At 38.3% G+C, this 72089-nt stretch overlaps 1 long non-coding RNA gene and 1 pseudogene across 1 annotated transcript; both read left to right on the top strand.

The window, feature by feature from the left end:
* The first annotated feature begins 19133 nt into the window (after positions 1 to 19133).
* LOC124973054 (uncharacterized) lies at positions 19134 to 21369 on the top strand. The gene is made up of 3 exons (XR_007106607.1): positions 19134 to 19314; positions 20035 to 20139; positions 21169 to 21369. It is a non-coding gene; the product is annotated as an uncharacterized LOC124973054 (long non-coding RNA).
* Positions 21370 to 42338: 20969 nt separating this feature from the next.
* On the top strand, positions 42339 to 51757 carry LOC124973072 (complex I assembly factor TMEM126B, mitochondrial-like; annotated as a pseudogene).
* Positions 51758 to 72089: the final 20332 nt, after the last annotated feature.

Raw genomic sequence — 72089 nt, 5'->3', positions numbered from 1 at the left:
AATTTATAGGAAAGCAATAAATAAATTATATGTGTTGAAAAAAGTCACAAGATTCAATTGTTGTGAATCAGAGTCAGGCAGAGACATTTTGAAAAATTTGCAGTGAAGTATCCAATGGTTAAAAAACAGCCTGCAATGACCATTAACACAAAGATATTAGCATATATACCAATGGCAAGATAGAGAATGCTGGAGAGAAGATTGATCTGTATTCAGAGGAGGAAAGAGGGACCCAGAGAAGATCAATGTCAAAGGAGTACGAAAATGTGGCAACTGGCATCTTGAGGGAATCTTCTCAGAATTATTTAATCTATTTTATGATAAGTACATTTCCTGTTTGTCATTTGCCTTGTAATTACTAAGTCCAAAGTTGTGATGAGATTCAAGGGGAAGGTTCAATTGTTTATTCATCTGAGACAGTTTTCTGAGCTACTCAGCTTAGATATGTGTTTAGAATAACTGCTAATACACATTCGGTTGTTTGTGTTTGTTCATACCCATGCTGGCAACAGATGCATCTCCTTTTCCTGTGTCCCCATTTCACCACCATCAAGTTTCTTGTTGCTCTTTTATGTGAAGTGTGTGGTCTCATATCTGTGAAAAAACAGTTTAATAATGCATAAAGTGTTCAGAAAAGCAGTCCAAAAAAGTATTCTGAAAGCTTGAAAAATTATCAGATATCAATAAACTCTTATATTTCATAGTAAATTGTAAATTCACTAAGAGTAACAGTGATTGTGTTTTAGGAATAACCTGCTTATTGGCTTCTAGTTAAAAATGAATCTGGAGTGGTATTTCATGTATTTGTTCAAGTCTCTCAGGTGATCACATTTGCTTCCTTGAGTTCCAAAGATATCTCACTAATATCCTGTTATTCTGGCATGCCAAAGACCTGGTTTTCCAACAGCACACCAATAAAGTACTGATGGAAACAAAACAATAAAGATGAAAATAAGAAGAGTACCAAAGGAAAATTAGCCTTCTTTTAAACAACAAATGTTTCAAAAATCCAAGTTTGCTCACCTCAATGACACATATGGAATCCTCACACATTGTGCACCTACTATATAAGGAGGGGACAAATTGGGATCGGTGGGTTGCCCTGATTCTTGCAGTCCCCATGGGTAATAATCATCTCTGCACCAGATATGCATTTGAAAGCAGACAAAGTGAAAAGAGCTGAGGAACATTTTCCCCATTTTATCATAATTCCTGGTTCCTCTCTCATTTCCCCTCCCTTTCAGGTTTTCCAAAGGAAAATCTGAGGTTGGAGCTTGTGTCTTTGCATCTTTCATTCTTTGTATGGCTTTTTGCCAGTCCTTCTTGCCTGCCAAACTAACAAATATATCTTAGTCATATACTTTTGCCATCTCATCTTCTGAGTCACTCTCAGTTCTCAAGAGACCTGCTCAGAATGAAAGTCAGATTTATGTTTGCACTTGTTGTGTTTGTGTCCTGAACTGTAGGAACCTGGAGATATTCTTGTGTATTTCCCAAAAGGACATCCGTTCTCTGGCAACAAATGGTGTTTTCTGTGGACCAAGATTAATGGAATCACCGTAGAATGTATTGGACATGTTGAAGCCAGGACCTGCTGGGTCAGAAGCTTTGGAACATGGTCTCCAGAGATGATTCCAGTTCACAGTTCCAGTATGAAATTTGTGAGCTTCCAATTCATCTATGTTATTGAGAATGCAGCTCTGGATTCCTTCCTTGGAGGTTCCCTCAAATTAAATTTTGAAGGATATGTAATCTTTCCAAAGTGAATTTTAGATACCTGTGGATTTGGTAGATTCCCCTTGACTACTCATATGTATTTCTATTTTTCCAGTTGCTATTTCTACCATATATTTTTTTGTCATAGAGAGTGGCACCATGTTGCAATCATTAAATTTTATATATTCCCACTCATTGTTGGTCAACGAACTTAGCATTGTGGATCAGGTCTTCATGCCTCAATCCATTTCCAACTGTGAAAAACTCACCAAGTTTGGGACAGAACTATGTTCCCTTTCATTCATCTTGAGAACCTGAAACTCACAAGTTCTTCCCGCAGTGTGAAAAAAACTGCTCCTTTCCCTTCTCATGTGGGGCTTCAATTTCCCAACCTCTCCTGAGAACCACTGATTCTTTTTCCTTTTTGACTCTGTGTACTTACTGCAGTTCTCAGTCTTCCTACTCTCTTTTTTCTCTCCTTTTCTTATTTCCAATTTACCTGAGATAAAAGCATATCTTAAAGGAAATTCACCATTCTCTTCTTTAGCAATACCCACAATTAAGCCTGTGGCTAAAACCTAATACGATATGCCACTCCACACCTTCCCTTTTGTTCAATAGCTAGGTAACAGATACAGTGTTTGAGCATTTACTATATACTAGTGCCCATATTTTTGGTAATATTCTCTGCAATGTACTTTGGATCCTATGTGGTTCTTACCTTCTGCATGTCCACAAAAAGCACACACCTCTGCATGTTGCTCAGAGTCACTCTGGAAAGCAATAATAGTGATAATTACTTGCTTACAGATTTCATTATCACTCTTTGGAAATCACCATTCTCATATATGTGAAATCACTGGAATTGGAAATAAGAACATTAAATTATGTGCAACAATAGTTTGCACAGGAGACACAAGTGTATGCAGTCTTGATGAAACTTAGCTTACCCACATAGTCCCTTATTTTGTGGTGTTCTTGAGATCATTTAATACATTTTATTTACACATGGTAAATATTTTTCTGTAAGCTGTGATCATTGTTTGAGTGTATTCTTTCTCCCTGCAGAGATACTGAATGAAACTAGCATGTATATCATGCTCATTTTCAGACGTGATGCTCAGATATAAACAGTGCATCAGACCCATCCCCATGACAAACCTGTGTATTACAAGAATCCATGTGTAGCTGTGGAAGAGAAATCCATTCAAAGGCATGCAAATCCTCCACTGGTTGACACATACAACATGAGAACCAGGAGGCTAAATGACACCTCCAATATTTCATAACATCCCAACAATTGCATCAAAGAACTTGGAGCCTCCAGAATGGAAGAATCCTGCTGTGACACCCTTACTTTTAGCAGCCCAACAAGACCTGTCTCACACCTTTAAAGGATACCAGATACCTAAACAACAAAAATAGTTGTTCCACAGTCCAGAACAGGACCAAGTGGTCAGTCATTTATGTGCAAAAATTCCCTGACATGTTAAGTCAAAGCTTTATCACAACCTGGGATACTAAAGTGCAATTCCTAGGCCTTCAATATTCAGTCATATTTTTCATAGTTCTATCACTAACTCTACTTCTTATTTGGCAGCAGGACTTAAAGCCAGGTTTTTTCATGTTGATGAATTCATTAAAACAATTAGAATTAAAGGATATATGACCACTGGGTGGTAACACTGCTGATAATCTGTCTCTTCCTCATAGTTTAAAGTCTTTCTACAGTGAATTCCTACTGCTATTGTAGGGGAAAACATCAAAAACCAAATAAATGACCTTACATTTGCTAGGTTTACAACATCTACTACAATATAAGGGATCAAAAGATAATCACAGTGGTTCATAAATGGGTAAGCATAAGACCTCTTTAAAAAAAAATCTAAGTCACACTGGATCAAATCTAGACAGCACATAAATACCACTCTCAAAAGAAGTAGCATAGTACATAAACACCTAAAACCTAATTTTTGAGGCCTATTAGAAAAACATTCAAATCCTCTATTACTTGTTTGAAAAATACAAAGCTAGGGAAAACGACTGTCAAACATAACCTGATCAACAATCTAACAGGAGCTAAGTAGCTGTTACAGTTGACAAAACAATATTCTGTATTTATAATATCCATGATCAGAAGGAGTCAAAGAACATAAAATGTTCATTTACCTTTTGTCCCATCATCATTTTATTTCACCTCTTTATTCAATAAGATTCTGACTTTCATCATTCCCATCAGTTAATTTCAAGAGAATTCTGGAGTTCTTAAGCCCGGGCAAACATACTGTCTTTGTTTATACATAAACAGTTGAAAGGAGTTGCACCAAACTGAGAAATTATTACTCTGGCAACCCATAAAGAATAGACATGGATGGAAAGCCCTGCAGGAGGAATTTAACTTATTTTAGTAGTTTAAATCTCATCTTAGACATATAATTTTATATTTTAAAAAAGCTAATGACCACATAAAATAAAATGTTGCATTGGAAGCCATGATATTTTCTTCTAGATGATACTCAGGAATTTTAGCTCATCCCCCAACCAGGTATTCCATGTTAAATGCACCATTACCAGCTGGATTACTCAGGTTTTCATTACCATAACAAAATGCCTTAGATAGGTTAACTTTATAAAGAAAAGAGCTTTATTAAACCCACAGTTTTGAATATTCAACTGCACAGTGCTGGCATCAGTTCACTTATAGTGAAGGCTTTCTTTCTTGGCTGCATCACATCATGGCAGATGGCAATGGTAGTACCCTGTTTAGGAAAAGAAATTACATCCCCAAACAGAAAGTCAAAGAGCTGGGAGGGGTCAGGCTAAGATTTTATAATCACTCACTAATAATAACAAAGGATTTCAAGAATTAACATTTTTTAGATCTTACCAAGGGGTCACATGAAAACTAACTCAGTGTATTTCTAGGGCAATTCCCTATATGACCCATTATACTCCACCCCTTCAATGTACTATCACCTCACAGATCTCCCCCAAAAGACCAAGCTTCCAACACATGGACAACTGAGGAGCAAACCACATTGAAATCATAACATAGGTGATAGTCTCACACACTATTTTCCAGAAAATTATCATTTCAAAGTGCTGAACTTCTAAATGCATGGCGGGCTGACCCTTGAGGAATAAACAATTGATCATGGAAGCTGCTAGCCATCACCACTGGAACCTTTTCAATCAACTGATTCTAAGAAGTGTCTTTGCATGATTACATATTTCTCTCCATCCAGGTCAGTAATCATCAGGTCAGAAAGGAAACCAAAAGACAGTTGGAGTAACACAGACATATGATTCCTGTTACTCAGAGGTTGAAGCAGGAGGTTGACAAGTTCAGGGTCACCCTGAGAAAATTAGCATGACCCTGTCTCAAAAAAATGATTTAAAAGGAGGGGGCTGGGAGGGAGATCCAAGATGGCGGACAGGAGGGAGACTGTGTTCCATGTCGCTCCGTAACGCCGTTTTCAAGCAGAGGATATCTGTTTCTCAGTGAGGTAGTTTTTGCTGCTTATCGATCCCCCCTGCTATTTACCCATTTGTCTGCTGTGATGACCTGCAGTCTGCCAGCATATCGACGCCCTTTTCTGAGAGCAGATTACTCACTGTCAGGCATCTATCATCCGCCATTTGCCTTCCTCTCGCCTGTCCGTTACCTGCCTTACTCCTATCCATCCCCCAACGCTCAAGGTTCACCTCCCTATGGTCCCACAACAGTCAGCAAACTGATCGCCAACCACCAGTGGAGCACCAGCTGCCTGCTGCTGCCTGGAAGTTCACTGTTACAGTACCTGCAGGATCCCTCAGTCTGACTGATCACTCCCTGCCTCTGGGGCCCTCACATCGACTGACAGCTCCCTGCCACCAGGACCCTAAGACCAACTGACTGTGCCCTATCACCAGGACCCGAGACTGACTGATTGCACCTGGCCTCCAGGATCCCACCAGCAAACCAAACACACCGGACCTTCAGGACCCCTACCAGACCAACTGCATCCCATCTCCAGGACCTCCAGCTGACCACGTCCATCCCTGAGCTGCAGCTCCCCATTTGCCAACACATTTTGAAGCCAGAGCAGCCATCTTGGATAATCCTGGAAGCCACAGCTCCGATCTTGGGTGGGGCAAATCCCACCATGCGATGCCTGCTGGAGGCTTGAAGCTCATTGTCAGGTACCTCTCATGCATCAGGCTACTGAACACTGGGGGGATTCATTAGTATATGACTGTTATAGAGTAGATTTTCTTTTTACTGCTTTTGAAAAAAAATTTAAGTTTTTATTTCTTTACTTTTCTTCTTTCTTTTCCTTTTATTTACCTGTTCCCTCAGAGTCTCTTTCTCCCTTTATTGCAAGCTAACATCCGATTTCTTTTGATTACACTCTCACCCTTTCTATTTTCTAGAACTTCTGTATATTCTTTTCTTATCCCATTAACAGCCACATTCTACATCCATCTGCATCTGCTTTGTCCTCCATTAGAAACTGTAGACCTTATTGCAAACCTGTTTGTTTCACCGAAGATAATATTTGAACTCATTTTGTTATTATGACAATTTTGTTATAATCCCCATAGGGGCTATTTGGTCTAGAATTGCATAGTGTCTGATTTAGGCACTGCTAATATTGATCTCCCCTTAAAGAAAGGGTTTTGGAAACCTGTAGGGCCACTGTAAGCCTATAGGGGGAAATCTGCAATACCCCAGATCTGCACTGCTAGAGGGGAAGATACATGAACAACATGAAAAAACAAGGGAAGAAAATGATCCAAACAAATCGAGATTCTATATTAATAGAATCTAATGACAGCATGTTAGAAGAAATGTCAGAAAAGGACTTCAGATTATACATGATTAAGATGATTCATGAAGCAAAGGATGAGATAAGAGAGCAAATGCAGGCAATGAATGATAAACCAATAAGTCGAAAGAGCACCTGCAGGAAGGAAAAGATCATTTCAACAAAGAGATAGAGATTCTCAAAAAAAAAAAAATGGAAATCCTTGAAATGAAGGAGACAATAAACCAAATAAAAAACTCAATGGAAAGCATCTCCAAAAGACTAGACCACTTGGAAGACAGAACCTCAGACAATGAAGACAAAATATTTAATCTTGAAAATAAAGTCGCCCAAACAGAGAAGATGGTAAGAAATCATGAACAGAATCTCCAGGAACTATGGGACATCATGAAAAGACCAAATTTAAGAATTGTTGGGATTGAAGAAGGCACAGAGATACAAACCAAAGGAATGAACAACCTATTCAATGAAATAATATCAGAAAATTTTACAAACCTGAAGAATGAAATGGAAAATCAAATACAAGAGGCTTACAGAACACCAAATGCACAGAATCACAACAGATCTACACCAAGGCACATTATAATGAAAATGCCTAACATTCAAAATAAAGATAGGATTTTGAAGGTCACGAGAGAAAAGCATCAGATTACATATAGGGGGAGACCAATATGGATAGCAGCTGACTTTTCAACCCAGACACTAAAAGCTAGAAGGGCCTGGACCAACATATTTCAAGCTCTGAAAGAACATGGTTGCCAACCAAGAATCCTATACCCAGCAAAACTAATTTGAAGATGAAATAAAATCCTTTCATGATAAACCAAAGTTAAAAGAATTTAGAAATAGAAAGCCTGCACTACAGAATGTTCTCAACAAAACATTCCATGAGGAGGAAATAAAAAACAACAATGTAGGTCAGCAAAGGGAGGAACTACCTAAGAGAAAAACCACTCAAAGGAGAATGCAGGCCAACTTAAAAAACAAAAATAAGCCAAATGACTGGGAATACAAATCATTTCTCAATAATAACCCTGAATGTTAATGGCCTAAACTCATCAATCAAAACACATAGACTGGCAGAATGAATTAAAAAGAAAGACCCAACAATATGCTGCCTGCAAGAGACTCATCTCATAGAAAAAGACATCCACAGACTAAAGGTGAAAGGATGGGAAAAATCCTACCACGCACATGGACTCAGTAAAAAAGCGGGAATTTCCATCCTTATATCAGATAAAGTGGACTTCAAGCCAAAGTTAGTCAGAAGGGATAAAGAAGGACATTTCATACTGCTTAAGGGAATCATAAATCAGGAAGATATAATGGTAGTAAATATTTATGCCCCAAACAATGGTGCATCCCTGTACATCAAACAAATCCTACTCAATTTCAAGAATCACATAGACCACAACACAATAATTGTGGGCAGCTTTAACCCACCACTGTCACCACTAGATATATCTTCCAAAAAAAATCCAACCAAAAAAACCATAGAACTCATTAACACAATCAATAACCTAGACTTAATAGACATATATGGAATATTCCATCCAAAAATGAGTGGTTTCACTTTATTCTCAACAGCACATGGAACCTTCTCAAAAATAGACTATATGTTATGCCACAAAGCAGCCCTTAGGAAATGCAAAAAAACAGAAATACTGCCTTGTGTTCTAGTAGATCATAATGGACTGAGAGTAGAAATCAATGACAAAATAAAACAGGGAAATTACTCCAAAACTTGAAGACTAAATAATATGCTATTGAATGAAACATGGATAACAAAAAACATCAGGGAGGAGATTAAAAAATTCTTAGAGGTCAATGAGAACGATGAGACAACATATCAAAATCTCTGGGACACTATGAAAGCGGTATTAAGAGGAAAATTCATTCCATCGAGTGCATTCCAGAAAAGAATGAAAAGTCAAAAATTAAATGACCTAACATTACAGCTCAAAACCCTAGAAAAAGAAGAACAGAATAACAGCAAAAGTAGTAGAAGACAGGAAATAATTAATATCATAGCTGAAATCAATGAAATTGAAACAGAAGAAACTATTCAAAAAATTGAAAAAACAAAAAGTTGGTTCTTCCAGAAAGTAAACAAAATAGACAAACCCTTAGCCACACTAACAAAGACAAGGAGAGAGAAGACTCAAATTAATGAAATACATGATGCAAAAGGAAATATCACGACAGACAGCACTGAGATACAGAACATAATGAGAAGCTACTTTGAAAATCTGTATTCCAAAAAATAGAGACTACCGAAGGGATTGACAAATTTCTAGAGACATATGCTCCTCACAAGCTGAACCAGGAGGACATACACAATTTAAACAGATCAATATCAAGCAACGAAATAGAAGAAGCCATTAAAAAATGTAACATTCAAGAAAAGCCCAGGGCAGATGGATTCTCAGCCGAGTTCTACAAGACCTTCAAAGAAGAACTCATTCCAATACTTTTCAAAGTATTCCAGGAAATAGAAAAGGAGGGTACCCTACCGAACTCATTCTATGAAGCTAATATCACCCTCATACCCAAACCAGGAAAAGACACATCAAGGAAAGAAAATTTTAGACCAATATCCTTGATGAATATAGATGCAAAGATCCTTAACAAAATATTGGCAAACCATATCCAAAAACATATTAAGAAAATTGTGCACCATGATTAAGTGGGGTTCATCCGTGGAATGCAAGGATGGTTCAACATTCGTAAATCAATAAACGTAATCCATCATGTCAATAGACTTAAGGATAAGAATCATATGGTTATTTCAATTGACGCAGAAAAGGTGTTTGACAAAATACAACACCGCTTCATGCTCAAAACAGTAGAAAAAATAGGGATAGTAGGAACATACCTGAACATTGTAAAGGCTATTTATGCTAAGCCCATGGCCAATATCATTTTTAATGGAGAAAAACTGAAACCATTCCATATAAAAACAGGAACAAGACAGGGATATCCTCTTTCACTACTTCTATTCAACATTGCCCTTGAAACTCTAGCCAGAACAATTAGGCAGACCAAAGAAATTAAAGGGATACAAATAGGAAAAGAGGAATTTAAGCTGTCACTATTTGTGGATGACATGATTCTATATTTAGAGGATCCAAAAAACTCCTCCAGAAAACTTCTAGACCTCATCAATGAATTCAGCAAAATAGCAGGCTATAAAATCAACATGCATAAATCTAAAGCATTTTTATACACAAGCGATGAAACAGCTGAAAGGGAAATGAGGAAAACAACCCCATTTGCAATAGCCTCAAAAAAAAATCAAATACTTGGGATTCAATCTAACCAAAGAGGTAAAAGATCTCTACAATGAAAACTACAAAACATTGAAGAAAGAAATTACGGAAGACCTTAGAAGATGGAAAGATCTCCCATGTTCTTGGATAGGCAGAATTAATATTGTCAACATACCATACTACCAAAAGTGCTATACAGATTCAATGAAATTCCAATTAAAATCCCAATGATGTACCTTACAGAAACAGAGCAATCAATCATGAAATTCATCCTGAAGAATAAGAAACCCAAAATAGGTAAAGCAATCCTTAGCAGGAAGAATGAAACAGGGGGTATCACAATACCAGAACTTCAACTATACTACAAAGGAATAGTAACAAAACAGCATGGTATTGGCACCAAAATAGGTAGATCAATGGTACAGAATAGAGGACATGGACACAAACCCAAATAAATACAATTTTCTCATACTAGACAAAGAGGCCAAAAATATGCAATGGAGAAAAGATAGCCTCTTCAACAAATGGTGCTGGGAAAACTGGAAATCCATATGCAACAGAATGAAACTAAAACCCTATCTCTCACCTGGCACAAAAATCAATTCACAATGGATCAAGGACCTCGGAATCAGACCAGAGATCCTGCATCTTATAGAAGAAAAAGTAGGTCCAAATCTTCAACTTGTTGGCTTAGGATCAGACTTCCTTAACAGGACTCCCATAGCACAAGAAATAAAAGCAAGAATCAATAACTGGGATAGATTCAAACTAAAAAGCTTTCTCTCAGCAAAGGAAACTATCAGCAATGCGAAGAGAGAGCCTACAGAGTGGGAGAATATCTTTGCCACTCATACTTCAGATAGAGCACTAATCTCCAGAATCTATAAAGAACTCAAAAATTTCTACACCAAGAATACAAATAACCAATCAACAAGTGGGCTAAGGCTATGAACAGACACTTCACAGAAGATCTACAAGCAATCAACAAACATATGAGAAAATGTTCACCATCTTTAGTAATAAGAGAAATGCAAATCAAAACTACACTAAGATTCCATCTCACCCCAATTAGAGTGGCGATTATCAAGAATACAAGCAACAATAGGTGTTGGAGAGGATGTAGGGAAAAAGGTACACTCATACATTGCTGGTGGGGCTGTAAATTAGTGCAGCCACTCTGGAAAGCAGTGTGGAGATTCCTTAGAAAACTTGGAATGGACCTACCTTTTGACCCAGCTACCCCACTCCTTGGCCTATACCCAAAGGACTTAAAATCAGTATACTACAGAGATACAGCCACATCAAAGTTCATAGCTGCTCAATTCACAATAACCAGACTATGGAACCAACCTAGATGCCCTTCAATTGATGAATGGATAAAGAAACTGTCGTATGTATATACAATGGAATATTACTCAGCTATAAAGAATAATAAAATTATGGCAGTTGCAGGCAAATGGATGAAATTGGAGAATATCATGTTACGTGAGATAAGCCAATCTCAAAAATCCAAAGGACGAATTATATCACGGATAAGCAGATGATGACAAGTAATGCGGGGTGGGAGGGAGCAAGAATGGAGGAAGGAGGGACTGTATAGAGGGAAAAGAGAGGTGGGAAGGTTGGGGGGAAGGAAAAAATAACAGAATGAATCAAACATCATTACTCTATGTAACTGTATGAATATGCAAATGGTATGCTGTTACTCCATGTACAAACAGAAACAACATGTATCCCATTTGTTTACAATAAAAATAAATTTAAAAAAATTTTTAAAAAGGAGGGGGCTGGGGATGTAGCTCACTAGGACATCATTAGCTTCATCCCTCCTCTCTCTCTTTCTCTCTCACATCTCTCTCTCACAATCACACACACATACACAAAAAGGGTAACCAATAAACATGTAGTGTGGCTCAAAAAAACCTACAGTAAATAATAGTACTTCTGTATGATTAGCACTTTGAACTTGAGGACACCAGCTAGCCTCAAAAGCAAATTCTCTTTCTAACTTCTGTTCTTTCTCCTACTCCTTTTTTAATTCCCAAGGCAGGTCACAGAAACTAGAATTCCTCTTCCCCAAGGTGGGTTGTAGAAACTAAAACTCCTCTCCCTAGGTCAGTCATAACAACCTAGATATTTTACTTTAACTTTCCTTTGCCAGTCTGGGTTAAGGTTGGTCATAAAGAAGTTCTCAGTCCCACTTTGTCTGATAGAAGATAGTAAAATCCTCAATCCAGAAGGGGTCTTACCCTATAATGTGGAAGGACTGTAACAGGGACACAAAAGACAAACCTGAACAAACAGGTTTTGCTGCTTCTCCCTTCAGTCTATTAAATTGTGTCATATTTTTTGTCTAGTCACAATTCTACACAGTTGTACTATTTTTAACTATATAAGATTGTACTGTAAAGTCTATTTAAAATAAATTTAAAACATTAATAGGAGATGGTTATATAGCCTTAAGGTTTGGACTCTTAAAATAAATAAGATCTTTTCTCATGCTTTTCTCTCTCCTACTCACTTTCTTTCTCCTCCTCGCTTTCCACACTCTCTCTTGCGTGCACCCTTTCTCTTTTCTTCTCATTTTCTCTCTTACCCTGCAGGGAGGCACTCTGCTTAATAAACCCTCTTATTCCAAATTCCAAATAAATAAATAAATAAATAAACAAAAAAATCATACATTTTCACCACTACATAATAATTTCAGTTCAAACTTTATTCTTCCCTACAGGGAAGAATGACCTATTTTTAAAATTTTTCTTCTTTTCATTCAGTGCATTCCCTCAATAGCTATAGGAGTAAAAAAAAAAAAAAAAAAAAAAAAACCAAAACGCCCGTTACTAGAAAATATTGTTAAATAAAATACACAATCTAAAACTGTAGTTATATGCAGCATATTTTGAGGCTGCAAGTATTTTTAAAAGAATGGAGTGGTTCTTTATATATTGATAAGGAATTTAAGAGATATACATTCAGGTTAAAAATACAAGTGAAAATCTGCAGTGTGTTTCATCTCTACTTACATGAAAAGAAAATTAATTCACATTTACTTGTATGTATATAAAGAAAGAGTTTCTATTAGATTATGTCGGAGATGAGTGGCTACCTCCAATTAGAAAAATTAGGAGATTAAGGAAGAGACATCTTCAAACTATATATTTCTGTACCACTTAAAATTTGAACCATGTAGCTATTTCATCTGTTATTTAAATCAATTACTAATTTAAATGTGCTTAAAACCTAGAAGTAGTGTTTGTGATTATCTTATAAAATTGAGGGCAGGGAGAGTGACCAACTGATTAGCCTCACAACCTCACTCTACAGTCATACATTTTAGCATTTCAAAAAGCAAACCTCTCCCTCATCACTATCACCAACCTATACTAGGTTCATGATTCTTAACAGCAATATATTTTTATTACCAAAGTAAGAATTAAGAATCTAAATTAACACAATATTGACTGCAAAGGCAAATAAGAGAAAAAACTAACTTCTGCATGATAACCATTAACAATGATAGATGAACAAATAAATCTAAAATTGTATATGAATTCTTCAGGCATCTAAAAGTGATGTATAATCTTTGTTGGACCTTACTGATATCACCAAAAGGAATAAAACAGCACAGTAAATAGTTTAATTCCATCTTTCTTATCTATATAAACACAAAAGAAATTGTCAAGTCGATTTATTAGAATATTGTAGTTCATTAGGAAGCTTGCCCAACTCAAGATCATGGAAAATAAATCAAATGCAAACTGTTAATTTTAAGAATTTTTATATACAATACCAAGAAATCATATGCATAAACTGATTTTTGAATAAACAATTGATACTAATTTATACTCAGCAATCTGAAAAATAAAGAACTCATACATCAGCCCACAAAAAGAAAACCTGGTTGCTATAGACACAAAACTCCAATAAACTTGTGGTGGGGATGGGTGTCAAGTAAGTAAAAGACAGACACAGGGAGACATCCAGCAGCTAAAGTTAAACACTACTTAAATGCCAAAAAAAGGGTTAATTTACCAGTGAGCATTTCCATACCCATTTAACTACATTTCCTGAGCATTTACTGAGACATACAGAAACAATAAAACACTGTTTTATACTCCAATTGTAACTGTTAGAACACTCAAAATGAAATTAAGAATAGAAATTATCGGGCTGGGGAGATAGCTCAGTTGGTAGAGTGCTGGTCTTGCAAGCACAAGGCCCTGGGTTGGATCCCCAGCACCACGGAAAAAAAAAAAAAGAATAGTAATTATCAAAGATCAAGGAGCTATAGGAACATAAACAGACTTTACTACTACACAGAAAGGAAAGGCAGGAGTGGAGCATGACTATGTATGAACTAACTTTTCACATGGAAGACAGAGATAAGAAAAAATTCTAAGAAATAAAAACACAAAAAACAAAAAATATAAAGTAAATCTTAAAGTTTACTTTCTTTTGAGGACATATGTTGAAACCGAAGTTTGATCATAAGAAGAAATAAGTTTCAAAAGTGGGCTGGAGTCAATTAATGCAGAAAAGCAAACACATACTGGTCAAGAACACAGACTTTCAAGGAAGACAGGTTTAAAATTCAATTCTGAGTTCTACCGTTAGCAAATCTGTCAAGCTATGAAGTTTCCAACTCTTCACCTATAAAGTGGGGATCACAGCAAATACCAACATAAATTAGGATGGGCAAAGGAGTATAAAGCACTCAGATTATGACTGACATTAATAAACAGTCAATAATTGTTTCAGGATTTTTGTTCTGTCATCAGGCAGAGTCTATGATGATCAAGGACGCGTGGAGACTCTTTAAGAGCAGTATGTACAATGAATGGAATGACAAAACCCTAGAGATTAGGAATCTCTGATTTGTACATGATTGCTGGAAGAATGAAAGAACAAGAAGAATCGGGAAGCACAATACAATAAGATGGCAACAACATATTCTTGAGGAGAGAGTGAAAAATCCAAGGTGACTTTCTGAGTAACAACAAACCCACCATCATATGGAACGATAATGCTCCAATAAAAATACGAAATAAAAATGATGACTTTTTGATTTTAAGCCTGAATGACTAATAAAATATCAACTTCACAAATATAATTGAGGAAATTAGAGGAAAAAGAATAAGTTTGCAAAGCTACTGATTCAAAATAATGAAATTACAGTCATCCAGTGTTTATCAAGAATAAGAAGAATAAAAAAGAAAAATCTGAAGATTAGAAAAGAAAATGAGATTGGTCATGCAGAATGCAGAGCCTTGGCATGTGGGAGGAGAGGAACAGCAGAAACTATGGGGCTGTGGAATCACCAGAAGAGAAAACTCAACTCTAAAAAGAAAGATGACAACTGAACCCTAGGTAACAGGTAAAACTTGGAAAGGAAAGAGAACATGAACAAAGGTCCCAGGAAGACAATTTGGAGGTGCTGGCTTCTAGAAGGCATGGAGAATATAGGACTTCACAGCAATGCACATTCCACAGATCTTCAATGCTCATTATCACTTCAGGTTTCAGAATGAACTGACCTACGTGAATACAATTATTGCAGGAAGTTTGTAAGAGCTTACAATTTACAGAAGTGTTACTTATTCCAACTCAATCCCCAGCAGAACAGAGCTAATACTTGATAATGATTTTAATTACCTATTTTTTCAGTATCTAGAAGCTCAAGGAATTTTAACTCAAGAAATTTCTCCTGTTCCTTGACATCCATTGGTACATCTTATTCTACCAATTACTCCTCTTGGTAGAAACCACTTTCCCATTCTCTGAGAGCCAATTCTCAGACCCTTCCCCTTCTATCACCACCCTTTCTGTTATTTTTTTTTTAATCTTAACAAAAACAGAATTGTCAGGGAACAGATTCTTTATGCCATTGCATGATAGCTACTTAATACAAATCAGTTTTTAAATAGGAGTCTAGTTCTGTGCCTTAGGGACTTAATAAATTTTGTATTCATTTCTCTAACAAAGAAAAAAATTCCAGTAGATTTTAAACTCTAAGAGAGCAACCCTGATACTTTTTTTTAATTATTCATAGGACCAAAAATAGTTGATTTGATTCTGACTGATCATGAATACCTGCCCCCAAAAGGATATTGAGGTCAAACTGGAAAATAAACTTTCAATTCCTTTCACCAGCAATAAGATAGCTCTTAATTTTTGAAAATACACAAAAGAGCAATATTTCCCCAACCTCATCCCCCTCCACAGCTAAAAGTTAGCAGTCTTAAAATACTGTATAGAGATTTTGTTCTGCCTGAAACAACTATAAAACCCATTAAAAACCAACATAAGCTAAGAGATAATCAGTAGCAGATATGCTACTTAGATATGACTAATTGACATCATGAACTGCCAATAAAAGCTTAAATCTTTTACTCTCCTGTGGGTTTCTTCTCAAATACATATGGGTAATACTTTATTATCTTCAGTATTTTCCTTATTTTTTAAAACTACACAATTGTCACATCTGCTAAAAATCTAAAACAAATTAAAATACTATATCATGACATCTTATTGATGCATTTTAAGAGACTGTTAAAAGACCAAAAATTAAATAAGCAATTTCAATCTTTCTATACTTTTTAGGGCCCTCTTTGTGTTCTTTTGAACATATTAGCATATTGTAAGTTCAAATGGATCCATTAAAAATGCTTAATTAGATTCTCCAAGTTTGTAAAAAATAAACAGTTGTGAGAGCTACAATTGCAAATTTACCATAGCACAGAACAGTTACTAAAGCAACACAATCCCTTGCCTTTTTGGTTAACAGCATAAAAACAAGTTTAATATTTTAATAATACATTACCTGAAACTTCATATAAAAAGAGACTATTTTAGTTTCTGGCTATTTATCCTTTAGACAATTTTTGGTGCACTTATTATTATTTGCATCACTATTTTGCCATTTTAAAGAAAGAAAAGTAAAATGAACAGTTTTGTAAAGAAATTTGTATAAACTGTTATATCTGCTTAAAAGGAAAAGCAAAAAAATCCAAGTTCTTGGATTAAGTACATGTGGGTATATGCAGACATCATTATTTGAAAAGCAATGGGATCTTGAACAATTTAATCTCTCTGAGTCTGTTTACAATCTATGGAATAGGAAAAATGCTACTTCTTTTGGTGTTATGGGAAAGCACTATTATCAAGAACAAGAACTAAAATGCTGTGGATGTTTCTGAATCTTTTCAAGCACAGTTCCCATATAAAATGCTACACAATTTAGAGTAAGATTTCAGACTATACATGCTTAGATACAGACTGTTTATGATTTTCTCAGTTCTGTTTCCCTTGAAATTTCAGGAAACTAGCACCAAGATGAACACATAAGTACATCTTTAAAAAGCACAATGTAGCAATTAAACCAACAAGCCTCCAGCTCTCTGCACACAAAATACAGAATGCAACAGGAATTTGGTTCCTGTCTTAATAGTAAGCAGTATAGTAACATCCTTCCACTTCTGGGTTAACTCTCTATGGCTTGCTTTTCAAAATATTTAAACCTGGTGCTTCTCCCATGCCACCACTGGTTTTCTGCTTTACCTTTATTTCAAAATCATTCACGTTATATTCAAGGAATTAAATTTTTCATCTGACCATATGGTAAACTAGAAAAAATGTACTTGAAAAAAATGTAAACTCTTTAGTAACCTTCTTTATGAAGTAATCCTGCCACATGAAAACTGACCATTAAACTTTGTGTAAACAGATTACTCAGCCTGTTTCATATAAAAGTCTCACATCTGGCCTTGGACATTCTGAAAGTTCACCATGTTATATTTCAAAATACTGGCCTTTTAAAAGAAACTGATAATAGAAAATTTGTGATCCAAGCTCAGCAATAAAAAAAATAACTTCACAGTTCTGCAGCTTTTAAAAAGAATGAGGCATGTTAATAAAAGTGAGAGATATTTGTGGTGTATTGTTGGCCAATAAAAGAATATGCTATATATGAAAAATATATACTATACATGAAAAAAAAAAAAAACCCTGAATGACGAAAACACTTGAAGTCTGGTTACCCAGTAATAAAGGAAATATCAGGGGACAGGGGAGAGGGCAGTTGATTCCTTTTTTGGAAGCTCATTTTTCTTAAAAAGCAAACAGTACTTTGAAAAAAATCTATTTTTAAAAATGTATTCTCCCTACCCCAAATTCTTCTAATTTGTTCAAAACATAGTTATAAGTTCTCAAAAATAAAGACAGGAAATACAAAAACAAGTAATAACTGAAAGGAAAATTCGGAGTTCTACTCCTGGGTCCTCCCTAAGCTGGTGTTTAAAGCATCCCAAGGAATAGGAAAAGCACAGCACTGACCACCAACAGGAGTACACACACTCACACAGCTAGAAAAAGGAAGAAAACGTCAGTGCCTGCTCTCAATGTTCTGAATCCCTTACCAACCCCAGGCATCCAGAGTCCTAGGTAGTTTGGATTCTTTTCCTTCAAAACCAGCAGAGTAGGGCTGGGTGGTGGCTCAGGGGTAGAGCACTTGCCTAGCATACGTGAGACCATGGGTTGGATTCTCAACACTGCACATAAATTAGTTAATAAAACAAAGGTGCATGGACAGTTAAAAACATATTAAAAACAAAACAAAACCAAAATGAGAGTCACTGGAGGATCTGAAAAGGCTGGGGCGCAGGGGTCTGCCATGTCAGCGTTGGCCTCTCTGGTCCCCACTCCGGACCCCGGCCGCAGGACGGGCCAAGAACGTGAAGACTGGCCTTTGTCAGGTCCCTGGCCTTTCTGTCCCCAGCCCAGACCCAGGCGCAGGACAGGCCAAGGACCCGGAGTCCCTGACGTCCGGTCCAGCAATGCCCAACCCCATAGGCCTCCCTGTCTAGGATCCCCGATCTCCAGGCCCAGTCTCCTGGGGTCGGTCTCCAAAAGTACTCCCGCAGCCCCAGGACACACCAACCAAGTCCCCGCACAGGGTGGAGGCCTTACCCCAGGGCGGCCTGACTCGAGGGAGGCGGCATTACCGAGGACGTCTTTATGGGAGAGCGGCGGCGGCCTTACCGAATGGCGGCGACCTTACCCAAGGGCGGCGGCGTTAGCCCCTCAGCCTTTCCCGGGAGCAAGGCGGCAGACTGACACGAAGGCAGAGGGCGGGCTGGGACGTGGTCCAGGCACTGGGTCTCCTCCAGCTGTGAACCCGTCCGACGCCAATGCCCCAACAGCTCCCGGGTTCGCGGAGTGATCAGGCGGTGGCCAGCCCCTGCGCCAGCACAGCCTGAGAGCTGGGCATGCGCGTAAGGCTGCGGAGGGTTGGGCACGCCCCCGCGTGGCTCCGCCCACCGTAAACTTGCTCTGTCCTGAACTCCAAACCACTGAGTTCTGCTTTAGCGCCCGAGGCGCCTGCGGGGAGGAGATCCAGCCCTCCTGCCCATGTGGGGACGCCTGCGAGCACGCTGGTGCGGCAGGTCCAGGGTGAATCGCTACGGAGGTCCCAGGGATGCAGGCACTTCAACGTCCCCGCCACGCCCCAGGGAATGGGCCTACAGGTACTGGGCATTTTCAGCTTGCTTTTCTAGGTCGTGGATGATGCCTGGCATGGGGACTTTCGAGAGGCTTTTTTGGAGGGTCGTCGCTAAAGGGTCAAAAGTGTTGTGGGCTTTCCCATGATGGGGTCGTTTTAAAGTGTCCCCTTAGGGGACAAGTGCTGCGCTGCTCGCCAGGCTGAGCTATCCTCCCCCTGGTGCGGAAGGCGGAGGACCTTGGACCTTGTTCCTCACAGGGTGTGCGCTCCTAGGAGCTACCCGCCCATCCCTACACTGTGCCGGGCCAGCGGAGTGCTATCTGCGAGCCCCCTCCGCTCCTACACTGTGCCCGACCAGCGGGGATCCATCTGGGAATCCCCTCCACACACCCCCCACACCCCAGCCAGCGGTTCCATCTGTGAGCCCCTCCTCCACCGCCTGCGCCAGTGCTTGCTGGGTCCCCTCAGCCTGGGCAGGTGCAGCTGCTGGCCTGGCCGGGCTGCCAAAGCAAAAGCTCTGCATTTTGCAGATCTATTTTTATGGGGCAGGGCGCAGGAATCTGAAAGCCTCGCCCAGTGCTGGGGGGCTCCAGGTTGAATCATGTGAACATGTGGTCCAAAATGGGAAATATCTCATAGTCCTTTGACAGGAAAATGAGTGGAAATTTGTGAACGATTAGAACACCTGATTCTTAGGCATGAGGAAAAGCCAACTGAATAACGCCAATTAATTCCACAAACTTAGAGTTGAATGAAAGAATCCAGACAACAGAAGAACAATACATGAGTCTAAAAGCAGCACGCCAGCACAATTAATCTCTGTGGAAAAGACAGGAGACCAGCTACTTCAGTAAGTTGTGACTGGGGTTATCATGAAGGAACGCTGGGTTGCTGAACGGTCCTGTCTTTGTTTTTGGTGGTGATTTCATGGTTGTGTTCATCTCGCAAAAATTCATAAAGCTATACATATATAATTTGTGTATTTCTATGCATGTGGGTTTTATCTCAACAAAAAAGCTACAGAAAATTAATTAGCAGGTCAGTTTGCAGCATTGGATAATGTGAACTAAAAGTTTCTTTGATTGCCAGCAGCACTTACAGAGTCAAAGTCAAAGGACCAAACATTAAGTGTGTGTGTGTAATCCCATGGAGTTGATGGTCCTCAGGGAAGAGTTAGTGAGCACAGTTGTCTTTGGTATTTCTGGGAGATTGGTTCAAGAAACCCTCCCCTCCCCTTCAGAATATCAATATTCTGAAGTCTTATATAAAATTACATGTAATTTACATATAAACTATCTACATTCTTCAATATATTTAAAATCATCTCTAGATTACTTATAATACCAAATATAAATGCTATGTAAACTGTTTTCAGACTCCATTGTTTAGGGACTATTAGTAAGAAAAACAGTCTACAGATTTGGTAAAACTACAATTATTTTCTAAGTATTTTTAATTCCAAATTTTTTGAATTATTGAATACGAACCCAACGTGCCAACTAGTGTTCTGTATTATTTGCATATGTCAATTCACTGGATTCTTTTAACTCTGAGGTTGGGGTTATTGTCTCTGAAGATTAGGGTTTTTTTTTTTATTAATTATCAAACAGCCATTAATGGAGGAATCTACATTAGAACCCAGCCAGTCTGTACCTAAATTCTGGCTTATTAATTATAATTTAAGACTGTTCTTCAAGTTAGCTGTATCATAGTATTTAATAATTCTTTAAACAGTCATGACTTAATTCAGTGCATGATCACAGCCAATTTTAAAAAACTTTCCAAATGATCATTCATATTTGTAGAGGCCATAAATGAAACCCACTCATGAAATTTATTTGGTTTAGAATTACATATGAGCTTTTTTTTTTCCTTACAGGATAACACCATTATGTTGAGATACTGGTGTGGGACATTTTCTTTGACTTAGGAATAGAAAGGCATCTTTCATGCACTAAAAAAAGAATACAGTATGATTAAAGAGAAGTGATTTTTTTAGTTAGTTTATTTTGCCTATGTTCTCAAATGATATCCATGCTACATTTAGCATAATTACCCAATATGTAAATAATTTTAAGTAAGGAAACATGTCTGAGTTCATTTACTTCCCATAACATGATTCTTTAAGAAAAAAACAGAACAAATAAAATCTCTGTCTTTGACAGTGATTATTAATTCATGTAACTGACTTTTGTTTTTACTGCTTTTGCATACCTCTTGGTAAAACAAAACTCCAGAATTATTCACACAATCAATTTATATTGACAGTCCTTCCTATATTTTCAGTACATATACTTAAGAAAACACTCATTCAATAAATGGATATTTAGTGCCAAATAAAGGTAAAGCATTGATTAAAGCTGAAAGAAAGTTTCTCTTCCTAGAGTTTTTATATAGAAAAAGGAAACATAAAATTTGAAGATAAGTACTTTGTAAAAGAAATAAAGAAGGCTCAGGGAATGTGTGGTAAAAATGGGTCAGAATTTCAGATAGCACGTTGGTCAGCTTTACGTTAGATATTATAACTGAACACCTGAGGTGGTCCACTTAAAAAGAGGAAAGGTTCATTTTGGCTGACAGTTTTGGAGGTCTCTTTCCATGACTAGTTAGACCACTATTTTTGGACCTGTGGCAAGGGAATGTGTACTGTGGCAGCACTGTGGCCAAATTTCATCTACTGGCTAGGATGCACTTCTCCATGACAAAGACTTTCTACAGGGCCCACTGCTTCAAAGTTCTGCCACCTCCAATGAGCACCAGCTGAGCACCAAGTCTTTAACACAAGGTCTTTCGGATGACCCAAACCAGATCCAAACTATAGCAGATGGGGATCAGGAAGAGCCCCATCAAGATGATTAAATTTTAGTCCAGATCTAAAGGAGATAAGGGAGAAAGCATATGGAAAGACTGGGGCACAGAATTGTATGCAGAAGGAATACCCAGTACAGAGTTCTTGAGGTCACACTGTGCACACATGTATTAGGACCAGCACAGAGTCCTCAAGCAGAGTGAGTTGATGGGAAACTGCATGACATGAGGTGAGAGAAATAACAGGTTCAGATGGTGTTGAGAAATACATGACTCATCAGGGGCTTTGACCCTGAGTGATATGGGAAGGCTTTGTAATGTTTTGAGAGTGATGTGTACTGGTTTGCATGGTAGTAGGGTGACCCTGGCTTCTGTGTTGGGAGCATGCCATAGACCACAAGGGGGCAGAGGAGGGGAAAGTGATGAGGGGGTATTCCAGTAGCCCAGGTGAGAGGTGAAGGGTGACCCTGACTATGGTGGAGGCCATTGCGAGAGAGGCTAGACTCTGAATATATTTCAAAGATGAAGAGAAATGGAATTATTGACAGGTTAGAGGTGGGTTGTATGAGAAAATGAAATGACCGCAAGTTTTAGAGTTGAAACTGTGTAGTTTACACTGCTGAGGAAAAACTCAAAGACTCAAGATTGGGAGGGTTGGAGTTCAGATGTTCTTTATGGAGCATGCTGAAAATACATGATCACTGTGAAAGGAAGCAGGATAGGGACATTTTGTTTGACACACTCAAAATTACTGAATTTTAAGAGTGACCTGGATCTTCTGAACCCCAGAAGTGGTCTTTTCTCCTCACATCACACTGATGATACCGAAAGTTCTATTTTGCAAGATAATAAGCACTTCCATCTCCCCTCATTGCCTTTTGAAAAAAAACAAGGTCAACATACAACATCATTTGACTTGCTAAGGGAAGAAATGGTCCATATGCATGCAGATTCTAGCTGATACTCAAAGCAGGAGCTGAGCGAGGACATATAGGCTGGATTCCAGGGGTGCTGGATCAAGGCATGGAGCATCAGGCTGGATAAGGGAAAGCTGGTGCAGATGACATATCTCGTGCCATAGGAGTTAACACTCCATAAGAACCCAGGAGATGTACTACTGTGTTGCTAGATTGGCTTTTCAAAGCCTAGAGAAACAATGGTTCACTGTAGTGTAGGATTTCCAGAACTACTACTGCAGACAGTAGAAAAGAAGTGGGCACAGAACTAGGAATTCTTGTAATGGTGATCTTACAAGGGCCTGGGCACTCACACTATAAAAAGGCATGATAGCTTCCATTACTAGTGAAGCCCCTATCACTGGTGTAACATCTATGATTTCCAAAGTCAATATGGTCAGTGTAGGCTCCATAATTGAAATATCATCTATGACCTACATAGACCCTATGACCTGCATAGCCTCTGTGTCCTGTATAGTTCCAGGATCTGTGTTGTCTTTATGAATTGAGTAGCCTAAATGACCTCTTTATTCTCCATGATCTCAGGAACTGCTTTGAACTGTGTAACTTCTGTATCTAAGAAGACACTTTAGCTGACCTTGCCTCTATTACCTGTGTAATTTAAATCAACTTAATAAACTTGATCACATTTTTTTCCATACATTCTGTTAGCCTGCACAGTTTCTGTGTCCTCAGTAACCTGTATAAAGTGTATATTCTTATGTACTGAGTTGTCTAACTCAACTAATTAAAACCTGTTATCTGCATACCCTCAAAGGATGAAGTAGGCTCTATGTCCTGAATGGACTCTATGACCCGTGCAGATTCTAGACCTTTCTATATCTGTGTCCTGAATTACCCATATTACCAGCCTACACTCTATTAACTGAGTATCCCAAATATTCTGCATATCTTCAATGGATTAAGAAATCTTTTACACCTCTGTAGCCTGTATGAGTTGTGTAGCCTCTATGATGAAAATAGCTATTATGACCAGACTATCTTCCATGACCTCTATAGGGTCTATGACCTGAGTAGCCCTTGTGACCTGTATAAATATGGCTTGAGTAGCATTTATGCCTGGGTAGCCTCTGTGACCTGAGTAGACTGAGTAGGCTCTGTCACCAGCATTAACTCTCTAGGACATTTTAAAGTATCTATGGCCTATGTAGCTTCTACGTCCTGAGAACCCTCTGTGGCCTATGTAGCTTGTATGACCTGAGTAGCCTCTATGACCTAGAAGGCCTCCTTGGCTTGAATAGCCCCCATGATCTGAGTAACCTTTTGTAACTGAGTAGCTTTAACTTCTATGACCTGCATAGTATATATGGCATGCACAACTTCTATTTCTGGAATAGTTTGTCTGGTGTTAGTAGCCTATATTTTCTGCATAACATGTATGAACTGAATGTCTTCCATGGTTTTCAAATATTCTATGACTTAAGTAATTTATCTGGCATGAATTGCTCCTATGAATTATGTAGCACATATGGGCTGAGAAGAATCTTATGTCTGTGTACCCTCTATGTGCTGAGTAGACCCTATGACCAGTATAACCACTATTATCTCATGCCTCTAAAACTTGTATGGACTGTGTAGCATCTACAACCAGTATAAAATCTAGGACCTGTATTTCTTCCATGACCCACACAGCCTTTATGCCCTGGGCAGCTATCATTACCTATATCACCTTTGGATGGAATAGCTTGTATGACTGGCATAGCATCTGTGATTCCTGGCGTATCTATGGCACAAGTTTAGCAAAGTCCTTATTGCATACATATTCTCCAAGACCTCCAATTCCACAATGGACAAAGTAACCTCTATAACCTGTGTAACATCTATAAACTATGTGTCTTAAATGGCTTGCATAGCCATTACGACCTGTGCAATGTCTAGGATATATGTACTTCTATGCCCTGTTTAGTCTCTTTGTTCTGTGTGGTCTCTTTGGCCTTAGAGCTAGGGCCATAGCTTCTATGTCCTGAATAGCCTACATGGCCTTGACCTCTATGAACTACTTAGACATAGTGGCTAGGTACCCTCTATGACCAGGGTAGCCTTCATGATCTTTGTAACATACATTACCTGCCTATCTGTAATGACCTGCATAGCCTCTATGATCTGTGTAGCCATTGTGACTTTCATAGCATCTAAGCCTGAGTAATATGTAGTACATGAATAGTCCATATAGCTTGCTTTTAATCTATGACCTTATTAACCTCTATGGCCTGTACAGCCTCTATGAATCTCATAGCCTTTGTGGTCTAAAAGTTCAATTACTTCAGTATCGACTATGAATTTTCAGATTTTATGCCCAGAGTATTCTCTGGGAACTGTGTGGCCTCTATGACCTTAGTACTCTCTATGACCTGCATAGACTTTATATCCTGTGTCACCTATTATGACCATGGAAGGTGCTATGTCCTCTGTATCCTAGATGGACTGAGGAGTTCAAATTACTTCTTAGCTTCTATAGTCTTAATAGACTAAATGACCTTAGTGTATTCTATGACCTCAGTAGCCTCTGTGATCCACAAAGCCTATGTGCTTGAGTAGCCCCTATGAACAGTGTAGACTTTATGACCTATGTAAACTTTATTGTTTGAGTAACCTAAATGACCTGCAAGTCTCTATGAATTTATTGGCCTATATGACCTTATTGGCCTATATGAACTTAGCCTCTATTAACTGACTTGCCTCTATTAAATATAAAACTCTGTCAAAAAAGCCTGTATGTCCTCTGTAGCTCTATGGGATTAGTAGATTATATGATCTCTGTATCATCTTTGGCTTATATATTCTTTTTGACTATGAAGATCTTTATGGCTAGTATATCTACTATGGTCTGTGTAGTTTCACTTCAATAGTATCTCTTCTGTTGCCCATGTTCCTTTTGTGACCTGAGTAGACCCTATAAATAGTGATCTCTATGACCTACATAGAATCTATGGAATGAATTAATTCTATTGTCTGCACAGCTTCTATGACCTGTGTATTTCTTATAACCTGTGTAGCCTATTTGGCGTCAGTATTCTCTAGAAAAACAGTATCCACTATGACCTTTGAAGTGTAGGGCCTGTATAGCCACCATGAATTGCATAGACTCTATGAACTATGTAGTCTTTATGGCCTTAGTATTCTCCATGGCCTGCAGAATCTCTACAAACTGCATAATCTCTATGGCCTTATTATCCTCAAGTATGTATGTAGCCTCTTTGACTTGAATAACCTTATGTACTAAGCCCTCTGTATGGCTATAGTAGCCTTCATAATCTTTATAACTTCTGTGACTTTTCATATCTCTATGACCAAAGTGGGTTCTATGCCCTTGAGTAGACTAAATAGTTTGAGTACCATCTTTGAACTGTATAACCCTTAAGATCAGAGTTGGTTCTGTAAACTGTGTAGCCACTGTAACCTACCTCTCTTCTTACAGTTAAGTAGCATCTATAACCTGTGTAAGTTTTGTGACACAGTAGCTTTTAACCAGCATACACTCAATTACCTGTGTAGTCACGATGGCCTGAGAAACCTAAATGTAGGATAATGGCCTTTTAATCCATATGATTTTTGTAGTCCCTTCAACCTGCATAACCTCTATGATCTTGTAGCCTCTATGGCCCAGGTATCTTCTTTGACCTGAGAAGCTTTTGTGTTTGACACAACCTTTATGACCTAAGTAGCCTTTTTGATCAGTAAAACCTCTATGATCCCTGCAGCCTTTGTGACCTAAAAAGACTATAGCTCCTGAGTAGTCTTTATGACCTACATGCACTCTATGGCTTGAATAGCCTCTATGACCTGCATAACTCTTTGACCTAAGTATCCTCCATGACCTATGAAACCTCTATGACCTGATTAGCCCCGAAGACCTGAGTAATACATATGACCTAAATAATCTCTATTGTCTGCTTACACTCTATCTATACCTGAGTAGTATCTTGGAACTGAGTAGTCTCTCTCAGTAACACAACATCTCTGAACTGTGTAGCCTCTATGACTGGCATCCTTTTTATGGCCTGGATTTCCTTAATTACCAGTGTATTCTCTATGGTCTTAGTAACTTCTGTGACCTATCTGTGACTTATGTATTCTCCATGACTTTTGAATCATTTATAAATTATTTAGCCTACATGTCCTGAATAATTCCTATAAATTGTGTAGAATTTATCACCTGTAAGACCTCTATTTTTCACTTAAACCTCTAAACTGATCATACAGCTTGAACTAAGTCAATCTGCAGCCAATATAACCTCTATTACCTAGAAGCATCTAACATCTGCATAAACTCTATGGTCAATGTAGCATCTACAAACTCTATAGTATCCAGGACATGTGTATGATTCATGGCATGCATAGCCTGTATGGTGTACACAGCCAGTAAAACTTGTGTTGCTTTTATGGCCTGAATAACCTAAATGACCTGTAAAATTTCTATGATCTCAGGAACCACTATGACCCAAGGTGACCCCATGATCTGCACAGCCCTTATTACCTGTGAAACCTCTGTGTCCTGAGTGACACCTAAGATTTATGTAGCTTCTATAACCTGAATAACCTAAATGACCCCTATGGCCTGCAAAGTCTCTTAAGTTTTCAATAGTGTCTAGCACCAAATTAACCTGTATGACCTTCATGTTCTCTATGACCTGAGTACATTCTATGATGTGTGCATTATTTATGCCCTGAATAGTCTCTATTTCTTTGTAAATTCTATAAATTTCATAGGTTCTTTGGACTAAAAAGTGTAAATGAGCTTAGTAACTGATATGATTTGTGTATTGTTTGTGTCCTGATTTGCCTCTGTGACATGAATATCCTTTATAAAGTAAATATTCTCTATTACCAGCATCATCACTATGGCATGTGTAGCCTGTATGGCATGAGTAGCCTCTGTGGACGGTATAACCTCTATGATCTGGGTATCCTCTGCAGCATGCCTAGCCTCTATTGCCTGCATGTCTTTATATCCTGAGTAGCCTAGTAGACCTGAATAGCCTCGATGGACTTAGTGGTCTAAATGACCTTAGTATGCCCTATAATATGTATAGGCATTATGAACTGCATAACCTCTATAATTTGCACAGGGTCTCTGACCTGCATATACTCTCTGACTTGTACCACTTCTATGACCTGAGTCATAGCATGATCATAAATCTCATATGCCCTGTGCTGTTTCTATAGTCAGAATAGCTTCTATGACTTTCATAGCCTTAATGACCTCTGTATCTCCTATGGTCTAAACAATCTCTATGACCTCTATAATCTTAGGAGCTGAGAAAGATAAATGACCTCAATAGGCACTATGAACTTCGTAGGGTCCATGAATTGTGTAGCCTCTTTGACCTGCATAGATCTTACATACACAGTAGCGTACCTGGCCTGAGTAGTGTCTAGGTCCTGTTAACCTCTGTGAATTGCATACCTCTTTGACCTTCATAGATTCTATGATCTCTGCAGACTTTATGACTTTTACTGCTCACTCTCTGACCGAAGTAGCTTCTACAACCCTCATAACCTCTGATTTATGCAGCCACTATTGTCTGTGTAGCCTCTATCACCAATGTAACCACAATAGCATTCAGGACCTCTATAATCTGTGAAGCCCTCTGCACCTGCATTGTCTCTAAGACCTGAATTGTCATTATAATCTCAGACGATTTTATAACCTGCAAAATTTCTATGATCTGTATAGTATTATCTGTAATATGTATGTTTTTCATGACCTACCATAGACTTCCTGTCCTGCATATCCTCTCTGGTATAAGTAGCCTAAATGAACTGAGTAACCCATATGACCTGGGTAGTATTAATAGTGTAAATAACCTCTATGGGTTGAGAAGCCCCTATGAATTGTGTAAACTGTAGGACCTGAGCAGCCTCAAAAAATTGAGAAGGCTTTTATGGCCTGCATAATCTCTATAGTATGAGTAACCTCTATGACCCTATATCATTTATAAACCATGAAGCATCTATGACCTACATAATCCTGACAGCCTTTATAATCTCCATAAGCTTATGCCCTACATAAAATATGGATTTAGTAGCCCCTAAGGATTTGGTAGGCTCTATGACCTGAACATCATTGTGACCTGGGTATCCTCTATGATCTGCGTAACTCCTATTACCTAAGTAACCTGTATGACTTGCATATTTTCTGTGTTCTGAAGCCTCTGGACCTCCATATCTTGATGACCTGTACAGCTTTTATTAACTGACTAACCTCTATGTCCAATGTAGTTTCTATAGCCTGAATATTCTCTATGCCTAGCATAACTTTTAGGACCTGCATAGCCCATAAGAACTGTGTGAGTTTTATGACCTGAAAAGCATAATGACATTTCAGGAAGGAAAGAACATTTTCTCTATGGTGTGTGCATAGCTTGGCCCCAGGATATGAGTTGGATATTAATTAAACAAGCTCACAGCCCTTCTCCCAGGCAGGGATTTCATGCATCCATCTTCTCGACCAACATTATAGTATTGAAATTACCCTTCCAGGACAGTATTACATGGATATGAATTGGTCACACCCTGGTGTCCAGGAACCACAGTAATAACACTAGGAGAAACTAGCAAAACATAGGAAAGTTATCACTAAAGAAGTAGGAGATCACCAGGATTACACTTGTCAGACATAAGGTACCAGGTGTAATTCCACGCAGGAAGGAGGAAAAAAAATTCTGATGAAGGAGAACTTTTCTTAGGGAATTGACATGATCTTGTTCCAGAGAGAAACTATTATGTAAAATATCTGGGCCTGTGTTCCAAGTTCCCACATTCTGAAGGCTATCCTCTACCACATTTAGAGCACTGCAAGTTCCCAAGGTTAGACAAATGACTGAATAGATTTGTCCCACCTGGGGAACCAATGACTGCACTAATGGAATTGCCTCTCTGGAACACTGGTGTAGGGAAGCTAAGGTTTCAACAGAGTTAGGGGAAAACCAGGATGCAAAATTGCAAAATAAAGGTAGCTTAGCATTCATTAACTTTGTTTTCTCATCAACTTAGTTTTCAACAGGTTCAACTTTAGGACATGGGGCTTACTCTTTCTTGGTCAGATGAGGAAGAGGTAGATTGGTTCTGGCTGGGATGTCATGTAATGAATGAAGGATAAGTGATATAGGCTGAAATAAATGTTTTAGCATATAATAAAGGAGACTAATGAAATTAAAATGCCAGTGGTAGATATTCTGAGACCATTACTGTTCAAACAAGGGAGCATGAACTTGCCAGAAAGTGGAGAAAAGTTTATCATTGGAAGCAAGTTCCTTGGCACGAAGTTGGAGTATTTCAGGTTCAAAGGCAAAGTGCTACACCCATTGTTGTGTATTTGAATGACAAATTTGGAGGTTTTAGTGTCTCTTTAGTGACCCGTTTGGCCTCTATTACCCAAGTATCCTCCATGACTTCAGAAGCATCTATGACGTGAAAGAAAGAAATTAAGTGTATAATAGGGAAAAAAGAACTCAATTTGCCAATGATATGGTTCTATATTTGGAAGAACCAAAAACTTCCACCAAAAATCTTCTGGAACTAATAAATGAATTCAGCAAAGTAGCAGGATATAAAATCAATACCCATAATTCAAATGCATCCTTATACATCAGTAATGAATCCACTGAAAGAGAAATAACACTACACTGCTCATAACCATCTCAAAAAGTAAAATACTTGTGAATCAATCTGACAAAAGAGGTGAAAAATCTCTACAATGAAAACTACAGAACACCAAAAAATAAAGAAAATGAAGATCTTAGAAGATGGAAAACCTCACATGCTCCTAGATAGGAAAAATTTATTTTATCATTTCATGTTAACCCCATAATTTTTGGAAGTTCTGTTCATGGATTTTCACCATCTTCTCTGTGTGGTCAACTTTATTTTCAACATTAAATATTTTGTCTTCATTGTCTGAAGTTCTGTCTTCCAAATGGTCTAGACTGTGGGTGATATTTTCCATTGAATTTTTAATTGACAAATTTATAATTTATAATTGATTGATTAACTCATTTTGAGGATTTCTGCTTGTTTTTTTCACAACCTTTACTCTTTATTGATCTTTCACTTTGATTTAACTCTGTATACCATCCTTTACTTTGCAGATCAAATTGACTATGGACATTCTAAACTTCTTGGACATTTATTCTAGTGTTTTGTCAGTGGTTTCTCTTATTAGGGCATCTTGGTTTGTTTGTGGTGTTTTGTTCCCTTATTTTTTCTTGTTGTTAACCCCAGCTGCAGCCACACCTATGGGCACCATGGCACTGAACCTCCAGGTTCTGGCTGGTGTCCCCGGACAGGGGCAGTGTGCCCCAAAATTGCAGTAGCAGCAAACTATTGGCACCCCAAAAAAACCCTGGCTCTGGCTGGTGTCTCAAAATGGGTGTGGCCATGTGCAACCAATCCTGGAGTGTCCCTGGCAGCAGATTTCTGACCAGTGGTGGAAGTGGTAGTAGCAGGAATTGGTGGCAGCAGCCAGGGGGTCAGCAGCAGCTGCAGACATCAGTGTTGGCAACAGGTGGGAGAACTATGGCAGCAGGAGCAGCAGCAGTGGCTATGGCTGCAGCTGCAGCAGCCTCAGAGAGGAGACCTCCAGGTAGCCTCCTGGGAGAGGCTGTCGGGGTTGCGTACGGACCCCTGGCCCTAGGTGGAGCCTGGCCAAGATGGCGCCTGGCAAGCTGCCAGTGCAGTTGAAAAACTGCTATTCTGCACGTATACAACTAACTTCACCTTGAGGAAGTCTCAGTAATTGGTCAAGGCCTCTGCATGATTCTTGCGTGATTCTTAGGTGCTTCAAGTTATACCCATATACGTCTATCTTTTCCCCACATATCGTGAATATTCTAATTAGTTGATATAACCTATATAAGTGACAATAACTTCCCAGAAAGGGAAGAAATAAAAAGAAGAATCAGCTGTTAATAGGGAAGTTTGCCACCCATCACGTCTCCGGGTCGTTCTTGCTGGCGGGAGCGACAAGTGGTGCTGAACCCCGGGAATCTTACGTGCCGCGGAGAGGTGAGTGAGGTGAGCAACGGATCGGTGAAAGTGTGCACCCAGATCTGTCAGTGGACAGGGAGGTTTCCTAGAGACGATAATATTGTGATTGTGATAAAGTTCCTAGGAACGAGAGGTGAAAGTTTCCTCAAAAAATGGGGAACGAGGTTGCTAGATATAGAATGGAAGGTCCCTTGAAAGAAATTCTTAAAGCTAACGGCACTCCCTTAAAGACAAACTGCTTGGGCATTTTTAAAGCAGGTAGAGGAGATTTCACCTTGGTTTCTGGAAGAAGGATTGTTAACTATCCCACAGTGGGAACACCCGGGGGAAGATTTAAAGCGCTGTCCGGTAACGCTCCCAGGGACGTTAGCAGTTTGGTCATTAGTCAGAACTTGTTTGCGTTCCCCTCGGGAGGCTTTACAAAAGGCAGTTGCGCAGGGAGAGGAAGTGTTAGAAAAGGTAAAAGAAGAGTCACAAAAGGGCTCTGTTAGCGCTCAGTCAGATTCGGATGAGAGCGAAGAGGGACTCTCAGAGATGGAGTTAAATAAAATTAGTAAAGAAACAAAGTGTTCTCAAGCTGGTTCAATTAGTCAACAGGCATTAAGGGAATTGGAGGGCATAGGGCAGCAGCTAGAAGACAAAAAAAAGGCGTTACAAAAAAAAAAGAGTTACTCAAAAGAGTTGAGCTTACAAAAATATGCAGTGGCGCAGTGGAAAAAAAAAAAAGGGAGAAAGTACAAATAAAACCACAAACAGAGCACAAAGAGAAAAATCAGTTTAGGGGAGGGTCCCCCTAGGCAGAGAGCTCAGCAGCTCCATTCCTTAAAAGTAGTAAAAAATAATGTTTTGTGATTTTCTGCATTCAAACCTAACCTGATTTCTCAACCAGGAAAAAAAAAAGGGTTAAAAAGTCCTGGGTGATCCTCCCTCCCCCTGCCACATTGGAATGTAACTACAGCGTCTCAAGGAGAAAAGGGGGGTAACCTAAAGATAAGAAGAAAAGAAGAAAAAAAGTGTCCGTTTTAACTCCTGGGCCGCTACAAAAAACTAACTTATTCTTCAGGATTCTTGTTTTGTTTTTTCTTTAATGCTGTATTTTTGAGCTCATGATTTTGATCCTACATACCTAGGTTAATGATTTTATTTTTGATCAGTTCTATTTTTTATTCAACTGAAGTTTTTAAACAGCTGTTTCATTGCAATGAACATTCACCTATAAATTACAAGGCCTTTGATTTTGTGTTATTTGTATGTCGTACTGTCTGGTGTTATGTCTTATCTGCATCAAAACTGAGCGCTCTTAAAATTAAAATTTAAAAATGGATCCAAATACTTTTATTCACGTGATTTAAAAGGGTTCAATTTAAATTGGGTAAACTAATAAAAGTAAAATATTTTTAAAAATAACTTACAAGTCTCCAGGTGGTCAAACTAATGAAATGTTAATGTTAAACAATGTCTAATATCAATTGCTTCTAGGACTTTTCTTCAGCAGGAAAGAGGCAACGGATCCTGTTCAGGACACTTGTCTGATATCTTGGTTTTTATAAAATAAATAAATTGGAGTTAACATGTATGGGATTACTCAAATGTGTTTGTAGAGACGTCTGGTTAATTTACAAAGTTGAAATGCTAATTGTTAAATAACATCAAGTACTTTTAACTCCTCAAATTCCATGGGGTATCATACTTAAACATTATTGGTGTTTTCATAGGTTGGTAAATAAAAGGGTTTAAACTTGCTTTGTGCCATCACTAAACTAAAAACAAGGTTACTAAAAGTTATGTCCTAACAAGTGGAATTCTATATATAAAGGGTCCCAAAAGTTTCAACTGTGTTTCAATTAAGGGTACTATAAACAACAAAATATTTAATCTTATTAAAATAGGGTGATTTATCTAAATTCAGAAATTTCATAAGAGTTGTTTCAAAATGTGAACTAAAAGGTGTCAACAGATAAAAATAAATAAATAAATAAATAAATAAATAAATAAAAGGTTCTGGGTATAGAAATATATTTAGTAAAAGGTAAAAGGAAATGTTTCTGGATAAGAAAGTCTGTGTGTAACAAAGGACAAGTTTCAACAAATCTGTGTGTAACTAAGTTGGTTGTATGTATGTAAAACAGCTAAAGCTATTTAAGGTTTTTCCTAAGGTGAAATACTAATGTTCTGATATAAGCCAAAGTTTAATCTATATGGTAAAATGACATGGTAAAATAACAAAGTTTTCTTAAAAACACCAATTCATTCTTAACTTTGTGTCTCTTAAGTTTTATTCTTTAAAACAATTGTCTTAAAAATAGGGGTTTATACAATTATGGTTAAACAACTGTTAAAGATTGTACTACATTATAAAGTCTAAATTTTTCTTTAAAAACTAAAATTGGTAAGAACCAATTCCTCACTAAAATTAAAATAACTCTAACCACAGATGTACCTTATAACCCACAAAAACAAAGTATTGTCGAACATACACATCTCACCCTCAAAAATACTCTTTATAAACAAAAAGGGGGAATAGAGGAGACCTTCAGGTCCCCTAAAGATAAACTTTCTCTTTGTCTCTTTGTTTGGGGTTTTTTAACTCTGGGTAATAAGGGTAACTCGGTGCTTTACTGGAGCTGTGGCTCAGTTTGTGTGTTTCCATGGAATAAACTAACTTACTACCTCTTTTTAGTCTCTTAGGAGGAACAGTTCAACTATGTAACAAAACAACTGCTTCTCTCAATTGTACTTCAGATTTGTGCTATCTCTCAATGTTAAAATGCTTCTAGGTTCCTGCTGGCAGACTTAATGTGTGTTCCTACCTTCTTGCCTATGCCAGTCTCTGTTACAGATGATATTGCCAGTATTGCTTTCCAGAAATAGGAGAGACTTTGGAATCACCGCAGCAGTCATTACCGCTATAGTTGCATCAGCGGCAGCTGCCACTGCAGCAGCTGTAGCCTTAACTACGTCTGTACAATCTGCAGCCACAATCAATAAGGTGGTTCAACAGACTGCTACTGCCTTATCTACTCAGCAGACAGTGGATCAACACTTAAAAGCAGGGATTCTTTTAGTGAACCAGCGAGTGGACTTACTTCAAGAACAAATGGACATTTTACAGGAACTGTTAAACGTGGGATGTATTTATCATCTGGCGGGACTGTGCGTTACACCTGTAGCTTATCATAACTTCAGCTATGCAGCAGATTTGTCTAGAATCTTGTCTGTTCAGCTACGTACCAACTGGTCTTATGAATTTGATAATCTTACTGCTATTCTTAGATCTCAAATTGTTAGCCTTAATGCTACTAGAGTTGATGTAGCTCCAATGTCTGAAGTGTTAAATTGGTTATCCTCCTCTTTCAGTTTTATTAAGCAGTGGGCTGGTATGGGAGCATTATGCATGCTTATGATCATTGCTGTTATCTTCCTCTCACGCACTATCATGCGTGTGCGTCAGAGTCAAGCGAGAGATCGTATCATCTTCCATCAGGCCATGGCTGCCCTAGAGGCCGGCAGCTCCCCACAAGTGTGGCTCGCGAGGCTGGACCATTGACCAGACGGGTAAGGTAGTAGGTAACTCCGTACCGACCTAAGACAGGAGCTGTAGCATGCTCTACAGTTATCCGATGACGGGTAAGGACGGTAGTTGACCACTCCGCCTAAGACAGGCTTGGTCCCGAGCTTTTCTTTTAAAAGAAAAAAGGGGGAACTGTCGGGGTTGCGTACGGACCCCTGGCCCTAGGTGGAGCCTGGCCAAGATGGCGCCTGGCAAGCTGCCAGTGCAGTTGAAAAACTGCTATTCTGCACGTATACAACTAACTTCACCTTGAGGAAGTCTCAGTAATTGGTCAAGGCCTCTGCATGATTCTTGCGTGATTCTTAGGTGCTTCAAGTTATACCCATATATGTCTATCTTTTCCCCACATATCGTGAATATTCTAATTAGTTGATATAACCTATATAAGTGACAATAACTTCCCAGAAAGGGAAGAAATAAAAAGAAGAATCAGCTGTTAATAGGGAAGTTTGCCACCCATCACGTCTCCGGGTCGTTCTTGCTGGCGGGAGCGACAAGAGGCAGTAGCCTTGGTGGCAGCAGTGTCAGTGGTAGCACCAGCAGCAGCAGCACTGTAGATGGCAGCCAGGCATCTGAGGCAGTGATGAGGGCAGCATCGACCTCTGGGCCATGACAACAGTAACAGTGTCAACATCAGCAACAACACTCAGTGAAAAGACCTCTGGGCACCCGTGGCAGTGGCTTCAGGGACAGCTGTGCCCCAAGAGAAAGCTTCGGGGAAAGGGCAGCAGTGCCTGCAGCAGCAGCGCTCATGAAAAAAGTGCCTGAGCACTATTGCCCTTCAGTCTGATTGAAGGAGTTTGGAGTTATAATCTATGCAATTGCCTAATTTTAAAATTGAAGCAGCCAAAGGGAATGGCTATAATTAAAATGCCTAAAATTATAGCCAATTAAGACTATATTCTGAGACAGGACCTTTTCATTTCTCACAGTAGCACATATGGCATGCATAAATTCTGTTACCCATATGGCCTGTATGATGTGCATCTATCCTTTGTACCCTGCATAGCCTCTAGAAACTGAGTGGTTTAAAAGACCTTAGCATCTTGAACTTATGTAGCCTCTATGATCTCCACACCCACAGTATCCTGAATAGCAGAAATGATTGTATTATCCCTGATGAACTATGTAGTCTGTAAAATTGAGTAGCTTAAATAAACATATTAGCCCCTATGACTTGTGTAGCCTCTGTGACCTGATTATACTGTATGATCTACATGATCTTTCTGACTTGCACGATATCTGTGACTTGAGTAGCCCAAATGTCCTGAATATCTACTATGATTTCCATACCCAGTATGGACTCCTTACCCTCTGTGTCTTTCATAGTCTCTATTGCCTCTGCACCCTCTATGTCCTGATTTAACAAAGTGATCCAAGTAGCCTTTATTATATGTATACATTCTATGACCTTTAAAGCCTCCATGACCTCTGGAATCTCTGTGTCCTGAGTTGTCTCTGTGACCCATGTAGTCGCTATGATCTTTGTAGTCCATATGTTCTCCATAACCTTTATCACTGAAGAGTCTCTATGCCCCAGATATTCTCTGTGACACAAGTACAGTCTATGACAAACTCAGCCTTTATTACCTGAAATCCTTTCTGACCTTCATTGTGAAATGACCTTAGTAGCCTCATGACCTTTATAAAGAGAGTAGTCACTATGACCATTATAAGTAGCCATTATGACCTGGGTAAGCTCTGATTGTGTACCCTCTATAGCCAGTGGAACTTGTTACTGATAGTTTGGTTTCTGTTCCCAGTGCCTAGTCAATAAAGATAATAGAGTTTTGAAAGAAGGAAAAAAAAGTTTACTTCTTTACATGAAATGGAGTAGCATAGAGAACTCCTGTCCCAGATGCTGTGATTCAACCTATTAGGTAGAACAGAGTTTTTAAAGGAGCTATTCATTCAAAGGCTATAATCCAGGTCTTTCCTGCAGGCTATTGTGATTCACTTGCTAGTTTGGGGGCAAGTCATTCTTTGGATTTTCTTGTGCCATCCCTGAAACTTGAATTACTTGGCTCCTCTGGTGGGTATGTGCTGAAATACAGATAACTTGACCTCAGATAAGGAAAAGGTTATCCTGCTCTTCCTCTCAGGTTAGGAAGGGGAAGAGTGTGAAAAAGTAAAGAAAAACATGTCCATTTTAAAATAAGCCTCAGTGGCAGTGCAGAAAGGCTATATTGAAATCATTAGTTAGACCACTGTTACTTAATGATCTAAGCAGCCCAAATGACTTGAGCAGTCTGTGTGCCTGGTGTGACTTGAGTAATCTCTATGGCTTGAGTAGATTAAATGACCCAAAGTACACTTTTCTATATTTTCAATTAAAAGTTTTCCTATATTGTTTTTCATATGTAATTCTTCAGTCCATTTTGAATTGATTGTTGCATATGTTATAGAGAGGTAACTATTTTATATGGATTTGTATTTTTATGTGGATTATCAATTTTGATGTGGTCTTGTTTGGTGCTAAGGTGAGCCAACAAGGTCCTCACTTTAGGGACCTCACTTTAGGTTTACTGTGAAAGACAACCAATAATGACCCATATGTTCTTCCTGCCCCTTCCCACATGTACGGCAATGAACACCTTCATTTCCAGGATAGTTGGGTGATAATGATAGGACATAGGTGCTTGGACCTTCTCTTATTGGGGCATTTCATTTACACTAACTTCATAAAGTTTTCATAACTTTCTCTCTTTGCTAGCATAGGAGACAGATTTGAAAGGATGCACACTGTTTTCTGAGATTTCATTAGAACTCATTTGTAAAGCATTTACATATTCTGGGGAGTGGGGTGTGTGGTGGGAGTGTGGTGGAGGGTAGTTGTGACTGCCAGCCCAATTTATTTATTGTTTTTGGCTTATTTATTATTTCAAAAACACTTTAAGTCCATTTTAATAATATTCAATGTATATTGGTTAGTCTCTGCCATTCATGTTTATTTTTCTATAAAATGATCAATTTCATCTAAGTTTTCAAGCTTGTTAGCATAATGTTATTTATTGCATCCTAATTTTAAAAAATCTCAACTGTATTTGTGGTTCTCTATTCCTCTATTTCCTGTTAATGTTCATGCCTTTTCTGTCACCATTTAAAAGTCAATGTAGCTATTGGTCTGTTAATAGGTTTTGATTAAAATGACAGCTTTTAAAAATTCTCTCTCCTTCATCTTGGTTTTTAATTATAACTTCATATTTTCACTAATGGTACTTTTATGTTTTTTCTTTAATTTTTTTGCCATGTTGTGATGGTGCCCAGGACATCACACATGCTAGATAAGTGCATTACCACTGAGATACATCCCCAACCCTAGTACATTATATATATAGTTTTTTGGGTGGTGGGGATCGAACTCAGGGCCTTGTGCTTGCAAGGCAAGCACTCTACTGACTGAGCTACCTCCCCAGCTCCCCTAGTACATTATATTTGTCAGTATATTTCATAATTTTTGTGCTCTTATTTTTTTATTTTCATGCCTTTCTTCTGGGTTCACTTCCTTTTTAGAGTGAGCATGTACCAGTAATAAACTGTTTTTGTTGTTTATCTGAAAACATCTGTTACACTGTTTTGTCTTTACTGCTGAGGAGTATAGTACAGGTGGGAATAGAATCCCTGAAAAGGTGCATTTTCCTCCTTCTTGGAACAGCATCTCTTTATGTTCCTCAGGTTGACCTTGAACTCCTGGGTTCAAGTAATTGTCCTACCTCAGCTTCCCAAGTAGCTGGGCTTTCAGGCACCAGGTATAAGAAAGGCAATTTAAGAAACATTTCTTTATTGTGCATCCCACATTTAATAACCACATATTGTGTGGTTATTTGAAAAATGCTCATTCTCCTCCAGAATACCTTTTGCTTGTTTTGTTCTCTGTTGTATCCTCAGTCCTAGAACAATGCCAGACACACAGTTTCTAATTCATTATTATCATACAAAATCATTATCAATGGTTCAATGAACTTACGATGGTTTGGGTACATCTTTGCTTCACTTTCATCTTCTGCCATTTCCTCTCTTACCTAATTCAGTAAAATGCATTCTACTGCATATTAAATTCTAAAATTTAACAAAAATTCAATTCTCATTTCCTGGTTATTTCCAAAACCCAAAACACAATGTCTTTGTGAACATTGTCATTCATGATAGACTTGCGATGTCAAACAACAGGGGAAGGCCATGAAGAGACAGCTATGTGCATAAGTCACCTTATAAGAGAAACATCACTTATATAAAACCACTTACCTGACATGCTCTCCTGCAAGCCCAATTCTATCAAACATTTAGCTTTTCCTCTAATATTAGATTTAGTTATTTTAGATATAATAATTAATGGCTAATAATTGTAGCCATCAACAATCAGAGCTCACTATGTCTCATATAACTCCAAAAGTGGGTTGACGAGATAGCTTAGTTGGCAGAGTGCTTGCCTTGAAAGCACAAGGCCCTGGGTTCAATCCCCAGCACTGCAAAAAATAAAAAAAAAATAACTCCAAAAGTGCCAATAATTTTTTTTATTAAACACTTAATCTATCTGTGCATTTTTCCGATTAAACTCCAAATATTCTTTTGCTCCTTGGGTATACCAGAAGCTACCCTGGCCTGGAACTAGTTGTTGTAGGTTGTAATCATGTTCTTTGATATTTCCCAAATTAAACCTTCTTATTCTTTGTTATTTTCAAAATTAAACCTTCTTGCATAAAGATTCATTTCTATCCCCCACACCTTTACCATCTTTAAAGATAGCATTCTAAGAAAATTAAGTATACTTTACTCCCTGGCTAACCACTTCACCAAAAGCTAGTGATCGTCATTGGTACTGAAGCTTAGAAGATAAGGAAAACCACCAAGGTTAATGGGGAATGCTGACAAATGGTACTGGCTATATTTGAAATACGTATATTATGTAGAGACTTAGCAGTCCTGCAGTAGAACAAATTCATATGGATGCTTGTTATGGTGATTGCTTGTGCCAGTTTTTGTTCAAAACTATGTTTGTGCATTCACTGGATGGTCATGCTTTTGTCTTTGTGGTTTGGATATTTGGATACAATTTTTAAAAATCAACAGTGATCAACTCAGAAAAGTACATTCTTATTAGAAAAATGAGTTCTGAGATTCTATTGTTTATAAAATTTATATTGAAAATATAATCCCACAAAATGTTGATGTACTTTTGCCCTCCATATTGGTGAAACAATTGAGCACAAGAAATCAAAGCATTCAAGTTTGTTCAAAAAGGATCAGTGTAAAACATGAGACGTGTGAAAATACATGGTTTAGCAAGTATAACTGTAGTAATATGTTTAAAGATGTTTGAACCCAACCTGATAACTTTTTAAGATATATTTTGCTCTATTTTCATCTTTAAGTTTTTTATGCACTAACAAATGTGAACTAATAAGTGATGTACGTCGAATAAATGAGTAAACAAAAGGAAGATCAACAGAGTAGAAGAAAGAGAATAGAGGGAGAAGGAGAGAGAGAGGGAAAGCTGAAGGGCACTATATACCAAAATGGAGTAAATAAAATTCCATGCTTGTTTGATTTTATCCAAATGAACCCAACTAGTATGTATGACTGTAATTCTGTAAGTAAAAAAGAAAAAGCAATATATGGCAGTTTTATCGGAACTCCACAGATTATAAAACAATTCCAGTTTATATCAATGCCATCACACACTTCAAATAAAGTCAATTAATTCCTGAAAAAGGTTGTTTTTAATTTAATTTATGAAATCAAAACAGTCACTAGAATTTCATTTACTCAAAATTTAATCTGACATCACTGAATGCTAAGTTAATATTAGTTATCTTATTCTCTCAACTGAAACAAGCTTGCAACTATCAACGTCTACACACACACAGATGCATACACACAGATAGACACCCAACATAGACTGAATGAAACAGAATTATAAAATTTTAGTTCTGTAGCTCTTGGGGAAAAAAAAACAACAAAAATTTCTGCATGATATTATGTCCTTTTGCTCTTTGGAGCCATTATCAGTAGTGTTTAAATATGTCTGTCCTTTGAAGAACTATTTTATAAATCAACCTAAAGATCTTAGTGTGGCATTTAACATTTGAAAACAACATCCTATATTTTAGTTGAAATGTATTCAAAGTCAGAAATTTTAGTCAAATAATCAATTAAAGGGCAGCTAAAATATAATCCTTTAAGTTTTTAGCCCATTGAGATAATTAAGAACAAAGCTTGAAATATGAAAAAAAACTAATGGGATGACTTTTTCTTGCATAAATATTCATGAAAAAAGATACTGGAAGGGAGGGGCAGAAAGACAGTACCTGCAAACATTTAGGTCTTCAAATATTCTCCTATTCTCCAAGAGCAGACCCAGAGGGCACGACTGCAGCTTCCGCTTCAGGTCCCTAGGGGGCGCAGTCGGCGAAGGAAGTCTCTGGATCCCAGAAATTGCAGGCGGGCACGGCGAGTTTGAAAATAGAAGAACTCGAGGGGGCGGGCCGGGGTGGAGCCGCCTCTCTCCACCAATCCCAGCAGACGGCGGGCGCAGCATCGGCCCCAGGGGCCCCAGTCGCACCAGTGGTAGTTGCTGCAGGCTGTGCTTGGCCCATGGCCGCAGGGGTGTCTCCTTGAAGAGCCTGCGCGGGGTGGGCGCTCTTTGTTATCAGTGAGAGCGGCCCTCAGTCAGGAGAGTAGGGGGCATGCAGAGAGGTTGTCTCCATGGTCTCCCTCGGGCCTTCAAGGGCTGCAGACGCCGCTCTTCAGTTCCACCTTCCCCCTGCCGAGCTCATTCCAGCCCAGGGGCTGCCGCCCGCGGCCTACCCACCCGTGGGCCTGTGGTGCTCGGTTCTCTGTTTGGCTGCCCTGCGGTGCCTCCTGCACTGGCGGGTCCGGAGCAACCCAAGTGCAGACCCTCTGGGGCCCAGTTCAGCGCAGAAGACCCTCGGCCCAGCACACGGCGGTGGACGGCAAAGTTCAGATGGTGGGCGCTGCAGGACTCCAGCTGCATTAGTTCCGGTCGCTGCACAAGGTAGGGGTCGCTGGGGGATGGTGGGACTAGCCTGCTCCTGGGCCCAGGCGCGGGGGCGCCTCCTCAGTGGCCTAGGGTGGGCACAGCCCGGGTTGCCACCTGGGTGACCTAGGGTGGGCGCAGGCTGGGTGAGCTCCGGCTTGTGGGCCTGGACCCGGGGCCACAGCATCGCGAAATTGGCGAGCTGAGCTTCTGTGTCCCTGCCTTTCCCTCGGAGTCACCCAGTCGGAACTGCACTTTGCTAGGTCTTGGGGCCGTGAGTTGATGACGCGGTGTGCCTTTAAAATCCTCGAATGGAGGAGAGGGAAACTGAGCTAGCTAGAGTGCACCGTGCTACTGCTCTTTCTTCCTTAATCAAAGCCACGTGAAACCTTTAAAGCTGCGACCCCGCCCTCCACTCCTTGAAAGAATGTCAGAGACCAGTCCCATTACTCAGATTAAAGATGGGTTGATTAGTGTCTTGTTAACGAAGGATGAGTGACATCCGCTGTGGATTTCAAATGTCAAGTGCCAGTCAACCAACCCACCCTTTCAGTCCTCTACCCTAGGCCCCCTCTTCCATGTCCCCTAAAGCCTGGTTCCCCACCCCAGGTGGGTGTTGTGCAATCCCTGAAGCAAAACTTTCAGGGTCCACAGCTTTGCCCCTCTGTTGACTATTTAGAATACAGTGGTCTCTAAAATAGGGAAAGAGAATGCTGATTTCAAATGACCCTTTTTAAATGGAGGTGCCCTCTACTGTCATGTATATCTAACAAGTTCAAAGTATATTGCTTAAGAGAGTTTTAGAGATGAGTTCTGGTAGTAGTTATACAACAGTACAAATGCACTCACTATCAGCAAACTAAACACTTAAGATGGATAAATTGGTGATTTTTTAACAACAATAAAATTAAAAAATTATGTTGCTTAATAAAATTATGCTTGATAAAGTTTATGCAGTTTTAACTACATGTCAGAAACATTCTGAGCATTTTGCATTTTATTCAATTCACTTAATCCTCTCAACAATCTTATTAAATAACTAATAATTCTAATTTTACAGGTGAGAAAACTGCTTTATATTATAAAATTTGCCCAGGGTTGCCTTACTGTTCAGTAGGACACTAGGATTGAAGCCCAAGTTGTTTAGCTTCATAGCTCATGCTGTCAACCAATAATGTAACATATATACATTGCCCAACATTTATTCTATATTTATGTTTAGATAGAAGGTACTCTGGAAATCTGATGGCTAATGGTCTCAATTCCAGCTTTGTGACTATGGCACATTGTGACTCTCAGGAGAGTAATTTCTCTGATCTTCATAATTTCAGCTATAAACTAAGGAGATTTTATAAAGCTTATTGTTACATTGCCTTCTGATTATGAATGTTCTCAAGGTGTATGAGATTCTGAGTTTGCATAAGATTCAGTAGTCTCAAGTAACTTACAGAGTCTCATTCTTCAAATGCTATGTGAATAAGGATGGATAAATTAATCATTCTTAAACTTCATTAAGAAAAGTCATTTTCCAATTTTTTTGTACCACAGATTAAACACAGTGGTCCTTAACCACTGAGCCACACCCCAAGCCCTTTTATGTATTTTATGTTGACACAGGTCTCGCTGAGTTGCTTAGAGCCTCAGCAAGTCATTGAGGCTGTCTTTGTACTCAAGATTCTCCTGCCTTAGCCTCCTGATGTTTTACAGATATTAAATGTGGTATTGTAATGTCACAGTGCAGTGTGGTAATAGTTGTATAAACTTTCTAGTTTGAAATTTATAAGCTGTTGTTAGACTTCATTGGAGATAAGGTAACAAATATTGTTCCTTAAAATTTTTATAGGAAAAGAGAAGTTGTTTACATGGTATGGTGTGGAATGTAGTTTAATATAGTATTTCATATTAAGGAATTTTTTCTGTGTGTAAGGTATCATGCTTGGAGTACAGAGGTGGCAGAGAACCTGCCCAAGTGGACTTTGCATTTCAGTTGGAAAGCAGTCAATATCCAAACAATTGAGTGGATAAAAATCAATAGGGATTGATACCTGCTGGGAAAGACACAGCATTCTGTGATAGAGAATCACTGATGGGGTCAACTTTTTGATAGGGTGGCTTGGGGAGGCCTCTCAGAGAAGGTGACATTTTAAGTAAAAACTGGTAGAGAAATAAAGTAAGTCAGTGCTGAGTGGAAAAAGGGCAGAGGTGAAGGTGGGAGAATTAGTGGCATTCCCAGCAAGTGTGGAAAGCCAAATCATAACCACATGATTTGACCTGCATTCTAATCCCTGGAACTGGTGACTGTGACTTTCAGTGGAAAAGAGACTACAGATATGACCCAGTTAAGATTTTTGATTTGGGAAAATTATCTGGATTATCTGGGTGGAATCCAAATGCAGTCTCAAGTGCTTTTATAGAGGAGCCAGAGTGAGCTCTGACTATGGAAGAGAATATGACCGCATGGTAGAAACAATTAGGAAAAATGTTGCATATACCCTTGGTTTTGAAGATGGAGGGAGAAGGCCACAAGCCAGGGAATGCAGGGAGTACAGCTCTGTTAACACCTTGACTATATGGTAATACTTTGGACTCCTGGCCTCTAGTACTTCAGGAGAATTTATTTCTGTACTTTTCTGACTGTAATGGCACACACTTGTAATCCCAGATCTTGGGAGACTGAGGTAGGATTATTCTAAGTTCAAGGTCAGCCTGGACAAATTATCAATGCCCCAACTCAACAAAAATAGAAAAAGGCTGGGAGTGTAATGCTATGATTTAGATGTGATGTGTCTACCAAAAGCTCATGTGTGTAACACTTCAAGAAGGTTTAGAGAAGAAATGATTGTGTTACAAGAGCCTTAACCCAAGCAGTGAATTAATCCCCTGACAGGATTAACTACATGGTAACTGAAGGTGGGTAGGATAGGGCTAGAAGAGGTGGGTCACGGGGAGGCATGCTTTGGAGTATATATTTGGTGAACTAAACTTAGTCTCTCTCTGCTTCCTGGTCATCATGTGAGCTGCTTCCCTCTTCTACACTCTTCTGCCATGATGTTCAGCCTCACTTCAAACCCAAGGAATGGAGCTGGCTGTCTGTGGACTGAGACCTCTGAAACCGTGAGCCCTCAAATGAATTTTCCTCCACTACAGTTATTTCTGTGAGGTCTTTTTGTCACATTAGCAAAAAAAAAGTTCACTAAAACTAATGTACCTTGGTGGTGAAGAGCTTGTGCTAAGTCCTGGGTTCAGTACATACTACCTTCAAGAAAAAAAAAAAGGACTGTCATTTTATGGCATAAATTTCTGGTAATTTGTTATAGCAGCAGTAGAAAACAACTATGGATTTTGGTACATGGAAGTGTGGTGCTTCTATAACAGCTAAAATGTGTTAAGTGGCTTTGCAAATGGTCAAAAGGAAGAGGTGTGAATAATTTTTGAGGGACATGACTGAAAAAATCCTTGGATGCTTTGAAGAGACTGGGTAAAAATACACATGTTAAAGCTCTGCTGGTGTGCTCAGAAGGAAGGAGAACTTGTTACTGGAAACTGGGATAAAATTTCCTTATTATTAAGTGGCAGAAAGTTTAGTTGAATTGTGTCCTACAAGTTTTATGAAAATCAAAACTTATGAATATGAACTTGGATATTGAGCTGAGATTTCCAAGTGAAGTATTGAAGGTATTGGGTGAATTATTTCTTCCCCTTGTTGTAAAGTAAGAAGTTCTGCCTCTGAACTGCAGGTTCAGCCTCACTCCTAAGAGTCCTGTAGTGCCCTTTCTGGCAGACTGTGCCTATGGACCATATTTTGAGTAGTAAGCTTTTAGAGATGTTTATTGATGAGTGTCAGGATCATGTCACACACAAGAGTTCGAATTTGCTCATCAGACTTCTAAATGATTGCCACTGGCAATGGCTTCACTGATCTAAATACAGGTATCTGAGACTGTGCATACTCATTATTTTATGAATGATTCAGAAGCCTTCTGTATTGGATTGAATGATGTCCCTCCAAATTTTACAACTACCTGCAATCTGTGACTGTGACTTCACTTGGATCTAGGGTCATTGGAAATGGAACACATTAGAATGAAGTCATTTGATTAGGATAGGCTCTAACCCAGTGACTGCTTTCCTTACACGTGATGGGGATTTGGATGCAGGAACATGTAGGGTGAGGGTTATGTGTAGATGGAAGTAGAGACTGAAGTGATGCTGCCATAAGCCAATGACCACCAAACATTGTCGGCACCCACCTGAAAACAGGACACCAGCATGGAAAGTCCATCCCTCTGAGTCTCTCAGAAGACTTGATTGAGGCACCTTTATCAAGGCCTTCTGCCTTTCTGAGCTGTGGGACTGAATACCTTGTTTTAAGCCCCCTCCTTTTTGGTATTTTGTTACAGCAGCCCCATGGAATTGATACATGTCTTGATAAATAAGGGTTAAATAATGATTCTAACAAATTGATTTTTAAAAGTCCAGCAGAAAATACTACTTTTCCACATAGCCAGCATATACTATGACTGTTTTCCAAATTTGGAGTTTTCTGAGCTGAGTTATGTACCATAGCTCCTTGGGTAATTCTTTTGTTTTTTTCTTTCTTTTTTGTACAGGGGATTTAACCAGGGGGTCCTTAACCACTGAGCCATATCCACAGCTCTTTTTATATTTTATTTAGAGACAGCATATTGCTGAGTTGCTTAGGGTCTTGCTAAATTGTTGAGGGTGGCTTTGAGATCATGGTCCACTAGGATTGTTTCGAATTGTTTTTGTTATATATGTGTATGTGTGTGTGTGTGTGTGTATATACACACACACACATATACATATATTTACATGTTTACATACTGTAAGATGCATCATTTTAAGTATGTAAATTAGTAAGTTAATGTAGTCTAATTCCCACCCCATATTGGGGATTGAACCCAGAGGCACTCTAACACTGAGATGCATCCCCAGTACCATTTTTATTTTGAGATGGGGTCTCACTAAGTTTCCCAAACTGAACTTGACCTTGTGATCCTCCTGCCTTAGTCTCCCAAGTAGCTGGAACTACAGATGGTGCCCAGCATAATCTACTTTCTGTCTCTATGAATTTTACTGTTCTAGATATTTCTTATGAATGACATCACATGACATATGTTCTTTTGTGTCTGGCTTATTTTATAATTTCATTATTTTATAACATTTTCAATACTTACACATATTATAGCATGTATTAAAGCTTCATTTCTGATTAATATTCAATTGTATGTGCATCCCTCATTTCATATCTATGCTTATCTGTTCACGGACACTTGGTTTCCCAACTTTTGCTATTATGAATAATGCTGTTTATCCCCTGTCTTCAGTTTCTTTGGGCATGCACCCAGGAGTGACACTACTTGGTCATATGCAAATGCTGTGTTTGCTTCATGAGGAACTACCAAACTCTTTTCCTTAGTGATTGCACCATAATATGTTCCTACCTCAAAAGTACCTGGGTTCTACTTTTTCCACATCTCTGACAATACTTAGTTTCCTTTTATTTAGTGTAGCCATTCTAGCAAATGTTAAGTGGTAGTACAACACTTAAGGAAATGAGAGGACACAGTCCACAAACATCATGAATGAAAGAGATAATCACTATCTGAATACATCTATAACAAGCAGAGAAACTGAATGAGCAATTAAAATATTTTCTCACACCAAAGAGTGCAGGCCCATATAGTTTTATTGGTGAATTTTTATCAAATATTCAAAGAAGAATCTTAATACTTGGCAAATTCTTCTAGGAAGTAGGATGGGCATTGAATACTACCCAACTAATTCTAAGAGCAAATACAGACAAATCATCACAAGAAAGGAAAACTACAAACCAATATCCTTCACAAAAACAGGCACAAAAATCCTCAAACAATATTAGCACATCAAATCCATGAACATATATTTTTAAAAGTTATATGTGATGATTCAGCAGGGATAACCCCAGCAATACAAGTTTGTGTAACAGCTGAAAATCAATTACTGTAATATAGCATTTTGACAGAATAAAGGATAAACCATATGAAAATCTCAATAGGTATGTAAAAGGCATTACTGAGGCTGGCTTGGAACTTGCAATCCTGCCTCAGCCTCCCCAGCTACTGAGATTACAGGTGTGCACCACTGTGCCAACTTTAACTTACATTTAAAGTGTTGTTTTCTTCTGTTGGTCAGACCATCAGTAAGCTGCCCTGCCTTCTTCAGGTGTCTCTACCTGCAGTAACTCTCTGATCTCCCCTAATGGTTTTGCATTTTTTCTCTATGATTTGTGCAACTGAGTTCAATCAGAATCTAGAAGGATAAGAGTGAGGGTTTAAAGAAGTGTGGTTTCTGTTCCTTGTTAGCATTCGCATTTCCCTTGGTTACTACTGAATTTGTAGCTTTCTTTGAAAGGGTGATTATTGGGAGGTCACTGCTATTATGATATAATTATCAATCATTGTTTAATCGGATAATAAAACCATATTTTTTCTTTATTGATTATTAAATCACATCCCATTAAATTTTTTTCTCAATTTTTTGTTGAATTATAATTTACATATAATAAAATGGACAAATTTTAACTATAAACTTTTGTGATTTTTAGTCTACTGCACTTAAAATGTAAAACATTACAATAATCTCAGAAAATTCCTCAAGTCCCTTTTAAATTAGGCCCTCTCCCCCATCAGGCACACACTGATCCAATAGACAGCTATTCCAGTGGGTTAGTTCCTTCCATTTGAAACATCATACAAATGGAATCCTACTTATTCTTTAATTTCTGACTGTAATATATTATGTCAGCCTATATCTTCACCTCTATTTAAGCATCTTCACTACACTTTCTTAATGTTTAGGAGGGGCCAGAACCCAGTCCTTGTGTCTGTACTTTTCCCTAACTCTAGGCACTTGCTGCTTTCCATTCCTGTAACACAAATACCTAAGAGGGTGGAGGATATCAGTGTGAGTACTTTGAATGTTACAGCAGTTTGTATATTATTCCATATATGTGGATTTTCCACTGTAGCATCATGGTACTTGAGGCTTGTGAAGTGTAACAAACTACAGATTTGTCATACACACACACAAAAGCAATTTTCCCTCCTTGGATACTTACCAAGTAACTCCTGTGAGTCATAGGCTATTCTAAGCAGCTTGTCAACTCTGAACCCTGGATGTGGGAGAATATTTAGGTAGAATTCACTAGACATTGATGTTTTGAGGTACTTCCCCTAAGATTAAATTCTCCACAGAAGATCCTATTGGTCTCCTTCCTCAAGGATGGTGGTAGCCTGATGGCTAGTGATCAGATGTCATCTTGGGGCACACCTACCTGATGTTCAGTAGCATCCTTGCCACAGCTAGCTCAGTCCTCCCTCTTCAGAGAGTGGGCTTGGGGTTGTGCATGGGGGAAGCAATCCCCACAGAGATCATTAACCTCCTTTTAGGCAGTTTCCTTTTTTGGCCCTCTTCACTCCTTTCTGGGTTAGCTCTACCATGCTTTGCATTCCCTAAGTGAGATTTCACATGTCGAATCACATCCGCTGTTGGTTTCCCTCCCTGCCAACATCAGGCTCACTGTGACTGTAATTGTAACACATTTCTCACTGCTGGGATATTTTTTAGCTGTCATTTTGTGTTTTCTTGTACTTCTTTTACCTTTGAAAGAAAGCTCTTTCAAAAAATATCAGTCCATATACTTCATTAAAAAGTTTCCTTCTGTTAATTCTGAAGCAGGTTCAGAAATACTGGATATATACATTTACTGTTAATCAGTGTCATTTTGACTCTGTGTTCTTAATGTCCTGTCAGCAAATTATCCTCCCTCATTCCAGGATAGTTGGCTGTTGACTGAAAGGATGACAATGCTAATCTGTGACGTACCTCGGATGCTATGCTAAGAGATTTGCATTTTATTCCTTGAAGTGTGGAATTGACTGAGTCCGCATGGCTTCATGTCAGTCAGCTCAGCTTCTCAGTTCAAAAATTCTTTAGAACAAAGGTTTAAGACATTCATTGCCCACCAGAAAGCCATGTCCTAGAGGAAGGGCAAAGGTCCTAAGGGAAGGTTCTTTCATAGTTGGGTAATGTTTTGAAGAACAGAGAGGGCAAAAGAGAGAGAGACTCCCACCCCCATCAAAAGCACATGGGTAGTACAATATGATTTTGTGGTTGTGATGCAAGAGGCAGGAGGATCAGCTTGAGATCTTTTTGATTTTTTGTTGTTGTTGTTTTTTTTCCTGTTCTTGTCTGTCTCCCAAATTGGTAACCTCTGCCACTGCCCAGTCACTAACTGCCTTGGCTCAGCTCACAAGAAATGGCTTCTTGTTTTGTTGTTTGTTGAGTGTTCCCTACCACCATTATGCAGACAGGAGAACTCAAGGGAGAGGTTTCCGAGTATGTCATCTCATATTATTTAAGATAATCATACAGGGCTGATCTGAAGGACTCAGGTGCTATGCCAGTGGGGGATGGAGAAGAGGTAGGCAGAAATCCTGAGTGCACATCAAGGTGGCAATTCATATGCTTGGTCAGCCCAGTCTTTCTCTAGGAGATGCAAAACTCAGAAGACCGATGGTCATTGACATTATAGAAAGAAAATTCAAGTACCTTAGAGAAGAAAAGACCTTAAATATATATGGAATGGTATTCCTTAAAACAACAGCTAGTTTCTGTGGAATATTGGTAAACTTCCTTTTCAGATACTGCTTCAAGGTTAAATATGCTTTGAAGACATACACATCATTGACTGCACTTTCATTTTTATGCACTGTAGTTGCTTACAAGTTCCTGGTAACTGATGCTTTGTATTCAGGTAGTATAAGCATAAACAAGGAAAATTGCATTCTGAAAAGTTCAGTGGTCGGCATAGCATGTGGTATTTTATATCCCATGTGGTATTTTATATCCCAGTGCATCGTCTTTTTCTAAAATGGATTTCTGGCACACAAATCTTACACTGTTCCACTGCTACTGAAAGGAAGAGTTTTAGTACATTGATTACTGCTTTTTCAATCAGAAATGAAAGTAATGGCAGTTCCCTTGGTCTTTCAAACAGCATTTGTAATACCTAACTGGTGTATAGCACTATGGAACACTTGAGAAAACTATACAAGAAAATTAAGTGTATGCTAATTCGGCAGAGTGAATTTTTTAATGCATTGCTGAAAGAGTGAAAAGTAACTATTTCTCTCCCTTTTGCCTAGTACATAGCAGATATTCAGTATTTAGTGATTCAATAAGTGTAAATGTAAAATTTAAAAAAGATAATCACACAGCAACAAGAAAAAATATTGTAAATATTTTTGCCCCAAATAATGGAGCATCTACATACATCTCCCTAGAAATGGCATTTTATATCCCAGGTCAGTGGTATTTACTATTCATGAGTTAGGTCCTATGGAGTAGAAATAATTGAGAATATTCTCTTACTTGTATTTACCAAAAAGTTAGAAAATTATGAATCCTTCATGTTGTTTAGGTTTTACCAATTCCTCCAAATATTTAAGACATAGGAACACACACACATGCACAGTTTAAAACAATTATTTGAATGTGTGTATGGAATTTTAGTGGGAAAATGAAACCTCTATTAGGCCCTTGTTTCACTGCCTGGAATATCAAAAGAGGAATATCAAAACCTCTTGCAGGAGGTTTAGATTAGACCAGCAGAATGCATGCTGGCTTTGGTTTAGTGCTCAGCAGAAATTGAAAGACTTGCCTGCCTGACTCACAGCAGGGCCACAACTGATTTGTCTTTAGACCCCTGGCACTTGGTATAATGTAGAGTGTGAAATAGGTTCTCAGTAAAGAATTGTAGAATGAATGACTAAATGAGGCAGTTGTCGCCATCACAGCCATTCATATCTAAGTGAGATATGGTATGAATGAGATTAATAAGATTTATTGAATACATTTCACACCTCACCAACTCAATGCTTAAAGATCCCAATAGATAAATGAAGACTGCCCGTTCTTGGGTGATGAACAACAGCTGAAGACTGGCCCCAGTGTGGAGTTAAAGAGTGCAGTCAGGAGGGCACATGCCTTACCTACTGGGCAGTTGCTAACATACAGGAATTAATTCTGACTCTGAACAGGACACAGCTGGAATGGAGCCCTACGTGTGCCCTCTTCAAAAGACCACTGTTCCTCCTGGCAGTCAGAATCATGGCCTCTGGGATAGGAATGTGGTGTGTATTTTCCCATGTTAGCAAATTAAAGAAAAACAACTCTTCTGTCACTTTTGCAAAACCTTTTCTTTGTTGGACTGGCATTTTAGATAAGGACAGAGCTTTTGGTATTTTGGGTGTAGGGGGAAGGTTCCTGGTAGGTTTGGACAAGGATTAAGATTTCTGAGTGCCACTCCAGAAGTCTGAAACAAGATTCTACACATGATGTCTTAATATTCCAAACAGAAGATCTGGGATAGATAGATTTAGGGCTATTTAGTCTGAAGTCATCTGAATCTGGATGAGCACACCTAAAATGATTAACAACATGCTTATGTCCAGAGCTGAGCTGTGAGAAAGTTCAAGGGAATAAATGCAGACACAACATGAAAGCAGAGATGCCAAGCTTTATCCTGCTTTGGATGCACACTGGGCATCTACAGGCCTAAGAGGCGAGTCACTACTTTCAGAAAAGGCAGCTTCTCTAAGGCTCTATTATGCATTTCTTAGGATCTCGTTATAGATAGAATTTTCATTTCTCTAATTACTAGTGCTGTTTTCACCTTTTCTTGTGTTTATTTACCATCTGTTTTTTGAAGTGCCTTTTAACTATTTTGTATTCATTTTCTAAATATTGGTTTGTTGTTGTAGCTTTGTTGTTGTGGCAAATACTGAAAATGTTACCTTAAAGGAAGAAAGATTTATTTGGTTCATGTTTCCAGCAGACTCAGTTCATTGTTGGCTGGCTCCTTTGCTTTAGACAAGGAATGAGGCAGATCAGCATGGTAGAAGGATGTGGCAGAGGAAAGCTGCTCAGTTCATGGCAACTGGGAAGCAGGGAGCAAAGAAGGGGCTAGGGGCAAGATATACCCTCCCTATATACACCCTAGTGACTTTCTTCTTCCAACTAGGCACCATTGCCTACAGTTTTCATCACCTGTCAATAATGCTGTCAGATTAAGATTCTCTTAAATGATTAACCCACTGAGGATGGTAGGGCCCTCATGATCCAGTGACTTTCCCAGCAACCACCACTGCATTATCAATAAACACAAGGTCCTTGGGGGACCTTCTAGGACCTACCATAATATTTGTCTTCTTACTGAGGTGTACAATTTCCTTTTACATCCTAGGCATAGGCATTTTATCTGACACAGGTTTTGCAAAAACCTGTGGCTTGCCCTTTCCTTAGTTTTCTTTTAAATGCAGTTGTTTTTAATGTTGCAGGTTTTTTTCTTTTGTAGTTCATGCTTTTGTATTGTGCATGAGTAATCCACCACTCAAGGTCCTGTTAATATTCATCTGTGTTTTTTTTTAGATTTATAGTGCTAACACTTACATTTTGATCTGTGACATACTCCATATTAATTTGGCTTAGGTTGTGAGGTCAAGTTTGAGAATAATGGAGTGGGTATGTGACTCAGTGGTACAGTACTTGTCTAGCATAACTGAGGCCCTAGCTTCCATCCCCACCACTGCAGGAAAAAACCAGTTTGAGGATAACCTTTTGGGGGCACATGACTTTCCTATTTCAGCAGTGTTTGTTAGAAAGTTGACCCTTTCCCCATTGCACTGACGTATATGTGGGTCTGTGTCTGACTTTTTTTCTGTCCCATTGATTATCTCCCTGTCTTTACACAGAGATTACATTTTTTTATTTCTGAGCTTAATAATGAGAATGAGGATGAAACCAGGCAGTGTTGTCCCTTTCTATAGTGCTGTTGACTCCTGTTCCTACTCAGTTCTCCAATCAGTATCTTTCAGAAACCATGTGGGTATGAAAAACTCCTAAGTCAATGTGAGAGAGGATTGAGGTTTAACCCTCATCCATGCTCCTGGCATAGTGGTCTACTCATTTAGGAATTCATTTCTCTTAAGCATCATTTTGTAGATGTGTTTTTGGTGTGCTGGCCTTGATCAGTTTGTTTCAGAATTTTTCAGTGGTTTGTCACAATATCCATAAAGTATTTCAATGATTTGTCCAATACATCCTTAGTATTTATAATTTTTTGATGTTATTGAAAAAGGAGTTATTTTAAATTGATAATATTTGTTTTTTCTATTGTTTCTTCTACTTAGTTGCACATGGCAATAGAATGCCTTATGATTCATTGTACACAAATGGAGTACAACTTTGTATTTCTCTGTTTGTATATAATGTAGTGTCACACCATTTGTGTTATCATACTTGTATATAGGGTAATGATGTTTGTCTCATTCCACCATCTTTCCTACCCCCTACCACCTCCAGTCCCTTCTTTTCCCTCTACACAATGCAAAGTTCCTCTGTTCTTCCCTTACCCCTGTACCACCCATTATGTATTAGTATGCACTTATCAGAGAAAACACTTGGCCTTTGGTTTTTGGGGATTGGCTTATCTCACTTAGCATGATATTCTCCAACTCCATCTATTTACCTGCAAATGACATAATTTTATTCTTTAAAACTGAGTAATATTCCATTGAGTATATATACCACAGTTTCTTTAGCCATTCATCTATTGAAGGGCATCTGGGCTGGTTCCTCAATCTAGCTATAATGAATAGAGCTGCTGTAAACATTAATGTGACTGCATCACTGTAGTATGCTGATTTTAAGTCCTTTGGATAAAGGCCAAGGAGTGGGATAACTGGGTCAAATGTTGGTTCCATTCCAGATTTTCTAAGGAATCTCCATAATGCTTTCCAGAGTAGCTGTACCAATTTGCAACCCCATCAGCAATGTATGAGTGTACCTTTTCCCCACATCTTCGTGAACACCTATGGTTGCTTGTATTCTTTTATTTATTTATTTATTTATTTTACTTTTTTAGATTTTTTATTTTCAGTACCTTAAATTTACTCATTTAAACTTTCTAAACGTGTACATTTTTTTTCCTTTTTAACAAAGTATAATAAAACATGAAACCCCAAAAGAGAATACTTGACATTTACTATTCAGAATCAAATTAGTGGAATATTAAATATTACAAAACTATATATTTAAAAATATTTATAAAGTTACATGCAGTTTTGTAGAATTGACAAAACAATGGCTCAAAAATAGGAGAATATTCTCACTCCTAAAAATAAAGCATGTCTGGTAGAAGCTGCAAAGATTTCAGTCTGGGCACCAATGCCTCATCTTTGTGCATGGGAGAAGTGACACATGTGGCCACCCTCCCTCCCCTCTGAGAGCAGGGTGATGGCCAGGCCCTGTGGCCTCCATCAGCACAGTTTATGGCTTTCTAGAGTATTGTAAGAGTGGACCAGAGACCCCACTTAGACTCAGCCCAGGGACTGTTTAGCAGTAACCTCTCAAACCCCACAGCTTTCAGTGTCACCTGACTTTTTTTCTTGGAAGTTGCCTGCACCTTGGGAAGAACAGCCAGCCCTGCTCATGTTCCACAGGACCATCCTTAGGGATGAGACTGAGCAGGAAGCCTGTTTCCTGTACAAGCTTTGAGACATGAGCTGACAAGGCCAGCAGTTCCCAGGATGCAAGACTAGCATCAGATAACAACAGGAATCTGTGAGTGATGGGAGGAGCTGGGAGAGGGCCTAAAGGCCTGTGCCCACAGGGGTCCCTGCCAGGGAATGAAGACCAAGAGGGCCCTTGTGCTGCATCTGAATAAAGCTGGGCTACAGTTGCTGTGTGGACAGTCTGACTCCCTTGGAGAGGCAGACAGTGCTGGCTCTTTAATACCCAGTCACATTCCTGTGCTCAAGAAAATGTTTTGCCTTTATTTTTATTTTAAGTGATAGCTTCCATTTCCTCAGTGCTCTTCAGCAATTAGGAGTTTAAACACTTTCCAATTTTCAATATTACTGTGAAATAAAATTTTGAAAATAAGGCAGAAAGCTGATATTTTGCTTAAAAAACCAGAAAAGTTAAACAGTTTTACCCTGACTGTTCTACTTGAATCTGTACATTCCACTGTACCCTTTCCTGGAGACAAAACAGGGTTAGAAGCTAGAGCATGTGGCAGGATCCACAAAGCACAGTGCCACTCAGGCACACCTGGTTCCAGGATCTGGTTTCCACATGGTGACTCCAGAGGGCCAAGACATTGTGTCTCCAACCAAGGATGGAGTCTCCTGGTGAAGTGGAAGGTGCTCCTTGGGCTTACTGACTTTGGTTGCTTTTGGAGAAAGATTCATCATGGTAACGCTGCTAGCCAAGGATGCCCAGGCATAGCTGCACATGGGTGTGGACTTGTGGGTTGATGGAGTTTCCTCTGCACCCTGTGTCTCACTCTGGGTCTCCCGGTCCCCTATTGCACAGCCTCCTGGAGACCTCACACCACACCCTCAACTTCAAAAGAACACTGGAGGTTTTCCATAGCTGGAACACAACCATTGCAGGTCAGGACCATTATGCTGAACGTAAGCCTCACACTTCAGATGGAAGCTTGTACTTTTGTTGCTTGTGTTCTTTATAATAGCCATTCTAATTGGAGTGAGATAAAATTTTAAGGTAATTTTGATTTGAATTTCTCTAATTACTAGAGATAAACTTTTTTTTCATATATTGATCGATTGTATATCTTCTGTGAAGTGTCTGCTCAGTTCCTCAGCCTATTTATTGATTGGATTATTTGTATTTTTGGTGTTAAGTTTTTGAATTCTTTATAAATTCTCAAGATTAGTGCTCTTTGTGAAGTTCATGTGGAAAAGATTTTCTCCCACTTGTAAGCTCTTTACTCACATTATTGTTTCTCTTGATGAGAAAAACCTTTTTGTTTGAATTCATTCCATTTATTGATTTTTGTTTTTAATTCTTGTACTTTGGGAGACTTTTTAAGGAAGTCTGATTCTAAGCCAACATGATGAAGATTTGGGCCTATTTTTTTTTCTATTAGGTGCAGAGTCTCTGGTCTAATTCCATTTTTATTTGAGTTTTGTGCAGGGTGAGAGGGTTTTAATTTCATTTTGGTGCATATGAACTTCCATTTTTTCCCAGCACCATTTGTTGAAGAGACTATCTTTTTTCCCATTATAGGTTTTTGGCACCTTTGTCTAGTATTAGATAACTGTATTTATGTGGTTTTGTCTCTGTGTCTTCTGTTCTATACCTCTGGTCTACCTGTCTGTTTTGTTGCTAATACCATGCCGTTTTTGTTACTATATTTCTGTACTATAGTTTAAGATATGGTGTTGTGATACCTCCTGCTTTACTCTTCCTGCTAAGGATTTCTTTGGCTATTCTGGATCTCTTATTTTTCTAAATTAATTTCATTATTGCTTTCTCTATTTCTATGAAGTATGCCATTTGGGATTTTAATTGGAATTGCATTGAATCTGTATAAAGCTTTTGGTAGCATGGCCATTTTAACATTAATTCTGCCTATCCAAGAACATGGGAGATCTTTCCATTTTCTAAGGTTTTTGTCAAGTTGTTTCTTTAGTGTTCTGTAGTTTTCTTTGTAGAGGTCTTTCACATCTTTTGTCAGATTGATTCCCAAGTATTTTATTTTTTTGAGGCTATTGTAAATGGGTTAGTTTTCCTAATTTCTCTTTCAGTGAATTCATCACTTATGAATAGAAATGCATTAGACTTATGAGTGTTTATTTTATCTCCTGCTACTTTGCTGAATTGATTTACTAGTTTTAGAAGTTTTCTGGTGGAATTTTTGGAACCTTTAAATATAGAATCATGTCATTTGCAAATAATAGTAGTTTGAGTTATTATTTTCTTATTCATATCCCTTTAATTCCTTCAGTTTGTCTAATTGCTCTGGCTAGAGTTTCAAGGACAATGTTGTATAGAAGTGGTGAAAGAAGGCATCCCTGTCTTGTTCCAGTTTTTGGAGGGAATGCTTTCAATTTTTCTCCATTTAGAATGATGTCGGCCTTGGGTTAGCATAGATAGCCTTCACGATGTTGAGGTACTTTCCTACTATCCCTAGATTTTCTAGTGTTTTGAACTTGAAGGGTGTTGCATTTTGTCAAATGGTTTTTCTGCATCTATTGAGATGATCATATGATTCTTGTTTTTATGTCTATTGATTTGACAAATTACATTTATTTATTTCCATATGTTGAACCAACCCTGCATCCCTGGGATGAACCTTATTTGATCATGGTGCACTATCTTTTAAATATGTTTCTGTATGCAATTTGCCAGAATTTTGTTAAGTATTTTTGCATCTATGTTCATCAGGTATATAGGTCTGAAGTTTTCTTTCCTTGATGTGTCTTTGCCTGGTTTTGGTATCAGGGAGATACTGGCTTCATAGAATGAGTTTTGAAGGGTATCCTCCTTTCTTATTTCATGGAATACTTTTAGGAATATTGGTATAATTTCTTCCATGAAGGTCTTGTAGAACTCAGCTGAGAATCTGTCTGGTCCTGGGCTTTCCTTGATTCATAGGCTTTTGATGGCATCTTCTATTTCATTGCTTGAAATTGATCTGTTTAAATTGTGTATGTCCTCTTGATTAAGTTTGGGTAGATCATAAGTCTATAAATTTGTCAATGTCTTTGAGATTTTCTATTTTGTGAGATTATAGATTTTCAAAATATCTTCAAAGTATGTTTTGTATTTCAATAGTGTTCATCACGATATTTCCTTTTTATCATGAATTTTAGTAATTTCAGTTTTCTTTCTCCTTCTCTTTTTTAGTGTGGCTTAGGGTTCATCAATTTTGTTTATTATTTTCAAAGAACCAACTTTTTGTATTTTCTATTTTTTCAATTATTTCTTTTGTTTCTATTTCATTGATTTTAATTCTGATTTTAATTGTTTCTGGTCTCCTACTTTTGGTGTTGATCTCTTTTTCTAAGACTGTGAGATGTTATGTTAGGTCATTTACTGGTTGACTTTTTTTATTCTTTTATTGAATGAGCTCAATGCAGTGAATTTTCCTGTTAGTACTGCTTTCGTAGTGTACTAGAGATTTTGTTACCCCCACTATCTTTAATTGGGGCAGCTTCAATCTTGGAATACCTGTGAGAGACTAAATTGTTAACCTTTGACTGTTTATTTCTAGCACATAGAAATAAAATTTGTTGTTAAAATTATCTTTAGAAAGATATTAATTAAGTTTGAGTTTTGTTGTTTACATGTATTTGTATTTGAATTTCTCTTCTAATCTATACTCTTATGTCATCAATAAAACAAATTCATTCATCCTAAAGAAGTTTTAGGAAACACAAGATGGAATAGAATCGCTCATTTCAATTTTTATGGCTGAAAATCTGTAATTGCTCTGAAAATGTGTTTTTCAATATTTTATAATGACACTGTATATTTTTAAACTCTTTATTTTGAGGTGATATCAATTCACATGCATTTGTTAGAAATAAACCAGGTGGTAGGTACTTTACACGCAGTTCCCCCAGTGGTAATATCTTGTACAAGGGCAGTGTAACATCACAACCAGAAAGTTGACCTCAGAACAGTCCAGATGGCCTCATTCAGATTTCACCAGGTTCCATGTTCTAGGTGTCTGGGTGCAAATCATGCTGTTCCATGATATGTGAGGATGAGTGTGACCACCAGAGTGGACCCACTGCACACTAACATATGGAAAGCTCCTGCTTGTACCTTCAGTGTCAGACTGCCTCTTGTCCTTCCCACAACCTCTTGGAAATGTAGTATAATTTTGTCCTTTCAAGCACATTCTATAAATGGAGCCATATCATCTGTCCAGTTTCTGGAATTGGCTCTTTCCAGCCAGTGCAATTTGCTACACAAGTTGCTTCTTGTGGTTCTTCTTTCTTGTTGCTTAATAATGTTCTGTGGCCTGGAGGCACCACTTTGTTGCCTGCTCACACATTCAAGTATTTTGGGGTTGTTTCCTGTTTGGGGGTACTTATGAAGAAAACTGCTGTATGCATTTGTATTCAGGTGTGCTTTTTTTCTCACTGAGTTATTTGTCCAGGTTGGTCTTCAACATCTGGGTCAAGCAATCCTCCAAGCCCAGCCTCCTGATTGCTGGGCCTAAAGACACATGGCTCTGCACCTTGGTTCATGCACAGGCTTTTGCATGAATCTATTTCCATTTCTCTGGGATGAACATCCAGGAATGTGGCTGAGGCCTATGCTGGTTCATGTTTAATTTACCAAGATACTACCCCTTCTTTTCCAAGGACTGTACCATTTTACAGTCCCAACAGGACATAAAAATTACATGGTATCTCCAACTGTTCACCAGGATTCAGTGTCATCACTGTTGTTTTTTTAGGTCCTTTAGTCAGTTGCAGATTCCTATCTCAGCACGCTGTTTCTTTTGCTATTGTGTGTGCTACTGGGCCTGCACCTCAGCGCCACTCTTACACTGAGCTACAACTATGGCCCCTTCATTTATTTTTATTTTGTAACAAGATCTTGCTTAGTTGCCCATCTGGGTTATGATCCTTCTGTGCCAGCCTCATGAGTAGCTGGAGTTATAGGCTTTCACTTTGCTTTTCACTTTTGAGAGTTTCTTTTGATACATCCTTAAGCTTCATATAACTTCCTTTAGTCATGTCTGATCTTAACAATCCCTGCAAAGACATTCTTCATTTCTGTTTTGGTTTTGATGTCTAATATTTCTTTCTGCTTTTTCTTGGAATATGTATCTCACTACTTACATTAACTATCTGTTCTCATGTTGTCTGCTTTTTTCTTTAGTGTCTTTACAATAGGAATAATAGTTGTTTTAATTTTCTGGTTTGATCATGCTGACATCTCTTCCTTACCTGTGTCTGGCTCTGACACTGGCAGTGTCTTACAGGTCAGTTACTTCAGGCAGAGAGGTATTTAGTGATGTGGTTGTAAGTTTTGGGACCATGGGAGACACTGTTCATTGCTGTGATGAAGTCATGTGCATTTAGTGAACCTGTGTCCCCAAGTTTGTCTTTTACAAGAGCTTCTATGTTTTGCTTGTCCCTCAGGTGGGACAGGAAGGAACAAAGGACTGGAGTGGCATTTCCTTTGTCAGGTTGGTGTTTCCCTGATTAAACTCAGGCAGGTGGGGTCAGTTCAAATACTTTTTCATGATGGCAGACCTCATTGAGAAGCAAATGATTTTCTAGGAGTATTTGAAAACAGTTATTCACCCTGTTCTGCAAGCAGCATAAGAGGTTTTTCTCCACACTCCACTCTGAGGAACTGGTAGTCCCTGAAGATGACCTGCAAAGGTGTGGGACCTCCCTTTAGAGTGAGTATCCTGAAGATTTTAACTTTTGGACTTGTCACATTTGAGACTCCAGCAATTTGTTCATTACACTTTGGGGTGTATTACTCCTGTAGAAACTCCCAACAAGGGGTTTCTTATTGATTATGGACCTGATCAGTTGTAATTCTCTGTATCAATTTGTCTTTCTTGAGTTTACCTAGGGCCTTGGTTTTGCTGAGCACAAAATCTACCACTAGCTATATCCCTAGTCCTTGTCCTGACCATTATTTGGCAAACAGTTTGCACTAAGATCTCAATATTCTCATGGATGTAAGAAGAGTAGTTCATTCTAGCTTAGTTCAGTGTTTGACTTGTTACAAGGGTGGACAACTTCCAATCTTCTTATAGGTGGAACAGGGAGTTGGAAGTCTGCTTGTGTCCTTTTTTATTCCTTTATTTCATTGTCAAAGTTGTTTTTAATTATTTTAATTGCTTAATGTTCATTTACTTACTTTCTCATCCATCATATTTCCTTAAATTTTTTATTACTATCTGTTTTGGTAATGATTTGAATTTGAGTTTGTAATTCCCTTGAGTTTGTTTTTCTGTTGTCTGGCACAGTTGAACAGTGAATCCATCTATTTTCAAACCCCATATTTTTTGATTGATGGAAGCCCACAGCATTGTTTACATTGTATATTTTTTATCATGCCCATTTATCTTACCACTGATGACTAAATTCTTGCTATACTTTAGTCTACTGATGATTTAGTACATAGAATGTTTGGTTTACTCACACTCTAAGTAATTCAAACATTTTGTATACTTTTGTTTTATTTTGATTATCTCTTATTTATTTTTTTATTTACTGTGATAAGAACAGGTGGCCTGTTGATCAGTTTGATAGCTGAGCTTTTTGTTTTTGTGTGGCCAGAAAAATAAGGTCCTATTGGAAGGATGTCCTACAGGTGTATTGAATTGAAGTATCAAGTGCTTGATTTAAGAATTTTCTGTGATAGATTTGATGAAAGCATGCATGTGCTGTGGTGTCAGCACACAGAACAAACATAATCCCAAAGACTTAATACGTAAAGACCTTATTATTTGTTCTCAAGTTCTATGTTCTGTTAGTTGACCCTCTGTGAAGTCGACTCTAACCTGTGATCCTGGGCTGCAGTACTCATCTGATCATGAAGACAGATCAAGAGTTGACACATTCACTTTAAAGTTGTTTGGCCTCCCACCCAGGTTCAGGTTGTTGCCTGGGGCATTGGACCTTTCCTCACCCACAAAGTAGAAAGATCTTATGAGAGTCAGACTCAGGTTGAATTTAAGATAGTCAAAACACTTTCCTGATGAAGTGACTTAGAGAAATCCTCTGGTAATGAGAAGGTGTGCAGGGAGTCTGTGATGTTCTTGATGGGGCCCTGGACCCAGTTACTACTTATGATAAATTGGCCTGTCTGAATGTTTACATCTCCTACAACCATCCCTTAAATAGTTACCTAGGAGATCCATATGTGTCAGTCTGACCCAGGTACAGTGTTCTGTGGGAGTGAGGACTTTAGAACCAGCATGTGAGAGAAGGAACTTAGCAGGATGGCTAAACTTCTCTGAGCCTGTTTCCTCATCTGCTAAAGGTTCACCATAACACCCTGGTTCTAATTTGCCCTTCATCTGACCAAGGCCTGGCTTTCCCTTTACTCCAGGTCCATCAATGTGGTCACACATTCAAGCCTTCTTGGACTTCCATCCTGCTGTGCTCCTTTACGCCCAGGACCTTTGTTCTTGCTATTCTCTCTGTTTAGAAAATGCTACCCAGATCCTGTCAGTACTGGATATGCTTCAGTTAGTTCTTATACACAGTAGATCCTGTTTTGTGTTCCTTCTGGCATTCCTTGTCTTTGGATTGGAGTGTTTCATGAATTTTCTCTTAAAGCATGCCCTGATGAGGGAGGATGGCCTTCTGTCATTTTGTTGTTTCCTGTGATCTTATAGTTCCTTTGGCCCTCATTTCCTGTAAGTTTATATTTCCCACTTAGCTGATTTTCATAGTAAGACTTGTGATTTCCCATCACTTTCACTTCTGTTGTGTACTGTAGCTATTTCTTTGTGATTCTAACGGGGTCCCATTTAACATAGGAGAGTGACACCTTGCTTTTATGTAAACCTAAAGTGTCATAAATTCACTAAGATTGCAAGTGCTCCTCCTGTGAAGCTCTAACCCATCCCCCCTCAGTTACTGCTCCCACAGAGGTACATATGAATGCACTGTGTTTCCAAAAACATGGACTGATAGTTGGAGTTTTTGCTATATGTCTCTTAAATCATATAGAAAACAAAAGCAACCCTGTCCTTTATAGGCATTATGAATTTGCCTTTACCAGAGCTCTTCCTGTGTCCATCTAACTATGAGTTCCAGTCTAATGTTCTTCAGTTCAATTGGAAGAACTCCCTACATGCAGGGCACCTCTAGTGGTGACTCCTGTTTATCTGGTGCTATGGTTTGAAGTGTGAATCCCTCCAAAACTCCAGCTGAAACTTTAACCCTAATGCATTGAGAATCTGGGCCATCAGGATGTGGTTAGTCCTTAAGGCTCTGTCACCATGGATAGATGATACCTTTAGAAAATAGCACTGTTTTACATGCATGAGGCACTGGATGGATCTCCAGCACCACACACCACATATACACACATGTGTGCACACACATTAAGCCAGACCTGGTGGTACAGGCCTGTCATTGTAGCTACTGTGAAGACTGAGACAGGGGAAGTACAAGTCTGAGACCAGTCTTGATAATTTAGTGACCCTGTCTCAAATAAAAGTGCTGTAGAAGAACCTCTGTGGCTCAGCTGATTCCCAGCATGTATTAAGTCCTGGTTTCAGTAATCTGGACCATAAGTAATTTTAATGAAGGAAGGAAGGAAGGAAATAAAGAAGAAAGGAGTGGGCTTGAAGGAATGGGTTCAGTCCTTCCTTCTCCATCATATGAGGGCACAGTAACAAGGCCCTATGTTAAATGGAGAAAGCAGGCCCTCTGCACACACCTAATCTCCTGGCACCTTGATCTTGGATTGTCAGACTTCTCAGAACCCAGAACTTTGAGAAATCAACAACTCTTTAAAAAGTCATCCAGTATAAGGCATTTTGATGCAGGAACTTGAAAGGAGTGAGACTTGTTGGAATGGCATCACTGCTGCCTGCTGTGGAAGGACACTGGGGCTGACCATAGGATTCCTGGCTGACAGGTTTGTCCTTCACCACTTTGAATATTTCAACCCACTGTCTCCTGTTTTCCAGGGTTTCTGAGAAGAAAGGTGATGAGGACCATATTTATGGGGAAATGATAACAAAGGTTCCCTTCCTCTCAGCCCCACACATGTGAATAGCATGGATACGATGTCTTAGGAAACACAGCATTTTGTGTCAGAGTCAGAATGTGAGTGAAGTACTACCATCTGTTGAACACCAGTCATTTTCAGTTGTAAGAAAAATTGCACACCTTGAATGTAGGTATGATCAGTTCTTTAAAAGGCAAAAGCCATTGCAGATTTTCAGACTTGGAATGAAAGAGCCATTGAAGCCTCCTAGTGGTCAATTTATAAATAGGTAAATATCAGCTTCCACAACCCACTAAAGTCAGAAACTGCTGGAGTCCTTCCTTGTTTTTACTATAAAATCGCAAAGGTCCTTGATGGTGAAGTGTAAAGCAACCACTGTGGGTCATACCCAGGGAAGGGAGCCCCAGTTCTACAATATTTTATGACACATAATGTGTGTAATGATTAGTCTATAATTATGAATTTTGGGTAAGAAAGGAGTACTAGCAATATTATCATCATTTATATGGAGGAAATGTGCAGTTAACATGGCTCATCACATGTGAGAATGAGCTTGATCACCTTGTCAAAGTAGGTCCAGTTTCTCCACTGGGCAGTTGTTTTCCCCTCCTCTTTCCACACTTGTCAGAGGCAGGTCACTCTCAGGGCAGTGAGTGAAGTGAGCTGCAGCTCCCCAAGGAGGGAATAGCCACATGCATGATCTGGAGTTCAGCCTCAGGTGGGTTTAAAACTAGCTTATCTGAAACTCCTCAGGTGTCCTTTTACACACTTTCTTTTCAGTTAGATGATTTATACAATGCAAGATGACCTGCTTTTATTTGCTTAAGCTTTTCAAATTAAACAAGATAATGAAATAAATGGGAGATGGATTCTTTGCCATTGTAAATCTGTGCCTTGTCCAAAGTCAAATGAGCCAGTTTTGACAAGCTAGGGAGTCTTATGAAATTATTTACTGACTCCTATTTATTTTATCAACTCTAAAGGGAGACATTTGCATTGTGTTCAATTCCTGATTTACCTTCCTGTTATGGTTTATTTAAAAATCAGTTCTGTGAATTTAAATTGAAGCTATATTCCCCAATGTATGCAAATGTGTATATACAAGACTCTATTCCACAGCTTTACTTTCTTATTTTTTTGTGGAACTGGGGAGTCTAACTCAGGGCTCATGCTTACAAGACAAGCACCCTAATAGTAAGCTATATCCCCACCAGTTTTTATTTTGAGACAAGGTCTTGCAAGCCTCAAACTTGGGACCCTCCTGTTCCAGCCTCCCAAATAACTGGAAATAAAGTTATGTGCCAACAAACCTGGCTTATGGCATTGTCTCTACTGAACAAAATACCCAAAAATATAACAACAACAAAAAACCTCTGATAAAACATCAATATCCATTAATAGAAAATTAGTTAAATCATGGAATGTAGATAATATTGAATATGATGCCACTGTTAAAAAGAATGAGTGAAGTCTGCATGTACATAAATGGGCAGGGTCTGTGTTATACAATCATTTGGGAGAGCAAGTTGTCACATGGAGTTATACTATGCTCCTATTTGTGCAAAAGTTTACAAGGATATACAAGCACATGTACACATAAATACAATGGAAGTTTATATAAAGATGCAGAATGATGTGGAAGATACACAAAGACAGCAGAATATACAAAACTGGCAGCAAGGGCGTCCTATGTGGAATTGAACTGGGATTGGGGAAGCAGGTAGAATATATCTTGAGATTTATGATTTGTTTTACATTTGTTTATGTCAAAATGAAAATGTGTTTTCTATAGTTTGCTTCTAAAAAAAGGGCAGGAATAAGATGAAAAGAGGGATTACCCAGGTCCCAGCACTAAGGTAGACTTGTTTGTAAGTGAGCTGGGACTGATGTCCAGGAGGCAAGGACTGTCCTGAGAGCTCATCAGCTGGTTCCTATACACACTCAGGTGCCTGCTAAGGCTTTTTCCCCTCAACATCATGTTTCACATCAGTCCCTACGTCCACATGCCTTTATGAGTAAGGTCAGCCAAAAATTGCTGATATTTTCCAATCTTTTTACATTTAAGTGTGATTGTTACAGCTATTGCATAAAAAGAATGTGAAAGATTTTCTTTTTCTATGCTTTGAAGAATTTAAGTACCATTTAAATTATGTCTTTTGAGTGTTCCAAAGAATATTCCTATGAAATCATCTGAACCCAGTACATTTTTTATGGGGACACTTGTTCAATAACTGTAATCTATTAAAGTTATGAATTTATATTTTCAATTTTTAGTGGGGTCAATTTTAGTAAATCATTTATTTTAAAGATATTCAGATTTCATGTAAATATCCAAATGCTTTACATATGGTATTTCAAATTAGTCTTCTATGCTTGATTAGTCCTGTTTTCTTAATAATGCATAAACATACTTTTTATTACTTTATTCTACATTATTTCATGGATTTTTCTTTATGAATTGAGCCATTTAGTTCACTTATTTTCCTCTATTGCATAACTTCTTAAAGTTGTGACTTTTCCTCATTACTATTTTAATTTTATCTTGTAAATTCTAACATATAGTGATTTTAAAAATCACTTTTAAAAATACTATAATTCATTTTCTGGTTTTGTTGTTATTGTCATTGATCCAAGAGTTAACAAAAATGTTTTAATGAAATTAGCAGAGGAACCTTTATATAAAATCCGATGTTATTCATGTTTCTGAGTTTTAGTTTTATTCCTTTGTTTCTATTTCTTTTGTTCCTGCCCTTTCTGTCCACTTAAATATTTTGCATCTCTAGGTTCCAGGAAACTATTTTTTTTTGTCATTTTGGAAAAAGTTTTGTCTTTATATTCAGTTTCTTTCCGAAATTATGTCACATCTTTGGGCAATTGTCTATTCACAGAAGAAGACCTACAAACAATCAACAAACATATGGAAAAATGTTCAACATCTCTAGTAATAAAAGAAATGCAAATCAAAACCACCCTAAGATTCCATCTCACCCCAATCAGAATGGCGATTATCAAGAACACAAGCAACAACAGGTGTTGGCGAGGATGTGGGGAAAAAGGTACACTCATACATTGCTGGTGGGGTTGCAAATTAGTGCAACCACTCTGGAAGGCAGTATGGAGATTCCTTAAAAAACATGGAATGGAACTACCATTTGACCCAGCTATCCCACTCCTTGGCCTATACCCAAAGGACTTAAAATCAGCATACTACAGAGATACAGCCACATCAATGTTCATTGCTGCTCAATTCACCATAGCCAGATTGTGGAACCAACCTAGATGCCCTTCAGTTGATGAATGGATAAAGAAATTGTGGCATATATATACAATGGAATATTACTCAGCCATAAAGAATGATAAAATTATGGCATTTGCAAGCAAATGGACGAAATTGGAGAATATCATGCTAAGTGAGATAAGCCAATCTCAAAAAACCAAAGGATTAGAATTTTAAAATCCCAAGTTGCAATTTTTTTTTCATTTTGTTTGATTTAATTAAATTCATATTGGGGTATTTTCTTACACTTTATAACTTTTTCCATAAGCTTTCATTAGCTGAAAATGTTTGATGTAGATTCTGTGTCCTGTGTGTTAGGTTTATTTCTGCTCCTGACAGAGTGTGAATTTTCCTGACCATCATTCACAGGTGACTCAGCCCCTGGGGCTGAGGTGGCTGGTTCCAGATTGCCCTCTTCTGTGGATTAAGTGAAGTGCAGTTTTAAATAGCATGGTTGGTGTTCCAATGTATCCCTCCCTGGTCACCATTAGGCCCCTGTCCCCCAAGCTTTCAAGTCCTTTCCTTTCTACAGTCACCCTTGTGCTAACAGAAGGTCTTACACAAGCTCATTCCCTTGCTAGAAGAAGAAAGCCTGGCAATTAATGCATGAATGTACTTTTTAGAAGCTGTTGGAAGCACTTTTATAGGTTTCTTAGTCAAGCTAATATTCAATATATACATTGAAGGCCATTGCTTCAAACAATTTATTAAACAATGGATATATGAAAATATACACTACCACAAATTGGAACATGGCCCCTGCTCCCCTTGAGGAGTAGAGAAGCACCAATGTAAGTGAAGTAGCCATGTCCCCAGTGACATCCTCATCTCCACTCTTGGCTGCAAACCTGACTCAGGCAGGGTATCAGGATCATTTCACACATTTCTTACTTTACAGAAACATGTCATATTTTAATTCTTCTGAAACTTATTCTTCTCAGTTTATTAATATTTTAAATTTATCATGTAATGGGAATCTCTATCAATTTTTAACCATTTTATAGTATTAGATTTTGTGACTAGAACACAATGTATACACCTATACTCTTAATAAGCATTAAGATCATTTTCAATTTTTTGCTATAATAAACAGTGCTTTATTGAGCATTCTTAGGTGTGTCTTTTGCATACTGATGAGAGAATCCATCTAGGATTAGAATTTCTAGGTGATAGAATATGAATGTCCTCACATACAGGAAGTGTCAAATTGTTTCCTGAAGAAACCACAATGATTTATAGTACCAGAGCATGTGAAAATTCTTATTGCTCTTTATTGTTGACAACATTCTTTGCTGCTCTATACAGGACATTATTCTTTCAATTGCATATTATTATGATAAATGAGCCTGGGTATTTTTCATAAATGTACTGGCTCTTTATGTTTTCTTTCCTAGGAATTTTTTGTTAGTTTCTTTTGTTAGTTTTCTCACTTCTTCATTTGATTTTTTTTGTCTTATTGACATGTAGAAATTCTTTGTACATTCTGGATCCTAATTCTTTTGTATACTTTTGTGTTTTGAAAATGTCTTTTCCTACTTCCTGCCACTTTTTCTTTTCAGATCATTACCACTATGTTTTGCAGATATTTGCTTTCATTATGTGACTTGTCTTTTCATTCTCATAATAGTGTCTTGCATGGAGCAAAATGAAAATTTAATTTTTATTTCCTTTGAATTTTTATAAAGTCCAACTTATCACTTTTTTATTTTTTTAAATAATAGTTTATTTTAACTATAGGTGGACACAATACCTTTATTTTATCTTTTTATATGGTGCTGAGCATTGAACCCAGGGCCTCACACATGCTAGGCAAGTGCTCTACCACTGAGCCACGACCCTAGCTGACTTTTTTCTTTTTTAAATATGTGAATTGTTTAGTTTGTACCTTTCCATAATTTCTCTCACTCAAGATCCTGTTTTAGTGTTACTTCTAGAAATTTATTGCCAAACCAAAGGTCACCTGCATTTTCTCCTATTCAAGAAGTTTTCTAGTTTTGCATTTTACATTTAGCCTATGACCTGTTTTGAGTTAATTTTTGTAAAAAGACAGTGCAGATTCTTATTTTTCTGCATATGAATGCCTAATTGTTCCAGTACCATTAAAAAATCAGATAATTCCTCCATTGGCTTATCTTTGCTCATTTGGCAAAGTTCAGTTGACTGTGTATGTATGGGCTATTTCTGAGCTCTGTATTCTGTTCCACTGGTCCATATGTCTATTCATACAGTAATACAATGCTGTCTTGATTGCTATAGCTTCACAGTTAGTCTTAAAATTAGGTAGTTTAATTTCTCCCTCTGCTCTTCTTCAGTATTGTTAGCATCTCTGACTTATCCTTTCATATGCACTTGGTTTTGGTTTTGTGGTGCTAGGGATTAAACACAGGAAGCAGTATGTTCTAAGAACTCCACCAAGGACACCCCCTGCTCCCATATAAACTTAGAATCAGTTTGTAGTATCCACAAAATAATTCGTTAGATTTTAATTGAGATTACATTGAATCTGTACATCAAGTTGTAGAAAATTGACATTGTAACAATATTTTGTTCTCATATCTGAGAACCTAGGGTATTTCAACATTTATTTAAATAACCTTTGATTTTCTTCATCAGAGTTTTATTACCACTTTCCTCATTCAGATTTTGTACATATTGTTCTTTAGATTTCTGCCTAAATGTTTTTCTCTCCTTTTCTCTTTCTTTCTGGTGAGAATATAAATGAATTTGTGATTTTAATTTCAGATTCCAATTGTTCATTGCTGTTAAATAGGAAAGTGATTTCATTCTTGTGTTATATTTGTTGTTGTTTGTTTTTTGTCTGTTCATTTTTGTTCTTTTGTACTGGAGATTGAACCAAGAGACACTTCACTACAAAGCTACCTGCCCAGGCCCTTTTAGATATAGTCTGCTTAAGTTTCCAAGACTGGCCTTGAATTTTCAATCCTCCTACCTCAGCCTCCAGAGTGGCTGGGATTATAGGCATGCATCACTGTGTGAGGCATGTTAACTTTTAAGGGAAAGACTAGGTGTTCGATTTTAGAATGTTCTTCCATTTTAACATGGGTGTAATGCTATAATTTTCCCCTCTAATTACTTCTTCATCTGCACCTTACAAGTTTCAAAATGTTTTTCAGATTCCTGCAGTTCATAATATTTTCTGTTTCTCATGAGTCTTTGACCCACATTAATTAGAATTGTTTTATTTGATTTTCAAATACTTAGAATTTTTTCAGATATCTTTGTTATTTCTACCTAAATGCACTGTGAATCAGTGAATATACTTTGTAGGACTTCAGGTCCTTTAGATTTATATAGATATGTGATATGGCCCAGAATACAGTATACTTTGGCAAAGGTACTGTTTCCACTTGAAGAATGTGCATCCTACTATTGTATGGAGCATTCTAAAATTATTATTGGGTCAAGTCATTTGACTGTCTCATTTGCCTTTTAGATCTTTCCTGATTTTATACCTACATGTTTTATCAAGAGTTCTTAGTTCTGATAAGAGTGCTGAAATCAACAACTACTTATGGATTTGTCTCATTCCACTTAATTCTAGGTATTTTTCTTTATCTAT

Source organism: Sciurus carolinensis (genome assembly GCF_902686445.1).
Source record: "Sciurus carolinensis chromosome 14 unlocalized genomic scaffold, mSciCar1.2 SUPER_4_x, whole genome shotgun sequence".
Lineage (NCBI taxonomy): Eukaryota > Metazoa > Chordata > Mammalia > Rodentia > Sciuridae > Sciurus > Sciurus carolinensis.
The sequence above is the reverse complement of the archived record's forward strand: the minus strand, read 5'-3'. Positions and strand labels throughout refer to the sequence as shown.